Source organism: Helicoverpa armigera, chromosome 4 (assembly GCF_030705265.1).
Source record: "Helicoverpa armigera isolate CAAS_96S chromosome 4, ASM3070526v1, whole genome shotgun sequence".
NCBI lineage: Eukaryota > Metazoa > Arthropoda > Insecta > Lepidoptera > Noctuidae > Helicoverpa > Helicoverpa armigera.
The window spans coordinates 13869773-13941861 of NC_087123.1; the positions used below are offsets into that span (position 1 = coordinate 13869773).

At 36.5% G+C, this 72089-nt stretch overlaps 2 protein-coding genes across 2 annotated transcripts; one reads left to right on the forward strand and one right to left on the reverse strand.

Annotated features, from left to right (window-relative positions):
- Positions 1-3597: 3597 nt before the first annotated feature.
- On the forward strand, positions 3598-28845 carry LOC110375261 (very long chain fatty acid elongase 7). Its single transcript, XM_021333315.3, has 9 exons — positions 3598-3789; positions 19011-19156; positions 19416-19523; positions 19608-19688; positions 21003-21059; positions 23306-23411; positions 25791-25927; positions 26738-26893; positions 27218-28845. The coding sequence occupies exons 2-9, from the start codon at positions 19016-19018 to the stop codon at positions 27362-27364; spliced, it is 933 nt and encodes a 310-aa protein (XP_021188990.1). The 5' UTR covers positions 3598-3789; positions 19011-19015; the 3' UTR covers positions 27365-28845.
- Positions 28846-35215: 6370 nt separating this feature from the next.
- On the reverse strand, positions 35216-43207 carry LOC135116874 (adhesive plaque matrix protein-like). The gene is made up of 3 exons (XM_064034506.1): positions 43084-43207; positions 38442-38696; positions 35216-37579 (listed from the first exon to the last, which is right to left on the reverse strand). Exons 1-3 carry the CDS (start codon positions 43124-43126, stop codon positions 35760-35762), a joined length of 2118 nt encoding a protein of 705 aa, XP_063890576.1. The 5' UTR covers positions 43127-43207; the 3' UTR covers positions 35216-35759.
- Positions 43208-72089: the final 28882 nt, after the last annotated feature.

A 72089-nucleotide genomic window follows, 5' to 3' on the forward strand; every position in this document is an offset into this window, starting at 1 on the left:
TTCCCAATTTAATTAAAAAATCTAAATTAATCTAAATATCGTCCTATATAGATAATAATTAAATTAAATTATGCTTCTGAATATAAATATTTAAATACATTCGTACAAATGGATAGAATAGTATTAAAGAGTAGTAAAACGTCCACGTAAAAGTTGGCAAACATTGTCTTTGAATTAAATTTAGTTCGAGGTCGACATCTAGCTATTTTTTATATCATGCATGGTTTTAAGGTTATCGAAGTTCATGGTTTTTGGGTAACGGAATGTTAGTGAAGAAATTGTTTGTTTTGGTTGTTTAATATTACAAAATGTAAAAAAAAGCAATAAATTATGATTAATTAATTTGAAAATAAATTATGATTGATTGTGAATAAACATTATTTTATTTATTTTTTTATTAGAAGTCCTAGAAATATTTTTTTTTGACCTGTTCTGTATGCATTTTTCAAAATCAATATTATAATCATGTGCAGCTTGCATTCGAAAGACCGATGGCTGGCCTTTCAACATTTTTGCGCCACAGCTGTAACTGATTACTATTCCTTTTTCATTTTTATAATGTCAATATGTATAAGTAAACTATAAAAAAGTTATAAAATAAAATGCAACCTTGCAGCATTACAAAACTTCTAATTGTTGTGAAAGCCTTTGTAATTAATATAGAGTATAGAATTTTATTGCGAAGGTACTAAAGTCCATCTGTTTATAGGATTTTTTCAAAAGAAGTATGTTGTACTTGTTTGGTGAGGTTATTTACTATTGTACCTGCTTTTGATCCAACTGACAAAGCGCTTCCTGTTAAGAAACATTACAGAATGAGTAATGATCAGATTATTATTTTATGGCACTTAGATAGCTATTTTTCTGGCCACCTAATGAGTGGTTGTTGGTAAGTAATAAAGAAATGGCTACGAGGGCTTAACATTCACGGATTGTTAGAGCCCACAGGCACTGCATACAATTGTTGACATTTACGACAAATTCACATAAACTGAACCAATTGCGACAATTTTGAATTAGATGTCAGATTTGATATTACAATTTGTGAAATAAAAACCACAAAATAGACCCGGTTTTCGAATAACGAATATTAAAATTAATTACTTTGGCTATTAAACTTTTCAATTTAAATACAGCAATAATTATTTTTAACGTAATCATAAATCTGAAAGGAGGACGTTCGAGTCACTTTCTTGCTATATAGGCTTAACTGTGAATGAATTATTATTTCATGTTGTCCGGAAGATTTACGAGTATTGTCCTTGTTTGAAGCAGATCGAGAAAATGTCAGCAATTTGTATCAAAAGAAAAAGGAACAAGCATTCACGTCAGTGGAAATAAAATTGAAAGTGCGAAGGTAACCTTCCTCACCGTGGTAGCTGTCCAAGATGAAACTGTGACGTTTCAAATTTGAGAAATATTAAGAAATATTTTTTTTTTACATAAAGGCTAGGCGTGAGAGCAGCTGGTTCATTAAACATTCCGTATAAAATTACTATCAACAGCTTAGCATGGTTAGCATAAGGAGAGGTCTCATATAAAACTATTTGATACAGCATATTTTAATTTCTACTGCTGAGTGATATGACGGAATAAATTAGGTGAAATTAGGCCAAGTTCGTTCACAACGAGTTAATTCTACGGCCTATGCCTGCGGTAATCAGAGTGTACTAATACCTACTAATGACTGACATTGTCTTTGTGGTTTCATCGACGTATAATATGAGATTTTTTCTAGCATTGGTCCTGAAATATTTTTTTCCTTGTGTTTTTAAAAGCTACATGTTAACTAGAGGTAGACACAAAAATCATTTAGCTACGTAAATATAAACGACAAAATCCTCATGTGATATTATTTATTAATAATATTTGTATAAGTAATAGTTTCTCACAGTATTTACCATTGTCTATTTAAAAATCTTTTAAATATATTGTCAAATATGATTCTGCATAAGTACATACTTTTCAACAAAAGTTTATTTTTTCGATTTGTTAGTTGAATACAATTGCCGATTATTATTTTAACATTAAGTACATCAGTATCAGTTCGTATGAAAAGTTACCCATTCATTTCTATTTCCTTGCCTATCTCGTTTCTCGAAGTATCTTGGTATCCATATCCTAACTTTACCTTATGATGCGCAGTGTATTTGTTTGTTAAGTTTGCACGGAAAAACGGCTAAACCGGAGCTATTATTTTTAACCTTTTGCTTTACTTTAAAAAATGATAACAAACAAGCTTACTGTTTATTTGGCGGTTATTTTGGGATCTTCTCGATTCATCCACAAAACCTTTGTTAACATATTCATGTTTTTCCGTTAAATTATGAGTTATCGAATATAAAGTTTACGATTTTTTTTAGCATTTATTCAATTGAATACATATTAAGTATATTTTTAAATATTAAATAGATATAAAAAGCATTTAAGTATTATTCCAATATTATGTGTAGGTATTGTTGAACGTATGTGGTCGAGTCAGTAAGTATTAAAAAATGCACCTACTGTGGAATTTTACTAGACTAGGCGGCCGATGTCTATAGCATTTATTTTTACCGCAAAAAAAGCCCAAGTTGTTTACAACTTATTGGCGCTTCCAACACATAGTTTTTCGTTTCAGATTTTTTTCAAGCGGAAAAACGTATTCAAATTAACAGTATGATCTTGATTAAACACATGAACTGGGTACTATCGAAATAGATAATTGAAAGAAATTAAAATTCATCGTCTTATGACACCAATTAGCTTAATGTTTTGAGACAATTGCTTAGGCGAAGCTCAAGTGGACCATAGAGGCACAGTAACTCCAGAACTTATTAAAAATGTAGATGTCATTAAAAGCTATTCACTAAAAACTTCAAAGTATTTTTTTACAAAGGACATCAAATTAAAATGTTTAATCTAATTTGTCTTTTTTGTATGATTAGTATTTACAGTTTTGCAAAGTCTTGGCTAACAATACAAAACCTTAGTAAAGAGTAACAGAACTCTAGTTGTCAGCAAAACTTGATAAACCAGAACAGGGTTGCTTCGAAGTCATTGACTGGTTAGCATACCCAAGGTATAACTATTATGTCGCGCGAATAACTATTAAAGAGGCGGAGAATGGATGGTTTACTTTTAGTAATTGTATTTTAATTATCCGAAGAAACTGGCTCAGTATCCATCAATTGAACAAAGAACAAATCACTGTTTACTTTTTTATATCAAGCTCATACAGGTTTTTAAATAGAGATCGTTTAAGATATACTTAATGTGCACCGATACGGAAATTCTGCAATATTTTCATGTTGAACTTTTCAGGTTGTCAAACAAAGGAACTTCATTCAAGACACCCACACTTTGTCTCTGCACTAATAATAAAAAAAAACTGCTGTCAAACCAAGGACGTATGCGATGACAGTTGCATCAAGCTATTTAATAAGTAAATAAACGCGAATATTATGAAATAATTAGAAGTAAATGCTACAGCCGACTGCACCGAAGAGGCTCTGTTATTGTTATCGATACGTTAGTTGATTGATGTTCACAGATAGAGCACGGCTTCGCGGACATTGATGGTGCGAAGCCCTTATCTTGGAGTCCGTGACGTCAAGTAGTTCTGTGATATATACGGGCGGAATGAGCGCGCGCGAACATTACTAGTGTAAAAGTGCTCCGTGGATGCCCACTGGCCACGCGCTCGCAGTTCGCGCCGTACTCTTGCGCACGTTGCTTTGCTATAGATATACTGCATTGAATAACACCAGTGTCTTTAGTGAATACTTGTGCTGGAGCGATAGATAGCCGGTAAGTTGTGATTAGTATAACCAATACCTACAAGCGACTACAAGCTTAAATTCGTTTTTTCTCTCAGCAAATAAACTATGGCAGTGAGGAAACTGCAGTTTTTAACCGATCGTAGAATTATAAAAGACCGGTAATAGATTTCGAGAATTATCCCTGTTATAAAATATTTTTATTAGGTAATAATAACAACGGCCATTGATAATATATACACCTTTGCGGTTGTATGCGGCGTGAAAATGTAAAAACTAATAAGTAATTACAATTTCCGAACCATATACTTGAGCCTTTTTAAAGATATTTTACTTTTTATAGATATTACATACATTGTGCAAATTCGCGAGCAGGACAGAGACTTTATATAATGGCATTATTATTATATACAACGATTACAGAATAGATACAATACCTAATAAAAAAAAAAAAAAAACAAAAGATATAAGAACGCAGTAGTAATGACGGAAGAAACACAGCGTTTATTATTGTGTGCACGAAGATACGTAATTCCTATATTGCAGTTACAAGGACCAAGAAGTTTCCTTGAGTATTTTTATCTATCGTTCAATTATCACTGGATAATATACGTGCGAACTAGATAAGTCAATAAGAATATCGTTTAGTAGTTTCCGAAGCGTCATGTCTCTTGACTTTAAGTATTATCAAGTTCAGTGCCATCTCTAGCACCCATCCTTAGTCACCTTGAACGTTAATAATTGGCCTGGTCATAGAAAATGATGAAGAAATGTTATTGCGTCTATGCATCAGCTTTGTCTGTGAAACATTGGTAGGCGCGGCCGAGCTAAAAAAAACTTTTTATTTTAATTTTGGCTGAAACAAGTCAAGATCAATTAAAAGTACAAAAATAACGATCTGGTTAAAAAGTTGTAACTTGATTTAAATATAAGTAAGTAAGCTTAAAAAAAACAAGATTACCTTAAAATGAGAATATGTAGGTAGGTATGTGCGGTCGTTACATTTACGTTGCGGAATATATTTATTCTTTGAATGGTATTGCTACGAAAACTTGATTTGTATAGAAGCTGCGCATATTTTTCATAGTTGCGGAGGCTTTTATTATTAAATCAAAAGTTCTTTATGACAATGTTGCATGCCTACGTTGTCTTGAAAACTCGTAGAACATGTAAATTAGTTCTTATTGCTCAAAAATACATGATTATTCAGCTTTAAATGACTGATTTCAACGGTAGATATATTAAAATATAACCATAAGGAATCGTTAGTTCAAAGCTATTCTAGAAGCGAGTTCCGCCGTCCAACAAAAAAAAACACGAAATATTTTTTTCCGTTATAATAAGGAAAATTTCTAAAGGTAAACGAGATCTTATTGTTTCAAAGTATCTGCATTACAGGACGTGTTTACTAACTGGCTTTGTTTGCGACAAACAACTATCTACTTATAAGTGTAGGAAGCGATGGAACAAAGATTCCTATTTGCGTCTCTTGACGACTGATGTTGACTTGTTTAGTCCGAATTCTTTACGTGGTTTTAGACGACGGATGTGTAGTAGCTTTGTTGTTTCCATATAAGTTGTGAGATTACTAGCTGATACTCATGAAACTAAGTATGTCCCGCACCCGGGTAAAAATCGCTTGGAGGTACTTTCAGAGCCTCTATAATTTTATGTTCATCTAAGTTTTGTCTTGAAAGCCCTACAGGGAGAGTTACTTTGCACAGTTTTACAGAGTTTTCAATAACTTAACAGAGAAATTCGAGTAAAGCTACAAATAAGCTCAGTAATTCAGATGCGATTTAAAGAAACTTGTCGTAAGTCTCCCAATGAAATGATTAAAACCTTGTTTTAATAGTCATAAAAATCGTTGTTCATTTTATAAAAGTTTTTATTTGTAAAATAAGATTCAAATCTGTATAAATTCGTTATTATATTATTAAAATGACCAAATTCAACCGTTTGCAAAAAAAAAATGCTCAACGATAATTAAAAAAAATCGTGTTATTATTTTCTAAATAGCACTGACATTAATTTTTTTTATGTTTATGTCCTCATTTTCTTTCAACTGTTGAATACATTATTACTTTTCCACCATCTGAAACGGTGACAGCGCGTTTCTATTTTTGCTTTATCGTAGGATTTTCAAAGATAGTAAAAGCAATCCGGGTCAAAACCGTATCGAATCTTAGGTTTTCTATGTGAAAGTTTCGTGTGTAGTTTTCTCAGTACTGGGAACATTATCATCAGTCACGGCTCTTCATCTCGGCCCTACGCTTTGACGTGATACACCTTTCGATCAGTTATTTATTTACCCATGACTGCGCATTTATCAAGTGCAAAGGAGTTAAGTGTTAAGAAGACAAACATTGAATAATAAGTTGAGCAAAAACTTCTGCCATGCAAATCAATATTGACATAAAATCTTTTAACAACGTATTATTTTTATCGATCCGTGCAAGATTACAAAATTTCTCAAAGGTGATGGCGATCTTCACCTTTTGTTCTTGACCTTCAACTCGGTTCTGTCTAATGTCATGAGGTATATTGATGGTGTATGATAATCATTTTATAAACGAATATATTATCGTATAATATACTGGATTTAGGCATAATGTTCGAGGTTTTTTCTCGTCTTTATGTTATCTAGTCTCTGTCTATATTTGCGACGGTAAAATTACTTTCAGTTTGTTGAATGTGGAATTTCAGCATTTTTATGGTATGACAGGTTATGAACAGGTTTAGAGGTACAATTATTTCCTGTATCGTTATTTACTTCGGATCTCAATAATTTTTCATATGACAGATGTGAGTAAAAATAGATTTTTACTTATACATAGATAATGAAATTATTTCTCTGTCTTCAATTCTTTCCATTTAATACGCAAGACACTTAATGTTACAGGTGAAGCACACTGTTATTTCGTAAATAGGTACATTTAGCGACAGAAAATTGCAGCGATTTTACACATTTAGATACTAAATTAGTCTTTGGGTTCTAATCAGTTATCAAAACAAGCAGTTTCTATTGAAATCCAGCTGTTTGAGTTAAAATATTATATTGTTTTCTCGATTAATGTATTAGTCGTTAATGTATTTTATTTGAAACTTAAGAAACTTGCTAATTCCCTCGGAATTCCACTTGTGTCCTGAATATTTTACTAATCTAAAAGAAGTCTACGCAACCTCTCCATAAATCGAAATAATAATAACTAATATGCGAGGTTTACATTAAGTATGACATTGATTGATACAAAATCAAAGTATGTAGGAATGTACTTATAATATTTCTTTAAATAATTCCATATATTAAACCAAAAAGATGTTATCTTGTACTAATAATGCGTTATTATTTATAATGGTCAAGGCTTCTGATTTCGTTATACATACCTACATTTAATTTGAATACTTTCCATATCGTTGAATGTTTTGTTCAGTGGTTAGGATAAATATACTTTGGTCCTTTTAATGCGAAACAAAACATTAGTAACCCTTTTTTGTTTAATTACTGTGACTGTTATTTTGGGCATGAAAATATGCTAATTATTACGAGCAAATTAGTATCCTGTAACTACCAGTTAGTGAATTAGTTCATGGTTTACGGGTCCCATTTTCGATTTTTAAACTTACAAACTTGGTTCTCAGTTGCCTATATTATATAAATTGAAACAAATATTACAAAACAAAGTACAATAAAATATAACAATAATTCTATATAATAAAATATAACAATAATTCTATGAATATTTAGTACCCATTGATACACATTTTAATTAGTTATCGTTGAATTAATACTATGCAGATAATAATTCCGCAGACAGGAATTAAGAGAAGAGCAAAAATATTTATTCGCTATTAAAACCCAGACAATTAAATATTTACAATTGCATCAATAATTTTCAACTACTCTTTTCAACTATCAAAGAATGCAGCAAGTTATGCTCATCATAAAAATACGCAGCTCATTGATCAATTTCAGCTACAATATTAGAGGAACTATGAAAAAATTTAAATTAATTTAAGCGTTTTGAAGGGAAACCAGAGTTAAAAGAAATATTGTTTAGATAAAATATTGCAGAAGTAAGCAGTTGTATGTATTTATTAAAAAAATAATTGTTCGAACGCGATCTCATCTAGCTAACACCTAATAATAGTACGGTTTAGAGGTTCATGCTACCAAAAGACGTTAATAACTTAAATAATATAAGAATTTGTATAATATAAGGTTTTGAGATATTTTCATTTGATAGATTATCTTTTAATGACAATTTATGTACCACAAGATTTAAGTAACCAAATATCAAATGAATGCTCAGCATCAGAACTGATAATTTCATTTCGAAATATTAATCCTCAACATTGTTTCATAAGATGCAGATCAGAGTAATGATAGGGAATATGAACGTTAATATATTTGATTATAATCGTGCTTAATAGGTACAGTCAGGAAAAACATGTGATTTTCTTTCCTTACTGACTTCTTATTTTATCTGTGCTTGGAGATTCTAAAATCAGGATTCTGGTCCAAACCAAATGTTTAACACATTGACGTCTGTTTTCTTTTTGATTTATTTATTTGGTTACACAAAATATATAGTAGGTATACATAGTATTGTTTCTTCAGGGTCTGAGTGAAACAGCAAAAAGAAGTGGCATTAAATCTTAAAATAAAATAAAAAATATTTTAAACTGACAGTCGTGTAAATTGTTTATTCTGTCCGTATTATAGTGAGAACTTAACTTACTTAACAAGTTTAAGTGAATAATCTAGACCTTGCTGATTTTAATGGTTTCATTAGTCACTACAACGTGTAATTGCCGATGGAAATTATAATGGCGGTTTATGACGGACGGAAACTTAAGGAAAATGTTTTTCCAAGTCCGAAGGTTATATTGACATGACACATACATTATGATAACATTGAACTTAGCTTGTGTTGACTGAACTATTATACGAACACCGTAAGTGTTTGCTATTCTCTTCGAGGATGGTTTTAGAACTGTTTATAAATCCACGAGATTAAACGTCAAAAAAGACATCAAAAATCACGCAATTGTAGCATGTCTAACCATGGTTTTACAGACCATTTTTCCATTTTCAAAACTGTGACTTTTATTTTAAAGGGATTTTCTTCGTTACATTGTAAACGGGGACTTCTCCTAGCATGAAAGATAATACGATGTGCTCTAAATATCCCGTAATATACCCATCATGATACGAGATAGTAATCCGTGGTGTATTGGGCTCAGTTGCTTCACCGGATCTGATTGATAGATAACATGTGAAGGTTTAGAACGCCAGCCATCTGCTCGTATCTCCTGATTTACACATAGCTGAGTATGTGGTTGTAATATTTTATGGCTGTTTACCTTTTTGTTGCTTCTGAAATGTGAGTTTATTAACAGCTCATGTTTCATGTGATTTGTATAGGATTAATTGAAAGGGATACTTCATTCATAAAATGCAATTTGTAATAATGACTAGTCAAATTAAAATGGCTGTTTTGTTTCTTGATTTACGAATGATTTCAATTTCAAACTCGTTTCATAAATGTTCGAATTTCAAAGAATTCTAAAGCCGCGTACGCACGTACGAACAAATTTGTTGCGTTACATGATATGCAACAACTTGGTTCGCACGTGCGTACCACTATCGAACATCGAACACTCTGTTCGTCAAACATGTTCGCGGCGATCCTTGTAGTGTGTTCTGTATGGACGGTGTTCGAAGCGCTTTAATAACTTCACAATCAACCACTTCCAACGGCGCCGTCATGGCTACTAAGATAGAGTTCACGACTGTTGTTCGCGAACTCGACTCGAACTATGTTTGCGTTCGTGTTCGAATATGCCGTCCATACGTACGAACCAAATGTTCGGGTCTGGTGTTTGTGTTCGCTATGTTCGTGTTCGTACGTGCGTACGCGCCTTAAAAACAGAATACAGCTTTTACATTAGCACCAGCCAGTCCTATTGGCTTTCAAGGAGGCTGGCAACCATAAAGGAATAATCTCGATATTGAACTTGTAGCGCTGGGAGTTAGGCTGAATGCTTGCTTGTCTGTGTCAAGTGCCGTTGCCGTGTCGCAAGCGATGCAAGTGCTCGCGTCTCGCAACCGCTCAGCTATTACGGTGTTGCAACTGGAAGCCGCCCGCGCCTCTCGCTCCCCTACGCTCGCGCTGTTCCGGAGGCACATTTTTCTTACGTTCGTTTTTATATGTATCGTAAAGTATCGCTAAGCTGGGTATGTAGTGTGGCCTTTTGAAAACGAATTCGATGATCAGATTTGAGTTTAATAGTGAACAGTGTTATTTCTGTATTTTATTCGATTGTACAAGCGAAATCAATGCTTGATTGACGTCTAATAAACGTCGTAGTATTGATATTATTAAATTGTTTAAATATATAACAGAATTATAAACTTGTCTAAATTATACTCGAAAAGCTAGATTTTTTGGATCATTAGATATTTTGATACGTATCTATTTATCTTGAGTTTTATGAGCCAGGTTTTTCAGAGAAATATAATAAAAATTGTAATGATGTAACTTATGTGAAGCGTAACCAACCATACAGTTAATATATTCAGAGTAAACAACAAAGAGCGGGCGTCGCATTAAGTGTGCTTTATATTCCGCGTGTCTATGCTTCTAAAAATATAGGGACAATGACTCAAAGACATTACGCTATGATTATTGCCCGTCCTTATTTTATGCAAACGTGTAAAAAATATAACGTGCTAAGGTCAGATTCTTCTGCCCTATCACTCAAGCAGCTCAAATATTTTAAACAATATAATAATACAGAATTGTACCACAAAAGTAATAATTTTGCGAAAATTATTATCTGTTAGAACTTATTAACAATCGTGGCATTGATATAAGTTTCCATAAAAAGTTTTGCAACCCTAACGATTCTGTTTACGATATCATTTCGCAAAATATCGTGCAGGTGTAATTTTTTGTGTCTTAGAGATTATTTTTATTAAAATTTAACTTCGCTAGGGAAAATACCTAAACATTTTTAAAGAACTACCAGTTTTCAGGACAGGTCCGGGTTTGTAACAAAACATGTTTTGTTATTTCTGTATATTTTGAAGGTTATTCTTGTTACATTCTAAAATATTTCAAAAAGTGACTCTAGGAGCCTGTTGAATGGTTTTCCGTAATTATACAAGGCGATTTGTCTGGTGGTGGCCGAGGTTAATAACCTAAGCATAATGTAGTATGTACATAATATGGACCCAAGAATTCATGCAAAATTATCATTTACTGTTGTAATTAAATATTATATGTAGTTCATTTTTAATAATAAGTCCTTATGAATATTATGCTTGACGTCATAATCCCGGATCTTATTTGAAAACATGCGTGTTTTTAGAAGTAATTTCATGTCTCACAGATTAAACAATTTTCTCGCCGTATAATTTTTATATTTCGTGATATTATTTTATTTCATATTGTAGGTATACTAAACAACAACAAAATTATTTTCCTTGACTCGGTTTTTGCCGACTACGGATACATACTTAACCTAAAAGTCCAGATGCACAATAGATCATTAATAGAGTAATACTCATGCATACCAAGTCTACGTGGATATAATATTAATTGATATCATTAATTTTAATTACATGATGAACATTTAAATCAATTATTCCCTACAGTAACAAAGAATACAATAATTGAATAAGTTCATTATAAAATACATTCTTGAATAGTGAGCAATGGATTAAATAAATGACAAAAACACTGATTATGCTTATACCTAAATAAATTCACTTTGGCATCTATTAAGTTTTCAGTCAAGACAATATGTTTTAGATCATCTTCATTCAAAATATCTTTAAGATCGGTCCTTTAAAATAATAAATATTGATTTGCACCAAATAAATCAATGACTACAGTATCAAAACTGACATCTTAAAATAAAATGAGGAAGTAAACAAGACTCATGTTAAAACAATTTTATTTTTCAAAATATGTTGGACCACATTTTTATGGCGGGACTTTTTTGAAAAATAGAAATACCAGTTCGAGGTTTTTATTGTTTTTGGTGAACTGAATATATAGCAGGACCTTGGGAACCTCTGCAATAAGTGGAATATAACTTGTCAGTGCTCCTTTCATAGTTAAAAACCGCTCCGAAGTGGCTACGACTGCTTCTCATATAGGATTTATTTTTCTTTTTCTGTGATCTGGTTTTTGAACTCGCCAGCTATAAATTCTTTATGTCTCACGAAACCTCTTTGGTTAAAAAGAACAAGATGAGGTTTTTTTTAAAATTATATTACCCACGGCGCTAATGTTACATGCTTATTGAATCTGGTCATAATAAATGTTGAATGTATTAAGAAAATATAAGTTATGTTTTACAATCACGATATTATAATGCACTCGTAATGACAATATACGTAATATCGATATAGTAGTTTTATGTTTACAATGTTTTGAACGACATATTGCCCACGCCCATTCACATGTACTGACGTAAGTTTATACCTACTTGACAATTCTATTTAATTACAAACTATTATTAAACAGAAATCTAAATGAATAGATATAGATCTGCTTTTAGTAAAGCATTGGGTATTTATAAACTGAACCAGATTCAAATTGGCTAGATACAATAAATGCCTAAGAAGGTACTTGTAGTGATTGTTTTACAGTAATTGTAAAATCCGAATCGCCATTATTGTTTTGCAGTCTTTTGTTTTGCCATTGATGCAATTATCGTAGCTTCAATGATGTTATTCATCTTCGATGGAAACAAGATGGGTAACCGTGACGTGACCGTAGTCTTTGTTGGTCGCGTAGAAATTGCGCAAATATTGCGTTGATTGGATTGGAATGGTTAAAGTCACGGTCAAAACAATAATTAGAGCTTGGTCGGAGTCAGTATAGCGTAGACAACAGGGCTGCCAAAATATGCAATTTATTCGAGCTGCTAAAAGCAAAATCAGTTGCGTTTAATTAGCATAATTTATGACCCGTAAAATGCGGTTTATTTTTATATAACAGTAAACGTCTGATACATTGGAAATACCATCACGTCAAGGTTTGTAAATAAAGCTATCAGCCCTAGGCGGCTTGTTGGTGGCGCGTCAACGACGTCGTGTGTATGCTGCGCCCGCGCCGGCTACGCTTTTGTCAATGCGTAATAAAATAGGTGCGCACTGACCGTGGCATGCGCGATCCTAGCACCTCATATACACTTCAAACTTACGCGTAACGTTACATATGTTTTTTTTAAATATTATTTTTAAAAATGTTTTAATTAGTGATCATTTTGATAAGTTTCCTTGATATACCTATGTGGCTGAAAAAAATCACAGGTCATCCCTCGGAGTTACTGTTGTTATAATTCTCCAAAATATGAGAAGTAACTGAATAATCACACCTATTGGACGGCCTGCCTACGTTGAACAGGTGGGTGGGTATACGTTAATTTTGGTAAAAAACCGAAATCATTCGGATCAAAACTGTTTGGGAGGTAGGTATGTAGTTTTTTTTTCTTGTAATATTTGAATCAAAATTGTCAGAGAAAGTGTAATTTAATTAAAAAACAATAAGCAAATGTACGAGCATTTCATAAAGTTATACTTTATACAAACAATTGGAAAGTGAAGCCTCAGATTTAATACAATCACTTGCAATACTCGTAATTCCAACCAAATTAAAGGACCATGAGTCAAATTGGGCTCATTGTCCAACAGAGTTATAGCATATGCCGTTGTGAAGGTTTTTGTTTGTACTAAAATTTTTACTATGGGCACTACCTTCAATTCCATGGCAAAAAAAAGATATGCACCTTAACAGGTTTTGTAGAAAAAGAATTGTTAGGATTCGTAGTGCGCTTGGTTGTTCATGACATAAAACCTAATTCGCAGGATTTGATTATGCTAGGATTATGGGACCACCTTCATCACCAGGTCAGGGTCTGATGATGGAAACCCTGAGAAATCGAGGGCAACTTTCGAAAATTGTAGGCGTGCATATTTTAAAAACTTGACAATGAGGTGTACGTTTGATAACACTATGCAACAGTGAAGGTTTGGAGCTGACCTGATGATGGAGACCGGAGAAGGTCGAGGGAACTCGACAACTGAATATGTAAACTACCTCGTGTTTGGGCTTACAGTATTCGTATTGATGAGAACTTTCCACAAATGCGGATAGTGACAACTATGCTTGTCACTGAAAAGCCAAAAATAAAAAACTTTTTACAAAAAAATAAAACACTGAAAAGCAAAAAAAAACTATTCTTAGGTGCATCGGCATAGAAGTCGGTGGCGTATAAACTCAGGAACATCCATAGGAGACATCAGGAGACTCCATCTCTAGCACAAAGAAGAAATCGTCCACGGACTGTCCTCGGTATCTATATAACGAAACTAAGGCACACACAATTTAATCCACCGGCAGGATATTTAGACGACATTATTATTGGTATTGATTGAAATGTTAACAAAAATAATTTTAACTGTTAGCAGTTGTTTTATTTTTTATGTATACATTAAACCTGGAATTAAAACTAGTTAAAGGTGTTCAATAACAAAACCTACAATGCCATAACAGCATTACTTTTTGCAGAATATTAGTTTATTTATGGTCGGAGAAAAATATTTATAGCAAAATAACCCCATGGATTCTTCGCAAAAATGAGTTTAAATCTTTATATTTAGTGCTTTACAAGTATATTCAAAGTGGTCTCATCTCTGTTGGTGGGTGAGCCCAGGCTTCATACATTTTTGCCCATGGTCCTTTGAAAGGAGATATTATCGTTTAAGGTTAATCGATTGTATTCCTTGTAAAAAGAGATAATTTCATATTTATTAAACAATCATACATTCGTAATGTTTCTCTTCAATGAAAAAGAAATTTTAACGACCCGTTATTTCAATTTTCTGTCTGTATGTATTGGCTCTGTAATTCCTCCTTTTTATGATCCACAAATGTATTAACTGAAATTTAATATGAATGTGATTGTAATGGCTTTGTATTTTTTTTTTAAATCCAACAACGACTTATTAATGTCTGACAGGCAGATGGGAATACATTCTTCAATCATACTTCATCACGTTTTAGGCGGACCTCTGTTTTTGTTCCAGAAGTTTCAAGCGAAACTTAATGGAAAATTTATTATTGTTTTAAGTCATTTTGTTTACGGAAGACTTATGATAAATATAGCTGAATAAGTGTGGTCCAATATTTTACTACTTGAAATGTCACAGCGTTGCCGTAGTTTGTTTTTAGAACCTACCTACCTATCTACTGCTATTGACCCGGTAAGTTCAAAGTTCACTTGGACTTTATGCGAAAATATAACGGATAGTATTATTCAAATCATGATTTATACTCGTGTCTTTGTTGTAATAATAATAACTCTTTATTGGGAGTTGTAGGTACCTATTAGTTAATTTTGTGTTTTTAATTAATTTAAAGTTTCTTCTGTTGGACTTCATAAATTGCATGTATTGCAGGACGTTGAAATATTAGCCCTTTGTTTTTTAATAAAATAGTTTTCCTTTAATAAACACAGTAATTTACAGTTCAGGAAAGTTTTATTTTAAACATAATAGTATTAATTATAACCTATTCATAGAACCTAAAGTGCAATGATATCATAAAATTGAATTTTATATGTTAATAAGATAAATTCCAACTTGTTTTGTTTTTATTATTTCATTTGTACGATTAGTCTTGCTCTCCGGTTTGTGTAATTTTCCACCAATACAAGGCTACACTTAATTTAAATAGTAATGTACATATTAGAGTCCGAACTTACGCGATCTGGCTATTAAATAGGACGCATTCATTATTTTTTGTTGTAGTCTATGCAGATGAACCACAGTTTAAATTCTACAAAACGAAATATAAAAAATACGTCCGAGAAAATTATAAGCCATGCTGAACCTAAATTAAAAATAAATTCCGATACTTTTATAGCTGCTTTTATATTTTTTTAATTTGTGCCAACAGTTCATTGATCTTATAAAATAATAGCTAATAATAATTGATCTTCTAAGATCACAGGTTATTTCTTTCAGCCTTTTTTATCTATGATCATTCTATCAAGGTGTATTTTAGTCGGTGTTTAATAAATTATGTTGCAACGGTATCAATACAGAATTGTCTTATTAAGATTAATGTTCTGCGCGTCATATTTACACGTGTCTTCCTAGATGAAATAATGATACGAGTAAATAATAATATCGAGAATATAATTATCTAATTCTAGACATGCATATAATTACTTATCTAAATCTACTCATGCATATAATTATTTGATTCATAGTATGAAATTATAGGAACGGAAAATCCGAAAAAAAACAATCATTATATTCATTTACTTATCTGCTTGAGTCATCAACCTCGTCTACTGTCAGAATTTGATAACAATCGCGGAACCTGAGCAGCTATGCTCAAGCTTTCAAAGCTTCGCGACTGTGACAACTCACATTCATCATCCCCCGAGCCTTTTCCCAATCATGTTGGGGTCGGCTTCCAGTCTAACCGGATTCAGCTGAGTACCAGTGCTTTACAAGAAGCGATTGCCTATCTGACCTCCTCAACCCAGTTGCGGGCAACCCGATACCTGGTTAGACTGGTGTCAGACTTACTGGCTTCTGACTACCCGTAACGACTGCCAAGGATGTTCAATGACAACCGGGACCTACAGTTTAACGTGCCATCCGAAACACAGTCAATGGTGTCTAAGATATACTTAGAAAGTACATACAAACTTAGAAAAGTTGCATTGTGACAACTCACATTAATAGCAAGTATTTCGAAATAATATACGAAAATGCCGGACTTTTATGTATACTTGACATTATGTATTTCACTTATCCGATATATGTACCTACCTTTTCCTTTCGTCAAAGGTTGAGCAGCATCCGATATTTCCGGTTAATAATCGAGATAAAAGTTCGCTGCAGATGGCGTACTTTTTGTGACACTTTATGACATTTGTACGCTTTTGTCTCATGCGTTCTCAGAACAGAACGTACCCTCGACTGTAATCTACTGCGACTACTAACCTGAATGTTGTGCATCTTCCGAGAAATAAAACAATCACAACGTCCGTTTCCACCTGCGGCTATCCTTTTATCTGTGTCGACATTGTCTGACGTCAGTTTCACTCGGAATTACCGCAACTTAATTATTGTGACTCTCCTTAGCATTCATTTACAAGGCTCAGTGAAATTGTGCACCTTGAAAATTTCGTTCCGATACTTTGTCTACACTGATTTAATAACAGGTTCAGTAAGTGGGTCATAGTCCAATGGTTAAGGTGATATTTATTTATTTATGCCCTAAAAAATGTCACATATCGTTATCAAGGCGACGAGGTTCGCATAAATACGGTTTTTTATAAGTGAATCCACGTATAAGCAATTAGCCTTGGATTGGCTGTGTGAATGGTTTTCAGATGTTGGTGAATCGATAAACAATCGAGATGAGATGTCGATTCATTGTTCGATAAATATTTCAATACGGAAAACATTTGGCATGTGCGTCATTTCTGCACTCTATTCGGATCGTTACTTTGCACCGCCACGCGCAGCTTACGAATAGGTGTTGAGATGACCGTCACAAATGTAGGACGAGCAATATTTTGTGCACAAAGCAAACATAACTTCTTTCAATACACGTTAGATTTATTTGTACTTCGTATTAAATATTGGGACACCTTGTCACAGATTCCTATAATATTAATAATATTTACCCGTACCTAAATGTGTTTATTTTAATTTTCAACGATGATCAAATCCATATACTTACCTGGTAATGAACTTGAGTAAAATAAACTTCACAAAGTACTTTATAATTGTCCTATTACGGATGCATCTGGGTAGTCGCCAAATAAAAAATGTCTCTTAGCTGTCGAACAATGAATTCGTATTTATTTTGAATAATTTATTAAATGTCATATAAATAAAACATGAAACTAAACAGTCATAGAAATTAATATTCATGTGCGGTAAGCACTTTTAATTTAATTTCACCTTTAAATAATCAATTCGTATGTCTGCGCGGATCGAAGCTAAGATTGGGAAATGACAATAGCAAGATTACCTTGAACGTCACATTTTTATAGAATTTATAATACACCATCATAATTCACAAGTTTTCGAAAAGGTCGCCATATTATAATATCAATGGAGTTTTATTACTACAACAATGTGTAAAACAATCAATAGACGCAGAATTTTCATATTTTATAGAATTATAAATGGTTAGCCTTGGCTCGTTAGGAGATTTATGTTCTTAATTAATTACTTAATATATTCTCTACGTAGTAATTTGTGTAGTGATTATAATGCCTATTACTGTTTGCGGTTAGATTCACTTACGACATTTCACTGTTTTAGAAATAACTTCCAATTAGATTCGGCCTCAAATCAGTTCCATTAAAACACTGCAAAGCCTACTTTAAGCAATTCTTCTTTCGTTCCAAATGTTGTTATTAATTTAATCGGCGACCTTGTCAAGTATGCGCGTAAGTGGTGCACATAGCACGGGTATCAGCTTAATTAAGTAAATAAAATGCCACATAATTTCACAACAAATAGTTTGACAACTTTTCTCTGTTTTGAAGGATGCTGATATTATAAAGAATAGTCGGCTGTGTATTGGTAGTTTGCCTAGAAAAAAAGATTGGCATATAAATCGTTGGATTTTCTTAATGGTTATAGAAAAATGTCGTGCAGCATGACTCTTAATAATCAACGAACCCGGATGATACTTCGGCATAATTTAAAATATGGCCAGGTCATTAATAATGCCTAATAAGGCAGGTTAAGTTAGGTGAGGCGAAAAACGCCCACTAGCTTAACCATCGGCAATATTTCCTATAGAACATCTCAAATCTAAACTGGTCGATGATAAGTTGTACTATATTCAATCAAGGGTTGAATTCAGTTAATAAATTGTTCAATATTTAACATTATTGTAATGTTATTGCTTGCTCACACTCAGCTAATTTGATATTTAATATTAATTTGGGCCCAACATGCGTAGCTGAGACGATTGGCGAATCGGCTCGGCACCCGGTCCACCCTGACATTCGGCAAACTTGACGCTCGACAGTAAGCGGCTAAAGTTACTATTGTACCCAAAACCGCTCATTCTGCAATCGCAATACCGTGTGCTCACACCTTAACATTAACGTAATCCAAACAAATATAAAAAGTGTTCGTGTTTAATTAGTGCACTTGAACGTTTTGTCATTATGTTGTGATTGTTGCAGTGAAAATGGAGGCGCTGAGTAGGCTTGTCGAGGGCTACCATGACTTGATGGACAACAAAAGTGATCAGAGGGTGAAAGGCTGGCTTCTGATGTCGTCACCCTTCCCCACGCTCGCGATATGTCTCACATACGTATTCACAGTTAAAGTAAGTATTTACCTGTTTCCGTACATCTGTATTATGTCAGCATAATGATCGATACGTCACAAGAATCGATTAACAATTGATATAACGTCAAACAAATTAAACATCATTAGGAATGTTTTCCACTGGAAATTGCCACCGTTATTAGTACGCGTTGCGTAACAAATTATAGTTCAATTAAAGAACGTGGCATTTGTATGGGCTGGACAATCACTTGTTTTGACATATTGTTTTATTGCATCTCATGTTTTTTTTCTGCCAGGTGTTGGGGCCGAAGTTGATGGAAAATAGAAAACCTTTCGAGTTGAAAAAAGTATTAATATTCTACAACTTGTTCCAAGTCTTATTCAGTATTTGGCTGTTTTATGAGGTAAATATGCAAAAGATTAGTTATTACATTGATATGAATTTTATTTATCTTTGCCAATACTTACTGGAGCTTTTATTTTTATAGAGTTTGAAGAGCGGTTGGTTCACAACGTACAGTTTTCGGTGTCAGCCTGTCGACTACTCGAGGTCTCCTGACGCGATGCGGGTAAGAGAACCTTCGCTCGTCACTTTCCTAAACCTGTTTGCGTTCATGGGCAGTGCATCTCCAACTGGACTGTACACTAAGCACTTTTTAATAGACACCTGTCGTACAAACGTTAGGTTATCTGCAATTCTAAGCGGGAAAAAATAGCGGCTAAAATTGATGTTTCGAATCATTTTAGATATCACATTTATCAACATAAAGACCATGCATCTTTACATTTATGATACCAAATATTTATTATTAGATTCGCATACCTGAGGCTAATGGCATTTTAGTTGCATCCTAACCAGCCTTTACAAAGTTAAAACTACCATTAAGGCTGTGAAAATTTAATAGCAATTTATGGTGATTATTTATATATAAGCAATTTAAATTGACATTGCATCGTATGAATCATTAATCCTTTGTTCTAATCAGTCGATTTGAATAGTCATGTGATTACATTAGTAGTACTTTGTCGAGTGTAGTTCAGGAGCCGTACCTTACCATTAAGTACTAGGTGCGGAATATTTTTCTTGCAACTCATTTGCAATAATGAACTCGATAATGACATCTCGTAAGTGCTCTGTCTTGTGCAAGTACAGCTGACAAGAGAACTATGCAGGTAGCTTCAATTACTACCGTACTTGGTTTGTGTACCGATGTATATTAAATGTAATGAAGTATATATTGTTTTGTTGACGGTGCTCCGTGCTAGCATCAATTAAGGCGTGTTGTACATAGGCGCATGTGTTAGGTGAGCCGAGGTTGTTTGCCTTCAAGTTCATTCGCATTTGTGTGTAATTACCCTACAGATTGCACCAGCAATTTGTGTTTGTAGTCTTATATTTAAAAAAATATATAATGAGAGCTTGCGAGATGCATATTGCATATCATTGCATTTTTTCTGTAATTTTATTAGTGTTTAATTAGGCAAAATATAAATAGATATGTTAAAAATATATATTCGTATGCAGTGCAAGTTAGAAATAAGACATTCCTAGTCGGAAACAAATGCATTGTGCTAAACGATTGGTAATAAAATGTTATGTATGTTGTATTAATTTACCTACCACATATCTAATTGATTGGTATTCTTTTGTGTTAAGTATGTTATGTCGAGTGCGTCAACAGCCTGCATACCTATGTTTCTCATTAAATATCTGATAAATTGTAGAATTCACTGTCTATGAAGTAAACAGGAACCCATGCTTGGTTGTACCTTAGTCGCCAGCATAATCTTCCTTATAATAATATATGTTGTGTCTTGTTAACTAAGAAATTGTGATTTTTAATGGCTTTTCATCGTTCTAAAAACATGTTTTTCTTTTATAGACAGTTCATGGCTGCTGGTGGTACTATTTCTCGAAGTTCACAGAGTTCTTCGATACGGTAAGTTTTTATATTGTTAATTACAAAAAAATCATCAATCCATAAGTTTCAATCGGTAAAAAACATAAATAAAACGTATTGAGAACTTGAACTTGTAAACCGGAAAGTTTTTTATGAGGCCCACGGAACTATTATATAATAACACATAGTCGATTAAGGAAAATCCTATTACTCTTTTGGATGAAGGTGTCTATTTTAATATGCTAATAAAAAGGCATTTTAAAGCTAAGTTTATTATACCTACTGCGAAGTTCAAAAGTTAACAAGCCCATAAATTTTTTAATATGCTTGTAACGTTTATGTACTTAATTGTTAAGTTTGAGATTCAAATAGAATAAAAGACAAATAATTTTGACAAATATAGGCATGTTTATTGTGGCTATTGTTTCAATTTTTGTTGCTGATAAAAAGACATAGCGAACCTTGTATATGCAAATTCATTTAGTGAAGAAGTGATTAATAAATGACCGTGTCCAAAAATGCACCAAAGTAATTTGTATAATTTACGATGCCGTAAAAGTCGCATAAACATTTGACAACGGACAAAAGCCACGTTTTCGCAGGTTTTCGCTACATAAAACTATTGTTTTGCAGCAAAATGGTGCTCAAAACTTGTTATGATTGCAAAATAAAGTGCTATAAAGTCAGGGGCACTAAGCGCGAAGCCTTAAATGTAATAACAGCCTTCGTCAACTTGAACCCTTGAAAATCTAGTTTCGTTATAATGGCCAGCCTCGCTGTTATAAGCATGGTTTTCCTGGCTACCATTTGCCGACCGTTTGGTTGTATTTGAGTGATCTTGCTATCCTATGTATGAATATGTTTACGGAGGTTCGTAAAACACTTCCTTATAAACAAATCTCTGAATATTCATTGATATCTATTTATTCCTCAAGAAAGGGAACTGGAAATCCTACCAGTCAGGCTTAACAAAAACTTGGAAAATTTTGGTATATTACTTATTATAATATCTTCCTGAAAAAGCTACTATAATGGACTAAGTTCAAGGCCGTACCCTAACAATCGGGTGTGTTTATTTCCGAAACTGGTACAGACTGCTTTATTAGTTAAAATACGCATACATACATACATAATACGCTCCAATATTAGATTAATTTGTTTACTTACAATACGTGCTAAATTTAGCGTGGTATATGTATGTACCTATATGTATATATGTGATTATTTGATGGGATGTTTCTCGATTCGTCGTGTACAATTCGCGTCGTACGTTAATTGGACCTTGACTTCAAAAGTTTGCTATCAATAAATATAAGAACATGTTCACAGACTAACTGAATATTTGTTTATCAATTATCTACTTTGTTAGTCGATCAATGTAATTATATAAAGCTCAGAGACACTCAAACAGACGAGTCTGTAGAAAATCGGTTTTGTAATTTCATTTTTCCGGTTTCCAAGGAATTTATCATTAGCTGTAGATAATAAAGAATAGCTCAAACCGGATCTAGGCGATCTTGTTCCTCGTCTATAAAAATCAAGTTTCAAAATGGGTGATAAAAGTGGTTTCGCATAGGCAATCCACATTTTATTCAACGTGAGACACAAACGAGGTCCATATCTCACGAAGAATTGGCCATTGAGCTTGTGAACTTCTTTTAATTAATTTTATACCTACATTCCTCTGTGACAAAACGTTATTCAATTCCAAATTCAAAAATTTTAGATACGATCGTCATTCAATCACATAAAACCTTTTTTATGAAAGAAATAATGGTTGTTTTAACAGTTTAGTCATCGATTCTATTACTGTTGATTAGTCATGTAGGTATAATAAATTAGCTGCCTCAGTGAATTTGAACACCTGTGAAGTAGGTTTATTCAAACAAATAGGTAAATAGCTTAAATCGATTTCATGCTTAGACCGTGCTTATCTTTGTAGTTGCAAGCAAATCTTGCTAATAGCACTAATAGCTATTTCGATTTATTGAACTGTCTCATAAATTGACATGATTATCAATATTTGTATCATATGTCAAATATGTTAAGTAGGATATTATGTATCAGGATTTCAAAAAGTAAATTGGTCTCAACTGCTAAGTATCTAAGCACAACGTTTTGCATTACAAAGATTAGAAGGAGATAATGTTATATTAATAGACACCATTTTCAATTCAATTCAATTGATTGAGTATTCAATGATCACCATCTATCACCTAAGCGACAGGTTTGACGTTTAGTGATGTGCGTTATATATGGTCAATAATATCGATATTTTTTTCCAGATCTTCTTCGTGATGCGCAAGAAGTTTGATCACGTGTCGAAGCTCCACGTCATCCATCACGGGATCATGCCCATGTCTGTGTGGTTTGGAGTCAAGTTCACTCCAGGTCAGTACAACACTATTTACCTAGTATTCGATGTTTGCTTAATCAACAATCTGTATGATTCCAAAGTTCTGTTTGATTTAACTGAATTCAGAGTTCACGACATTGTCGAATGTTCTTGCCTATTTGAATTATACTGCCAGTAACCGTCAAATCATGTCCTTATATGTTCAAACGGATTTTGATTGACTGTACATATTTTTCATTAAGAAACGAGCCAATATTAAAAAATAATACCCACAATGTTCACACGTTAATATTAATTCAGAATTTGTACATTCCAATTTTGAAAATGTGAGAATGTAGCAGTTATAAAAATGCCAAGGTGATTGACTACATATATTTATTTTTAATTTGAATATTGATGTAATGTGCGTAAATATTTTACTACGCGTCACTAATCTGCAGTTTGAGATTCTTTCTAGCCTCAAAACATAAGCAAATGCGTCGTTTTTTTAATAAATTATTTATGTTAGCAAAAAAAGTTTCGTAACGTTTTAAAACGATAGATTTTATGTCCTTTTTTGCTTCATAAAAGGATAACTAATTCTTTATCAGATTCATCTCAAACAAACCGCTTGCAAGAAAAACAGCGGCGTTTTAATTACAAAGTTTGCAAAAGAAAATTGTTGGGAATACCGATACGGCTGTTAGTAATGATTACATAGATCCGTACAAGTCATGATTAATTTTTTGCATCAGTAAGGCCGCTGCCTCGAATTTTGCGGGCAGCGGGGCGGCAGCGGCGGCGGCGCGGGCGGTCACCGTTTTGAATGGAGCTCACCGCTCGTTGCCCGCTCCCGCGCCGCTGTATTCGAGGGCCGGTCCATTTGATTATACGCGTAAGATCCTGCCGCTCCCGCGCCGCCGCCGCTGCCGCCCCGCTGCCCGCAAAATTCGAGGCAGCGGCCTAATAGTCGGTTATTTGTTACAAATGTTCACATAATCCGCATGCGGCTGGGAAAAAAAACTATAAACACAAGCACTTTACTGGGAGTTTTTTATCAGACAAGTCTAATGTGGGAAATTACCGAGATATGTAAATTTTCCACAACCTTATTATTGTATCATCGGCTAATTTTGTTATAAATATTAGAAAAAGAAGCAAAAACGTGAGTTGTAACATAAATTTTGGTGTTCGCACTTTCGCATTTTGGGTTTTCCACCGAAAGAATTTGATTTCCTCAAAAAGCTTCCTCAAAAATTTGATTCGTGTCACGAAATACTATAAAATTCGCTGCATTATTTGCTTAATTTATACTCAACATAACGGAGAACGGAAGCACAATACGTGATAACAACGACTGATTTGTATCACAAGAATTAGATATCACTGATTTCTATAAGGAAAAATAAATTCCTGGTTTTGTTTACAAATTCCTACACGATTATGCAAGGGTTCATAATTTATTATATCCTCGTTGAAACTTGAGCTCGTTACTTAACATATTCTCGCTAATTACAATGAAAAGTTCTGTACATAATAAGCTCTTAATGAACTGCAAATATATAATAAACAAAGAATGACATAATCTATACACTGTAGTCGCACACTGTTTGTTTACAATTTTAGAACGTACTTCATAAATTGTTCAGTAGAGTTTGCACATTAAATAGAAAATTGTATTTAATTTGTTTGCAGTAAGACCATGACTGACGCAACTGGTAAAGATACACTCTTGTAATAGTTGTAATCACGTAGTTTTTTCCTCTTGAGTCTACAATTCCGTATAAATTAAAACCAAACTTCTAGAACCGAGATGTCTACAAGAAATCGCGTCCATAACAATAATATTTGACCAGTAATAAAGTGACATATGTATGTACGTGTTCAACACGGACAAGGATTGTTTGTTAGTCTAAATCCGTAACAAGGATTATTCTAGAATTACCTACAGTAAAAATATTTCACGTATGGCCGTATGCGAAGTATCAGGAAATTAGTCTAAGTCACCGTTTTAACAAACATTCGGAGTCGTTGTACCGCTACGAACCGGTCAGTATTTGTCTTTAAACTAATATATCTATGGTATTTACTAATACTTTTAACAGTTATTTAGAACGCTAGGTTATTAGGTTAGGTCTAGTATTATTAATTTAAAGTTCAGCCAGATAAATGCTTGTCAAATAAAAATCATCGTCAGCTAACGGAGGTGGACAGATGTTTGATGAGACCTACTAATTTCGGTCATGAGCATTTGGATTTATATTTTATTTCCACTAGGGTTGACAAACTTTTTGTTAGGTAAGGCTTAGGCCTTTCGTACCAAACAGTAGGTGCTACCTAAGTAGCACCAGCGGTAGTGATACATCATACTTACTTAGGTGATTCCTCCTCTCCTTTCTTACTTTAAATAACTCTTCGTTTTTAATTTGTTACAGGTGGTCACTCTACTTTCTTCGGAATGTTGAACACATTTGTACATATTGTGATGTACTCCTATTACCTGCTGGCTGCCCTCGGTCCTAAGGTCCAGAAGTACCTCTGGTGGAAGAAATACCTCACAGCTCTACAGATGGTAAGTTTTTTAACATGGAATACTTGATGTAATTAGTAAAAGAAAGACGAAAGTGATCTTCTGTGGATTTGTCTTTGGCCATATCAGTCTCACATCATTCTAAATTTAAAAAATATATAATACAATTTAGAATCTGACCAAGAAATTAATATATCTCTTTACCTTTGTTTATAATTTCGTTGGCATTGTAAAAGGTGCCTATCTCAATTCGACTTGTAAATGGTAAATGAAGCAAGAGACAGACTCTCCTTGACATTATAATTAGGTATAACCGCCTTACATAAATTAGATAATACTGAATAAACTATGATTTAGTATACGATTTTGATAAGTCGGTGATGGTCGAATAGCCCCAGGTATGGTTTTACGTTCTGTCCAATGTCAATGTTTTGCAATCAGTTGAAGTCGAGCGAGTGTGTACCCTTGAACGTCGCCGACATACACATGGCATGTATCGTGACGTCACAAGCCATGCCGGTCTATTCAATAGCTCATTATAAACGTCACCCTTCTCTTCCTGCTGCTGACGTAGCTTCTGAATAGCGGATTTTGTTATTACACGCTTTGCAACATATCCTGCGGTAATTGTGGTTTTTGAGCCGAATCGTTTTCTCAAGACCCAGCTCATTAGTTCATTAATAACCTACAGCAGTATTTTGATGGTCGGAAATTGACTAAATCATGTGATGTTTATTTTGAAGGCTGGTGTAGTCATTACTTATTAGGAGACTGGTGTCAAAATGAAGATAGACGTTCAGATTATTCGAATTAGTGTACCTAGTTTGTAAACATGACGTGATATTGCCACAGGTCCAGTTCGTGTTGGTGTTCCTGCACGCCTTCCAACTGCTGTTCATCGACTGCGACTACCCGCGAGCGTTCGTCTGGTGGATCGGCATGCACGCCGTACTCTTCTACTATCTATTCTCAGACTTCTACAAACAGGCCTACCGCAAAAAAGCCAAGGTACGTTCACAATTACAGCTTTTTAGCCACATTAATCAAAGTGACATGTCAAATCGACCATTCATTGTCATAACAAAATTGACACTAATTGTAACCAATGCCTATTCTAAATACAAAACCTTGAGCATTTTGCAGCATGCAAATATAATATATCTAAACATGTCAAACAAGTACACATTAAGATTTTTCAAAACCAATTATCACGTCCCATGTTTCACAATGATTAATAAATTCTTTACGGCAACCTATAAAATCAATTAACATAATCAACACATCGACTCTGACAACGTAGTAACTGTGACTAATCGTAATGTTTACTTGCAGAAAGAGAAATCCAAAGTGAAGGTGGAGGCCGAGGACTTGAAGTCGGAGACGAAGGAGAGGATGTTGCCGCTGCTGAACGGCTTCGGGAACGGGTCGGCGCTCGGCGACGTGCGCCAGAGGATGGCGGGCGCAGTCGCCTCGCAGTGATCGCCTACTCCTTACCTTAGTCTATATTCTCTATGAATCTCATCGCGCCGAGTGAATACACTATGTGTACTCACATAAATTCCTTTAATTACAGAGTACAGACTAACCTTGTTACGGGTGACGCGTCAGTCCTGCCACAAAGCCCTTACAAATTGCAGTTGGCACGGAACGTGCATTATACTGACCATAAACTAGTTGTTATTATTGACACCTAGTACTCATGCGTCAGTTATTATGCACAACATAGATTGCAGTGTCACTTATAATAATATGTTAGCGTTATCCTAGAGTAATTTAGGAGTATCAATAAATTGGTTAAAGTACAAAACGGGAAGCTCGAAAATTGCCCGCCCTCAGCCGCGGTTCCCGACGGGGCTATGAGCTCAATTAGTTATAAGTTATTTGTATACGTAGCTCAGTAGTGATAGTAGTTGTAATTTATTCAAACCGAATACTGTAAGTCCTTAGGATTCTTAGCAATAATGATTCTTGACTATTTATTCGGGTGTGGATACGGTAGGACTAAGAAAGAGCCAGTATTTTCATTCGTGGTTATTAGGGTTTTTTGATAATGCCTTCGCTGCCGATTTTAAAGATATATGCACAGTAACCTACCTATCTGCTCTCGTGTTGAGTTTACTCAGTTCGTCCAAATCGATTGAGTATACACGAGTTCAAGTATACAGCAAACTGTGTGCGAAACTAATAGAAGTATAAGTACCTGCGTCGACGTAGTGTGTCGACGTAGCACGCCACTTAAAGAACTGAGATATATTGAATGATCTGTCGTGGTGTTAATGAGCAAACATACATAGATCGCTTGACGTTTAGAGACGACTTTGTGGCAAAATGGCTGCGATGTGTGGTCTCTCTATTGATACTACTGAACATATAGAAACAGTAGTATTATGAATTTATTAGTTTGCTCAAGATCCGGGTAGGATTTATGGAGGCCCTGTGAAATTGAATTGTATTGGTAATATAATTATGACGATGATGACTGTAGACAACACTAGCAGGTTTTTTACACATCTAATATTATTTGATTCAGAAGCCTTAAACTTATTGTAATAACCATTAAAGCATTTTGTTGTTGTTTGTGACTGATTGATGATGAGATGCTTTGAAAATTGGTTAATACACCTTCATGGAGTAACCGAAGTATTATATATTATATAATTATTATATATTGTAATTCAGCTGTTAAACATTTTGTCTACAAAAATCAAAACCCAAATGAATTTTGTCTCCGAACTGGTACTTTTGAAAATATGGTTCAATCAAAATATCAAATGGTGAAATTTGTTGGATATATTAAAATATCCAGGTTTCAGTGTTTGCTAAGTTTACGTGAATCAAGGCTATTCGCATTATGTATATGTATATAAGTACCTAAATCGACATTCTGTAAATATGTTAAAGGGTAATCGTACATGTATACTTTGTGATACTTAAGTTAATAAAAGAGAATTTAATATTGATACGTTTTGTTTTTTCTACCTTTGACACTCCTAACTCCTAAACACCTCATACTTATTTTCTGCTCAAGTGCACTAGCAAAATTAATTTTGATCTCGTGAGTGAGAGTGAGTGTAATACATGGCTTAAAATATTTCTTCTGTGATCGTGTATCAGCGTCCTTATTGATTCATTATCCTTCTATTATGTAACTTTACCGTAAAAACGCTAAATATGTATAAAAAGCGGCTTTTCGCATTCTTGCGGTCTAAATCCTGTCTGGGCTTACCATCTTCAAAGATCAAATATCTTTAAAAAAAACAATGTGAGTTTCCCATTAGATAAGCACCTACTAAATATAAATATGATTTATAGACAGGTATCTACAAGAAATTGATGATAAAAGAGCGGTTTTCCCCGAACGGTCTTTGTCTCGTCTACAAAAGATAAAATCATAATCTGTTATTTTTTATGATGTTCATCAATATTCGTGTAGCCTATAGCGAAAACACACATAGTTTTTAGGGTTCCGTACCCAAAGGGTAAAACGGGTCCGTCCGTCTGTCACCAGGCTGTATCTCATGAACCGTCATAGTTGGAGAGCTGAAATTTTTACAGATGATGTATTTTTGTTGACGCTATAACAACAAATCCTGAAAACTAGAATAGAATTTATATCTTGGGGAGCTTCCATATAAGAAACGTGATTTTGTCCGTTTTATAAATGATGGTACGGAACCCTCCGTGCGCGAGTCCGACTCGCACTTGGCCGTTTTTTTAAAATAATTTTGTAGGCGATTGTCAAGTGAAATTAGTTACAATACTAGTTAAGAATAGTGTAGTTTGTTAAGTTACTAATTACGTAATTCGGGAATATTTTTAATTCCGATTTAAAGTGTCTTGGTCTTCAGCAAATAACATTCGAGGAAAACTAAACTAGTTATATTTTCTTATTTTCCTTCTTCATTATGATGAATTCCAATAATAAACAATGAACTTGGATTTTGAGCTAATAATTTTAGCGAGTTATTTTGATTTCAGTAAGAGATCTATGGAGAGATCGCACTATTTACTGCCAAGTTTCATCAAAAGTCTTTCAGTACCAATTTTTTATTGCTGGACCATTATGGTGATGTATAAAATAAACCAACCAATATTAAGCCAGTCAGCCACCTACTTATGTACTTTATACGCAGTTTTTTTCTTATAAAAAGCTGTTGTTTATTTCCTTATAAATATTTACATGGCACGCAAATGTAGACCCGAGCTGTGAGTATTGAAACCTTAATGAAGCATAGCTAATTGTTCCAATTCTATCTTGTTAAAAACTTATTTTATTTAAAATAAACTTTTATAGATATTATATCGTTACCTAAATTATTATTGATTGGCCCAACAACTTTTTTTGTTACCATAGACAATGAATAATCCTTAATTGATATGCGGTTCGTTCTTGATTAAAAACGTTGTGGGTATCAATACTTAATTTAGATATCAATACCTACCTACTTCTTGTTTTTAAGGTGTTTGTTTACTAACTCATATCAAAGTATAAATATGGATACTACTAATATTATAAAATATTTAAAGAAGGTAGGTACAGTAATCAATAAATCAACGACTCTGGAATGGGAATGGTAATTAATTCTGATAAAGATGCTTACACAGGGGTGTATGGGGCCCACCAAGATCATCGGGCCCAAGCCAACCTCACCTGCTAGTCGGTACACCTGCTGGAAAACGAACGAGGCTCTGGCGCAGGCTTTCCCTTCGGGGTTGGGAGGTCAGACGGCAGTCGCTTCCGTAAAGGCCACATTATAGCCACATCAATGGGAAGCAAAAATAGGAAAAGGGTCACGGATAGGGCGCCGCCGCATAACGGCGCGCAGGAGCTTCGCCCGACTCCTGTGGCAAGTGGGCAAGGGCTACCGTGCCACGGGCGGGCACGGTCAAAGAAGCGAGCCCCTACCAAAAAGAAGATCCGCTTCGCAACGTGGAACATTGGCACGTTGACTGGACGCGCGAGGGAGCTGGCCGACGTACTCATCAGGCGGAGGGTGGCCGTGGCGTTCCTGCAGGAGACTCGGTGGAAAGGCAGCAGATCCCGGTACATTGGGAACGGCTACAAGCTGATCTATACGGGTGCACCTGGTGGGGAGAACGGGGTAGCTATAGTGCTAGCCGAGGGATTGCACGACGATATCTTGGAGGTGAAACGCCTTAGCGACCGACTTATGGTAGTCAAGGTGCTTATCGAGGGGGTTCAAACCCACTTGATAAGTGCATACGCACCACAGGCCGGTTGTAGCGATGCTGACAAGATTTCGTTCTGGAATAAACTCGGTGATGTGCTTAGTGGCATCCCGTTGTCGCAGGACATCGTTTTGGGGGGCGATTTGAACGGTCATGTGGGTGAGTTGGGGGTGGATTTTGAACGGGTTCACGGAGGCTTTGGATACGGTAACCGGAACACGGAAGGGAAGAGATTCTCCGGACGTGTGCCGCAGCCGACCTGGCCGTTGTGAACACGTTTTCAAAAAAACCTGACCATTTGATCACCTACAGGAGCGGGAGAAACGCGACCCAAATCGACTTCCTACTCACTAGAAGGCATCACATCAGCAAAGTAGCCAACTGCAAGGTCATACCCGGCGAGAGTCTCACTGCGCAACACCGTCTCCTTGTCATGGATCTCTGTGAAGCCCAAAGACAAACGTCCGGAGCACTTCCAACGCCAAATCAGGTGGTGGATGCTTGATGAAAACAAGTCCCACATGCTCGCCTCGGCTATCGGCGACAAGTGCGACGGAGCCGAAGGCGAACTTGTCCAAAAACACTGGGACAGGATTCAGGCATCTGTCACGGAGGCGGCGAAGGCGGTGCTGGGAATGTCTAAGGGTGGACGCAAGTGTGACAAGGAAACTTGGTGGTGGGACGACACAGTCCAGAGGGAGACTAGGGTGAAGAAAGCACTTTTTCTGAAGTGGCAAGCGTCCAACTCTCCCGAAGATCGCGACGCTTACAGGCTTGCAAAACGAGCCACAAAACGAGCTGTAGCCAGAGCCAGACGTAACCACTTACAGCCACTATATGATAGGTTGGAAACGTCTGAGGGGCAAAGCTCATTTATAAGTTGGCTCGTTCCAGGATTAAAGCGGCACAGGACATCTCAAGTGCCGCTGTGTCAAAGATCCTGACGGCAACCTGTTATGCGAGGACCTCGCGGTGAAGGAGAGATGGCGCTCTTATTTCCACGAGCTGCTGAATAAGCAGCACAGAGAATGCAGCCACCGGACCTCCCTCCGAATCAGGACTGGTGCCACCGATAACGCCTGACGAAGTCCAGTTGGCTCTTCGCCGCATGAAAATCGGAAAGCTGTCGGAGCCGATGGAGTCCCCATCGAAGTATGGAAAGCTATGGGGCCTCGTGGGGTGGGCATCCTAACAAACCTATTTAACCGCGTATGGGACACCGGCCGGATCCCGAACCAATGGAGACGGAGTGTCATCACTCCAGTCTTTAAGGGCAAGGGGTCTGTGCAGGAGTGTGGAAACTATCGCGGTATAAAGGTCATGTCCCACACCATGAAGCTCTTTGAGCGGATCGTTGACTCTCGGCTCCGGCAGGAGTGCATTGTTTCGGATTGTCAGTATGGCTTCCGCCCTGGTCATGGAACCATGGACCCTGTTTTCGCCCTAAGGATCGTGATACAGGGCGAAGAACACACCTCTGCACCTCTGGACATGCAGAAGGCCTTCGACTGTGTTCCTCGCATGATGATCCCGTGGGCGCTGCGGTCCAAAGGGGTGCCAGAAGTCTATGTTGACATTATCCGAGACATGTACCGGGATTCCGACTCAGTGGTTCGGACCGCTGTTGGTGACACTACACCCTTCCCTGTTACCGTTGGAGTACACCAGGGCTCCGTCCTTAGCCCGTTTCTGTTCAGCGTGATACTGGACTCATTGTCCGAAAGCATCCGAGATGCGCATGAGCAGCCCCCGTGGTTGCTCATGTATGCTGACGACATCGCGCTGGCAGACGCGGACAAGGGACGGTTGGTGGAGCGTGTTAACATGTGGAAGGAGTCACTCGAGAACGGCGGTTTGCAGCTGCATGTGGGGAAGACTGAGTACGTGGCCTGCAACTCGACAGATCCCACCTCCGTCTGCATAGACGGTAATATGGTCGAGCAGACGGACCAGGTCAGGTACTTGGGATCTGTCCTTCACGCGTCTGGTGGCATCGATTGCGACGTCAGGGCACGAATTTCGGCGGCATGGGCCAAGTGGCGTGAGGTGTCTGGTGTCATTTGTGACCCTAAAATGCCGGTTAAGCTGAAGGGACAGGTCTATAAATCCATCATTAGGCCTGTCCTTTTGTATGGCAGTGAAGCGTGGCCTGTGCTTGAGCGGCACAAGCAGGAGCTGCGGGTCACGGAGATGAAAATGCTGCGCTGGATGTGTGGAGTTACGCGGAAAGACCGCGTTAGGAACTCGCGCATCCGCGGCAGCCTTCATGTCCGTGACATTGCAGACAAACTGCAAGAGTGTCGCTTACGCTGGTACGGACACGTTTTACGGAAACCGGCCACTTACGTGGGGAACAAATGTCTAGCCATGGCGCCTCCGCCCGGCCGGGGCAGACGGGGTAGACCCAGGAAATGCTGGCTTGACGTCGTAAGGGATGACATGCGTGCCAATGGACTAACCACCAGGGATGCCGAAGACCGAGCGAAGTGGAGGAGAAGAAGCAGGAAAGCGGACCCCGGGCCCGGAAGGGCAACCGGGATAACGCTAGGATGATGATGATGATGAAAGATGCTTACACTATACAAAACTAATTATGTTAAGACTCATAAATACTTTTAAATCTGTGATTACCGTTTTAACAGCATCGCCGTGAGTAGAAGCTTATTTTCAGTAAATGTTTGAACGACAAACACTACTAGCGACATCTATGTTAGAACATAAGAAACTAGCGTTATATGGTAAAGCCGTAGACGAGAAATAAGTAAAACGCGTCTTATTTACTTATGATGATAGTAAATTAACATTGGAACCAGTTGCTATTCCGATACGACTTCTAAATAAGAAAATAATGGTCAGCGTTTATAAATTGTAAGTTTAGCTATTCGACGCCAGATGGCGCTGGCAAAGAGTATTGTAGAAAATATTTTTTAAGCTTAGCTTAAAGATTCAATAATAACAATAGGTAGGTATGTACATTAGCGTATATGATATGAGCAACTTACCTATTTCATACACCAGACAGTCGTTCAGTTATGAGTATTCTAATTCATCCTTGATTCCCATTAGTGACTTGAAGTAAATCCTTTACTCAAGGGGAATCCCCTAATTCACTTTTTATAAAAAGTAGTCATAATCTAACGATATTCTCGAATCGAAAAATACCCACCATGGATACAATCTGGATTCAACTTACGAAGATCCGTCTAACAAAAAGTTACCTTACCTAATTTGGCATTCAGCATCCATCTTGTGATTAATAGTCGTAGACTCGTAGAGCACATAGGTATGTATTTATCCTAAGCAAGTCTTTTATTTCGTCTACCTAATCGTGGAAGTGGGTGTTCCGTATTTTCTGGTTACATGCGTAGGCAAAAAGCTGTAGATTATGTATGTATGTAGACCATTATTATATAACGTGTGAACGCATCGGTGATAGTAAAGTCATTAGGTGATCTATTGACTTCCTTCGCACGAATAAAATTGCGTTCAATGTGTTACCTCTTTACTTACCATAATGGCTAAGTATTGTTCGATGTGTAGAAGTTGCCTCGTTTAGGACATTATGTTTGATCTGATTAGGTATACAGATGAAACCTGGACAGCTAAGAAGAAAGTTACAAATGCCTACACGGTGTGACCTACTTTTGATTCTCAGAAAAAATTATGAAACATTTTTTGTCCAGGAAAATGTGTTTTCCGGAAATAATTAAGTCTTTTGATAACTACCGTATGTTATGCAGAGAGGTATAGTATGCCAGCTTCAATGATCATTCTCAGCTTAAGGTACCTATAGTTAGTTATACCTATGTATTATCATCTTATATTTGTAAAAAATGTGAAGAATGGCCAAAAATATTTAAACCTAATGTAAGTAGGTAGATACTTTAGATGAAATTCCTACGCTATTCTTAGGCAGACGATCATTTACACACATTCCACCTGAGCAGCTCTTTAAAAAGTCATTAAATAGTGTGTAAGGTGACTTAACTGTGGTGTTTAGATAGCTATCCGCGTCACAGCGTAGTGTCGAAAGCGTTCTTTTGTTTGTCTGCATATGTGCAGTGCTCGACTAAACGTCTAAATTGTTCACCGGTTCTCACGTGCTTTGAGAAGTGACACAAATTGCACAAGCCATTGTTTATTAAGAAAACTTTATTTACAATGAAATATTTTACAATCTATCGTCATAACTTACTTTCTATTGTACATACGTAGATAAACGTAAATCTATATCAGTAAACACCAATGTTGGCAAGTGAGTACAACTTCTACTTGCCCAAATCCATAATCGATTGTTTGTAAATACTTATACAGTAACAAACGACTATGCCAATAGAAACATCAATAATAATATCACAAATAATTTAGGGTAACTACTGGTAAGCCTCTTTAGATATAAATAGAACTGCATTTGTTACATTTAAGTGGTATGACAAATCTGGGATCCTCCTAATAAATATTATTTCCAAGTTTTATTTACAAAAGTTGTACTTTGCTGCTGCCGTTTTAAGCATTTACGATTAAGCAGTCTTAAACCTATATCCCTGCATATAAACTAGACAAAAACTTTTCCACTCAATAAGGTCATCATTGAATTCAAACATCGAAAAATCTTCTACTTAGGTTAGTTGATCTAAAGAGGCGACTAATTTAATGGCAGTGATTTAACAACACACAATATTTATTACGCTCTTGTTTTAGTTTTACCAAATTCTTCTATATGGTCATATTCTGCGAACCCTGGATCGGAGTCGTAGTACGCGTAATCATAACTGTTGTCTTCTTTGTTGTGCGGAGGGTTCGCGAAGTGCGGGGCGCGGGTGGTGGGTCGCGGCGCCGGAGTCGACGGCGGCGTCGGCGGCACGGGCACGCGGCTCGGAGGGCGAGGGGGCCGGGTCTCCGGCACTCGGGGACCAACAGTCGTTGTCGGCCCAACAGATACCTCATTAGCGGGGGCATAGTTCTGGTTCAATGCTTGATAGTCAGCCGGCCGAGATGTGGTTGTGTAGGTTTGGAAATAATCAAAAGTACGTTGAGTGTTCACTGTCTGCGGTTGAGGCGTAGTCGTGTAGATTACTTCGGGTGCTCTTGTGGTCGGTGGTGCTGTAGGCGAAGGAGCAGGCCTGAATGGCCTTGGAGCTGCCGTCTGAGCCGATGGTTTAGGAGGAGGTTGAGTTTTACCAGATTTCTTGCGATCTTCGGGTAGCCTGTTGCCACTCGCAGCAATATTGAGGGAATGAGCACCAGCCAGGAGTTCGCGGTCGTATAACTCGGGGCGGTACTGTCCATCGTCTTCGCCCTGAGGAGGATGATATTGGCCGTCATCTTCATCGTCATCTTCAGCAAAGTTGGCAGATTGAGTGTTAAAGGCGAGGTTAGTGTTATACGCTACCGTGTTCAAGTTGAGCGGAGGTTCGGGGCGTGCAGTCGAGTAGGTCGTGGTCGGAGCAACAGTGGTCGAGGGATTGTTGTAATAGGCTTGTTTCGAGTAAGGCACAAAGTTGTTCTTTTCAGGTTCATAAGAGACACTATTAAAGTTTTTATAAGCTGGCGTGGTCGTGGGGAAAGTTCTTGCAGAAACGCTGTAGTCAATAGTTGTTGGCGTATCTCTGACATTGTCCCTGTTGTTTTCTACTCTATTATTGTAATTATTGAAGTTCTTGGCACGCGCGAATTCGGGGTCTCTAGGAACATCAGCTACGTTGAAACTATTTCTAACTTTGAAGGGTCGATTCTCGTTCTGAACATTCAGTCCTGGAGTAGACTGTGCGTCGTAATTATACAACTCTACGAGACCATCCTTCTTATTAAACCGTGGAGCGGCAGTGGACTGGGACTGTGAGAAAGTGGAAGGTGCGCTACTGGGGTAAAATCTGTTACTTTGCTTAGGAGTGACTCGGGGAACTTCAACGTATTCATCCTTGAATTGTTTGTATTGCGGAGGTACGTTGGGAGGTGGGGTGATCGTTTGCCTATTTTGAGCGTTATAACGGCGGTTAAAGTTTTGTTGGGGAGGCTCAGAATACTGTTGTTGTGGGGCAGTGTTCGGTGGGAAGGTGGTGGGAGGTGCCTGTGTGGACACATAGATAGGGCGTTTCCTAACCAGCTTGCGTTTAGAGTGTGCATCATACTGTTGGGGCGGGATGGCGGGCTGTTGAGGGGACGGGGGCGAAGCGGGGGTCGTGTACTGTGTAGGCGGGAATGTGCGTTGAGTAGTAGGATAAGTGCGTTGTGTGGTGGGTCTTCGGAAGGATTGGCGTTGGTAAGGCTGTTGGGACGAGACAGGGGCGGGAGAGGATGCGACGGAGGATTGCTCATCACGGCCACGGTCACGTTGTCCACTGAAGAAGTCCGAGGAGTGCGCTGCACGGAGGTCGGAGTCGGGTCGGTTCGGCGCGACATTGTTCTGAGATAACCGACGGTCTCCGGTCTCGGCCCGCTGGAGACCGAATTCAGCTTCATCATCGCGATTTCCATAAGACGACAACTTCTTGGTGTCAAATCCTGTTGTAAACAAATATATTATAACACACATACAATAAATAAAAGGAACTAAAACTACATTTACAGTGAAGCTTCAGCTTGCTGATTTACTGAAACAGGCGCCAATTTGCAGTCTAATGAAACAATGATCTACGTTTTTAAAAGCTTTAGAATGCAAGCGTTCGGCTGAAGCTTAAATGTTTTGCAATTCATTACCAATAGTGTCCACTACTAGTGCAGGAGACGCGTCAACAACCTGGTTGGTCTCAGGTTATTTATACCAATAATTTTCATAAGGTATAATTAGTCATCTCTGCACGTCGACCTTGTATTCCCTATTACTTCTACTGTAATTTCCAAAGAAGTTACGCAAATAATAATAACATGAGTTATTATGACTGATTACCGCCCACTGCTTAATCAATACACATAATTGTTTATCTATACAAACTCTTTGGTCAGTTGAAATCGCCTCTCAAATTACTTACTCCCATACAGAGCTGCCTACTTCAAATTCAAAGGTGGTATTTCTAAGCGGTTTTTAATAACTTGTAAGTTATGTACAGCTCTAATTAATTATATAGCATTAATTACATGCACTCACAAATATCATTAATCAATGTCTTAAACATCCTTTGTATGTGTATCATTTGAGTATCTAATTTAATCGTAATATTTGTTTCTCCCATAACATTTTCAATGTCTCAATTATATTGAATTGAAAATGGAATATTTTTTATAAATATGGCACATAGTATCATCGAATTAGCTTTTGTACTGACGTATAATACAAAGACATGGCCTTATTTACTTTGCTAATAAATAAAAGACAAACTAAATTTCGATATTGGTGAGCGTAGTGTTAGTTGCAAAGCTGGCTCACCGGATCCGATCCTGTAGAGATCGAACTGACCGTCGTAGATGTCGGCAGGACAGGCCAGCGGGTCGTCGTCTCCCCAGTCCGTGCAGGTCTGCGCCTCCTGGTGGAACAGCGTGCCCGGGGGACAGAAGAACCTGAAGTCTCGGATGCCTCCGCCTGCGACCCTCACGCACACGTGGAAAGCTTTGCAGCCGGATTTAGCGTCCGCGTAGTATGCGCCTAAGATTCTGCCTTTGCAGTTGAACCTTTCGGCGCTCCCTGTACAGAATGGAAATGTACTTGTAAGGATTACAAAAAAAGAGGTATGCCGGGAGCGTTCTGTCATTCTATAGACTGGAGTGTACGTAATATACTATTGTCTATGCACTTTAATTTCTGCTTATTGCTTCAGCATCTGTTGGTATGAATTAGATGATACACGTACCACAACAACTTTTTATGTAGTTATTATCAAATTATGAGTAATAAATCTAACAACTGACATAGATCAAATAAATCACTTAATTGGTGCGAACCTACATTATTAATGCATGAGTTATTTGATTATTATAATTACTATGTGCATAGACTAGCTTTCTTGTTTTTATAACTGATTTATATCTTTGGAAAATATGAAATGAGAAATGAGTTTCACTTCTCATTTTATATCTATGCATTATGTAAGTCTTTTAAATCGGAATTATGCTTTAAATGACCATAATTTCAGATGTTTCATATTTAATTATTACCCACTAACTGTACCAACATACAGTTTGTAAATCAGCAAATTACTTTTTTGGCAAAATACTGCTAAGAAGAAATGCATTATTTTTATATTGCCACCGTTATTAAGGAAATCAAGCCAACACAGAGTTTTACGTTCTAAAACTGGCAAAAACTTTGTTCAGCAGCCAGATTTATGCAGATAACAATAAATTGCAGTGGCGTTGGTCGTTCTGATGGCAATGATAGTCAGTTCTCATCGTCCAAGGCGACTATTGTGCGAACAGTGTCACTTTAGGTAAACCTGCAATTTCTTGCGACTAACCCGTCTAATGAGACGAGTACATTGCGACATTATGACGCGAAGCACGCTAATCCCGGTGAATGTAGGTAAGATCTGCGAAAGAGCGGTGACCTGCACCATTAAACTCTAAGAGCACACTGCAAACTTTTAGTCGGCCGATAGTTTGTTTGCGCTCATAAATTAGTATGGAAATGAGTCGTAGTATTCACATAATAACTATCAGGTATTCGGACGGTATCACACCGACTGAAAACATTGATTGCAATCAAGATTTTCTTAACAAAAAAAATTGTCATCCATCGGGTCAACTGTCGAGCGACTGTTTAGTTTGCAGTGTGCTCTTAAACCTCTAAACATAAAACGTAGTTCTAACATCACCGCAATTAAACCATTTTATTAACCATAACTACACATTGCAACAGAACGCACAGTTTCTTCAGATACCGATTAATTGAATTGGTTATTTATTTCGAAAGACGATGTACAAAATGGAATGTGTTACGGGTAATGATCGATGCCCAGGTAATTATAGTGAAGAAAAAATAACGTCTAGTCGACTCAGTAATTGGTATCACTCATCGCGGCTAGCGTGACTGACGAACTTCCTCGGAAATTCCATTTCATGTTGAAGAAGGTTATATTTTTATAACACTTTCCAAGACATTAAAATAAATTTTATGTAAATTTTAATTTTAGGTAAGTGAAAAAAATCCACAAAGACAGATTGGAAAACGCATCATCATCAGCCTATCGCAGTCCACTGCTGGACATAGGCCTCTCCAAGTGCACGCCACTGAGATCGATTTTCGGCTTCTCGCATCCAGCTCCTGCCAGCCGTCTTGCGCAAGTCATCACGCACTGATTGGAAAACGAAATTGTGTTAAAAAAAATATTCGGAAGATTGATAAAAAAATTACAGGTGCGCGAAGTATGTATTTTATTTGTTGAAAACCAATGCCTATCTTTCAGTATATTATTTTAAGTTTTTGCCTGAATGTTATGCCTTTGTTTCTCGAATAGTGTACGATTAGACTTTGCCGCATAGTCCCGAACGCACTTTACATAGGTACAACAACCAATTCGTAATGGTCAGCGCACAATAATCTCGGACGCATGTGCGTATTACCTAAGACGCGCGGAATAATACGCGTGTTGTACGACAATAATACGCGTGTAATACTGTATTGGATACCGTTTATGGATGCCTATTTCAGGCGTAGACAATAGAGTGACATATTACAACAAAAAGTCTTGACACGTTTACGGATAGTTATCCAAACCTATAAATTATGGTTACCTTTCGAATAAAGGGTACAATTTTGCTTTGCTTTGCGTTCCACACTCAAAACGCTGCTACGAGAAAAACACAAAACAGACAATATCAATTGTCTCAATTCGAAAGAAAAACTGATTCATTAACAGCAATTAATTCTGTTCTACACCTAAAACAGTCACAGTCCAGTAAAGATCAAATAACAAAGGTAGATTCCCATGCGTGTGGTATACTTGGTCCGTGGGAGGGGGCAGCGGGGTGAGCGATAAGATCGCGGGCGCGCTTGCGCAACCGCGCGCGCTGTAAGGTGCCATAGCATCCTCTACAAAAGGTCACACCACTACCTTATGTAAGCTAATAACGTCTAACTTTACTACGCTCACAAACAAATGTTGATCATTTTTTAATCCGCCGAGAGGTCAAAGAGCAGACATTACCGTTTAGGTAATTGCGTACGTGCTTTATGACTTACTTCCCATTTCTCTCATACGAAATTTGTTCTTCTTTTAAGATGTTACCTAAGTCTGAATTGTGCCACGAAAAAAAAATGTAATCAGTCTTTAGAAATCTGAGTGCTTGAGACGGAAGAAAGACGTGATCTGATTGACTGATAAAACGAAGACAATGCATGACAGATAAAGTTAATCAAATTACTACCGTTTCCGATTATACAACATCGTTTGATTAACAGATAGGACATTTTACAATAACCGAGCTGAATCCGACGTGATAGATGTAGCTCGGTAACATCGAGAGCATTCATTTGTTTCTACTTTCGTAAACATACAAAGCTGTTAGTTTGATGTGCCGTGAAATTACATTGATGTCGTAATTACGTATCAAGTTTTTATTGGCATAGCAGATGCTATCAATGTCACAATAATATGCAAACGCATTGCTACACCGGAAATTTCTTTGTTTATTTATTTACATTTGCAACTCGACTCAAAAAGTGCTACACTCAGCGACTTGTGCTAATGTATGCGATGATGTAACTCATTGTTGTGATGACTCGGTGAAATATTGACAGGTGATCGTTCATTCATATCCAGTCAATAAAATATGCTGCGAACACAGAAATATATGTCGATAATATTTATACTTTCGCTTTCATTCATACTCAAATACAAGGTAAATGTTATTTTTCTCACGCTTTGATTGTTACGGTTCAATACATTAGATTTTCCACACAATATAATGTTATGTGGCAAAAACGTTATTAGTTCACACTGTTGCAAAATGTTCAAGCAACTTAAGTACCTAATGAGCTAATATCCATTGAATCTATCTACATTTAGAAAGCAATTAAAACTTGACAATTTAATTCATTTATGATACTTGGTTTTTCCGCGACGTTTGAACGAGTACCTTGTATTAAGCCCTATCTATACACAGAATATCCTATCATAGTTACTATTTAACCTGGTTACGGTCTCGAAGGGAAGGGATTATATGTCAAACACAAATATCTAACCACAAACGGGGCCAACAATTGCCCAACTGCGATCGTAGGTACGAACTGCAAGCGACCCTTCAACCACAACCCGAGCTTGCCTGCATTGATATTTGCACTCGGGTAAGTGCCCAAACACATGAACCTTGAGTCGACCCATCCGTTCGCCGGCCGTCACGCCGCCCTAGTTCTTACGGAGAGCGGACCGTGGGAATATCACTTATGCAAATCCGGGGAATCGATTATCGTGGCGATGCGCGATCGGCGCGGGCGCAGCGGCAAATGGAAAGTGCATCAGTTGCGCAACTGACGTGCAGTGCTCGCAGCGACGTACGAGAACATCTGTAATGTGCAACCTGATGTTTGTGTTATGCGTCTTACAAAATGTTGAGTTGACTTTACTTGTAGGACGAACTTTATGGGCCATTGTTTTCAATTTACATTGTTTATAATATATATATATGCGATAACGTCTAGGGGTTGATTGCGAAAATTTTGAAACTTATACATTTGCACTTTTGGTGTTTTCCTAAATTTATATTTTTGAGACAAAATATAAACTATCGATTTTCATTTTGTAAATTAGTTATGACTACATTTTCGTGTGGGAAAATTACATTTCCAAACAATAAACTGGTATATTTAACTTCCGACGCGCCCGGACTTTCTGCACATTAGGCACACTCAAACTACGAATACTTCCACATAATACGCACGAGCCCGACCCCGAGCACTAACACCAACATCCTCACTACAGACGCAGCATCAAAACACATCAAACCAAAATGTGGAAAAATCACACAGAGCAACATTACCAAGCGGCGAAAGAACACGAGTGATATTTAGATAATTCCGGTCACTTCCGATATGGCACAGTAGACAGGTGCGGGTCACACGCGTGTTGTCGACTTACCCAGGACGGGGAGCAATGTTAGCAAGATCCACAGAGGGGACATGTTGTCGCGAGGTGCGTCGCGAAGGGACTGCGGCTGGGTGCGCGCGCGCCGCCCGCCCGGCCGAAGGAGGGGAGAACTGAAAGCTCGCCGCCCGCCCCGTAGACGAATGCCGCGTAGTCACAGAGTAGTAAATTAGCAGTTTATCAATTTTGTTAATGACTACTAGCAGCTTCGTTTACACGTATTTCCTTTACGATTGAATGTTTTTAAGAATTTAATTTAATATCATCCGTTGACTCGAAACTTTTCTGCTGAAGGTTTTCAACTTCTCTGCGTAGTCACAATTTAATATTTTAGCAGTTTATCAATTTTCTTGATGGCTACTAGCTTTGTTTACACTTATTTCCTTTACAACTGAATATTTATAAGAATTTAATTAAATATCTTCCGATGATTCAAAACTTTTCTGCAGAAGGTTTTCAACTTCTCTTTTGTGCATATCAGTTTATGCTACTATATTTGTATTACACTACACACGCAAGTATACAACGAAGTACAAACACAATTAAAAGGAATTTGCTTTTAAGAAAGTTAAACATGTGTTTATCTAACAGTTGTGACCGCTCTCATTCATCTCATGAGACTGTGGCATTTGCCAGTGAACCGGACGCGTGATTTATTAGACATCACCGATGTGTATCTCCACGAACTATTGTTTTGTTAGCTCATTACTCATAAGTTTTATTGCATTACGTCACGACCCGCCAAATCTATTACACGGCCAGACGATCTATTGAGAAAATCATCAATTATGTGACTTGAGTTGTCCCTAATTGCAAGACTTTTAAAATCATTAATTATACAAGATAATACACACTTGCATGAATCTGATTAAATAAGGCGGCGCATAATAGGCGTGAGATACTCAAGTTTTTAGTTCTGTTACGATTTGGTACGATCATTAGTTTTGTGTCGAGATAATCAATAAAGGGAATGTAGCAATATACTTAGTGCGTTTTTATCGAGCATGCGAATATTGTAGTCCATTAAAGTAACGATGGAATTGCTATTCAAAAAAGCAATCGAAGCTTGATGTAACTTGTGTATATCGAATGTAGAATGCAATAACAACAATGAGTATTTACTGTCGCTAGGAATACGCATCTATAATACGACTTTTACTTTCAGAAAAAAAATAGATCTACCGTACGTATATTAGATGTGAACCATTACACTTACACACACATCGACAATGTACATTATGTAAATAAGTTCGTATAATAAAGGCATAACAGTGTGATTACTGTTCTCGTCTTCATCTCCATGCATTTGTAAAAGTAAATAGTAGGAAGTCTTTGTAAATAGCAACTGAATTACTGTATTATTGAATTGAAAGATATTCAATGCTTTAAATTGCTAATAGAAATTGTAGTTTCTTTATTTTATTTTGATATTATTTAGCTGTTTATTAGTTTTCTGTTATATTTATTCCGTCTCTTCTCCATATTCCTATCGCATTAACAAATCCTAGTGTCAGAGTTTTTTCAAATCCACTTGACGTTTTCTTCCGCGGTGTCGCAAAAATGATGAAAGTTTAATATGCATTGTATGTTAATTTATATGCATGAGCACGTTTGCATCAACTTAACGAGACCTTAGCTTATTAGAAATAGACAACTTAGGTACTAGATAAACTAGTAGCTAGCTTATAATAATTGCGAACTATAAGTAGAGCACGGTAAAAACTTGGAAAAGACATGGTAGCATTTGCGAGATTTACAAAATCAACTGCTAATCATTATTTTATAATATTATGTTCTGTTTTCAATTATAAGCCCCTAACCAGTGAACCTAAACTACTAACTACATAGATGTATACTTGTAATGGGTCACGGAGGTTACCGCAGTCGCTTCCTGTTAACTCAGACCCATGTGAGTGAAGCAATTTGTGAGGCGGGCCGACCATTAAGCAATAAACTCGTACTTAGACATGACTTGCGAAAAATAACTAATTTCTAATGTAGATAAATTATTTATCCTACTAATATTATAAATATGAAAGTTTGTGACAATGTATGGATGTATGTTTGTTATTCAATCACGCAAAAACGGCTGGACTGATTTGGTATGTAGATAGGTGATACCCTGGATTAACAAATAGGCTACTTTTTATCAACACACCACGCGGGCGAAGCCGCAAGCGGAAACTAGTTTATTATAAAGGTACTATCAAGCGCTATTTAATGCAACCTTATTGACTGCAAACAGATCTAAATGTATGCATTGTGTAAAGAGTTTAATGTCATCAACTTGCTGTAAGAAAATTGAAAAAAAAAACAAGTAAAACTATTCATATTTTGGTACATTTTCTGATACATCTAGACCTAACGATAAAATTTACATTATTATATTCCTCAAATACTCGTAGCATGCTTCTACAACATCAACTCTTACATAAACCTTATAACATGTAATACAGTATTTATTTTTTCACAGCATCCTCACACGCACAACGAGCACAGATGCATATCATCGGCGTGGGACACCATACCAATTGTGCCCACACTTAATACCTAACACCACACTGGTTAGCAGATGCAATCAGTCATGGAGAACATACTAGAGGAGGTGCCATAACGGAAAATCTCTTAAGCAAGAAGCGCGTGAAAATGCGGGGGTGCGGGGGACGAGGACCTTTACTGCTTATTTGGACCCACAACTAAAAACAAAGTCATTAATTTATTCAAATCTGTCTGCAAAATAGCACTTTTCGAATGTCAAAACGATTTATTATAATTATTTATTTATTTATCTTATTTCACAAAGGTAGCCATCTTATGTGCTAAGCCCCACAAAACCGTTGTAACCGTTGGAATACCAAAAATCGTTGGCAGATGTCTCAAAGAACTCGAACACCTCGTTAGTTCACTGTTAACTGATCGTTTTGGTATTACTCAGCCCACCTATTTGACCTAAAATAAAGCGCCTGACCTAGATGCATTATGTCATCTCCGCTCATCTTTCGTTACTCCGTGAAACCGATGTAATTAAACAACACAGCACTGTTATTGTTACTCGATGATTCACGGCTAAAACTTGCCATTGAGCTAAACAAACAGCGATTTATCTAAGAAGGCGTATGTTTTAGGAAGACAATAAGTATTCAGATAGTTACAAGGATGCTTTATCTGTTAGCATCTGCGATTTATCTAAGTGTTACGCCTTCCTGTTTGAGTTTATTTTAGGCGAAGTAAAGATATTGGCAGATAAAATCCTGAAATTAATTCTATATATTCAAACTAAAGTTTTCCACAAATATTTGACAACCACATTTTGCAACCTCAAATAGATACTTTCTGATCTACAGCCAAGTACATACATAAAATTACCGATACATTGAATCGAACATATTTTCACTAAATCATTTTTTGCGGCTATATATATCAATATACCAGGTACGGTACGGTAAGTTACCTCCCCTCTAATTTTCAGCCAAATCGGTCAAGCCGTTTTCATGTTATGTCGTGACAACGGAAAGCGGGTTTCATTTTATATATATCTATAGATATATTTAATACTCAAAAACCAAATCTGCCATAAATAGAGTGCCTGCAAAAGTCAGTGTACGCATAAATTAGAGTGAACATTTGATGGGAGCACGAGACGGCGCTAAGTCGTGAAAGATTCCCATGAGGTGTCCCGAGTTGCCTCACCTGCCTCGTTCCGTACACGCGAGACCACTACCATGTGTTCTCTTCATTTCCCTAAATGATGTGACTACTTTTCATATGGTTTGCTTCATCATTATAGTGAGTAGCTGAAGTTATAGTATTAGACGAAATTGGAAACAGGTGTTGATTGCTTGTTTTTCCTCATTTATTAATAAATTATGAAAGAAATCGATCATAGTCAATTAAGATTTTGATAAATTCAGAAAGAAAACAAAAACAAACTGATCTATCTCAAATATTTTCTTTTTATAATACCCATTTCATCAAAAAAGCAGAAGCTACAAACATCAAACCACATTTATGTATGTATTTTATTCAAAACTAAATAAATTACTAGTTATTAGAATCGAGAACGGTTTTCATAGTAGTGAAGCACCAACCGCGACATGACACGACTCCACGACGCGACGCAGCGCCCCGCTTGTGATAAACTGTCGCAAGTCGCTACCAAACTCTAATTATCTCACATATATATACGGTTATATTAGAGCTAATATTACGCTTCAATTACGGTCATTTACTACCATATAGTTTGAAACTTTTCATCATAGATCATAGATTAGATGGCTGTCATTTACTTAAATATGTATATGTCACCGGAAAATAATAGTAACCGCGAATTTATACATTTCCTAGGAAAATAAACATTCGTAAGATTTCAAACAAGAAATAAATTGTATTACCCCCATATTTTCCGCTGACTTAAATAACCCTACCGATTTTTGTACAGTTGACAGCTGTCAGTTTTCAAGGGCTTTACTGACTAACAGAATTGTCAACTGCACTGAAAAATGGTCAGACCATATGGTCATTAGTTTGAATCTTTCCACCGTAGATAATTACGTTATAACTCCTCAGTAATGTATCGTATTTTTTACAGCAAAACCCTATGTAATATAAAGTACGGAAATATAAAACTTTATGTTCCTATTCTATTCAGACTCGCAGCTTTCGCGACGTAAATAAATCTTTTAATACCTCTTTGTTTAAGGCTGTGGTCGTCGTTTTATGAGATTTTACTCTTTTGTCTGTTATAGTATTTCCTAGGTTATTTTAGGCTCCGTTTTCACTTTCCTTGTAAGAGTTTATTGAATTAAATAAAAATGTGTAATTCTGAGAAAAATCGTCATATTTTTATGTCAAATATTAAAACAGACTTAAAGCATAGAAGCATCTTAAAAGCATTTACATAAAAAAGATCATATTCATACTACTTCAAAGAAAAAAATCACTAAGCAAGTAGTACACATTGACGATCACATACAATTCGCTTTTAAAATTTCCTTATCTTATTATTAATTATACTGTCCAAAAATGGCTAGATAAAACCAACAATTAGCTTCATTTAGAGGTCAACTTTCAACTCAAACCGTCCAGTATTGGTCACGATAAGTCATCATTTATCAACTGTTCGTCTTTTGTTTACTGACCGCTGATGACTTAAAAATAATTAGCAAATAATGAACTTTATGCAATTGTAATAAGAGTGTGTATTTGTCACCAGGTTGCTTCATACGAGGTGTATTGTCTTGCGTTGGCCGTCTGGTTATAACAATCAAGACAATGGACGAATGTGGAGATGAAGCAAACACTAACTTCTAGTGTGTAATATGTCTGTATGTGTAAGACGTACCTATACTTCTCGTTTGTTTATCAGACAACAAATTAATGGAAAACAAATGATAGTAACGTCATCATTTTTCCACTTAGTGTACACTTTTCTAGTCTATAGATGTGAGTATTGATAGATAGACCCATATCCATAATATGTGTATTCTCTGACATACCTTGTCTCTTTATTTAGTTTGCGTTCAAAGTGTTTATTATTTGCAAAGCCTGTATACTGAAGTGTGACATTTGAACAAAGTGCAAGTTAACCAACAAAACTAAAACTCCCTCGGGTCTCTGCAAAATGTCACTTTCAACAAAGCCTTGAAATGCATCGGTAAGAAGACACGTTTCCAAAACATTAACGTTGCAAAACAAGAATTAAAAAGCAAGTGATACTTATCTCAGTTTTCGTCTCGTCAAGTTATCTGCGTCGTGTCAAACAAAACGTGATAAACCGCAAAAAGAACACGACGCACCAATATTAGTGTTTATTTTTGCATATAAATAACATTTCGCGAGAGAAATCTCAAGAGAAATGTTACTGTTATAGTTTAAACTCGTCACATTTCTAACTATCACTTTCATTTCACAATTTAACACATAGACGTGAAATATTAACACATTTTGTAACCTTTGAGTAATTATGTCATAACATCACATAACGCACGGTGAGCCAACTAAACCAGGAACAGAACATCACCTATTAATCATTATTCAAATCGTAATTCGACTTAATTAAACTTTTCTTTAGCTCTAATTAAAAATTTTAACAACATGGAAACGATTTTAACCTAGTTGCATAATGGTGGTAATAAATTACTTGGTTTAGATTAGTTTGGTTATGGTATGCGTGTGCGCAGATTGGCGTGCATCGAACGGGTTTAAGCTTCGTTTAAGGACGCAATCGTGTGCCGGCTAATGTCGCAAACGGAGCATCTGACCCATCGAGAAATAAATGACTAGCAGAGATGTCATAGAGCAAAATCTCCTATAAAAATAACGTCGCCAAAATGCGAGTGCACAGGGGGCGAGGAACATTACTAGTTCCGCCCTTTTTAACACGCTTATATTAGCTTCACTTGTAACTATGTATGTAATAAAATCTTGGAATCTTAATTAGACCTGCTTGACTACTACGTTACTTGACCTACAAGAAGGCACCTGACCTACCTACCTTATGGCATCTCAACACATCTTTCCTTCCTCCGTGGTCTGACCCGTATTACATCTCCTTAGCTCTAGCCGACCTGCATACGAAGAAGCTGCGAGCCTTCTACGTATAAACGTGGTACAGGATCCGCTGCCAACTTTCGTTTTCTTAACTTGCACACTGTTTGCCTCGCCTTGTAAGAGTGAAAATTGTGAAATACATATCCTTGTAAATGCGAAAGTAAGGAGGCCTTTGCAGTACAAATATTGAACCGTTTTATGTGCCTAACATAAGTTAGACCATTGAATGGTTTTTACGAGCATTTCTTAGTATGTAAGTGAAGCTGCGGGAAAAAGTAGTAGCGCGTATTATGTAAAGGTCAATATTATGGTTGGGCCTTCGATGAATACATTCAATTAGTTTATTAATCAATCGAATATCATTTGCCATGAGTTTGACATGATTGATAGTAACTCATTAGGATTGTATGTATGAACTTAGTACGAAGCCGCGAAGGCAGCTTGCGCAGTACTTCGCGCGTTGATGTCTTTTTCAGGGAGTTGTGAAATCACGAATTCAATAAGTTCAAAAAATGTTGAAATATGGTTTTTTTTAATGTGCAAAAACATACTCGTAATAATTTCCAAAAAGATACTTCATTGCCTTCTGCGGGTTTTACAACATAATATATAAGGTTTCTCATATTTATTTTCATACCTATCTCTATAACACATAGTAATTTGTGAAACAGCGAAGGTCAGTACATACTTTGTTAAGCACTAAGTCATCCTTAATTACATTTCCCACGTACGTAAAGTGCTGTTTTTATCGCCTTTACGATTTGATGATCATGCGGCTGACAGGATATTAGGTACAATGTTTCTATATTAAAATGTGAAGAAAATTAACAAAATAAACTTTACTTAAAATCGCAACCAGTGTTTTAAATGCATTCAATTCAGGAATGTTGAATGCTATTTGCTTAAAATCAGATACGACAAGTAAATAATTTGGAGGCGAATAAACTTAAACATTTAGAGTGCACTGCCGACTAAACAGTTGGCCGAAAATTTACCCTAAATTGACATTGTTTGTTTAAAGGAAATATTATTCCTATCAAAGTTCTCAGTCATTCTGATACCGCCTAAATACCTGATCTATAATGTGTTCATACTACCATTCAGATGACTATTATCATACTGATCTATGAGCCCAAACAAACCGGCGCGGTCGACTAAAAGCTTGCAGTGGATTTTAAAAATTTAAAAACCTATCTGTGTCATACATCTGTAGGTAGCAAGTTTTATTGTTTAAAGCAAGAACATTTATGCATAATTGTACAATATGGTAGTAATAAAAGAAGCGACACGTTTTAACGTTGCGCGTTGTGAAACGTGCGTAGAATGCGGTACGATGCGGCATAGTACGGGATAAGCCGAGCCAATTAATTCGCGGAGATGACCAGTCCGGCTCGTGTGTACTTGCGGTAAGGATTATGTAGTGGACGCTTAAGGCAAAAAATAAGTCACATGTTAAATAGTATTTTTGTATTTGAATAAAACTTTTTTCAAAAACATTAAACAGGCTTCAACTGTACACCTTAAAATGTCTCTTAAGTCTGACAAATACTATGAATCGGTTCAGCTAAACATGAGAAAATCGCACACAAACTTACATTCGGATCAAAACTGAGAATCTTCTTTGTTGAAGTCGGTTACAAATACTGTACGTTTAATTCGTTTTATTAATTTAATAACTTATATTCCTATAATCATTTCTACATCAAATTTTCTTAAAATAAATGTAAATGAAAACTGAAGTGAACCGTGGGTGTGACAAAAGTCGTGAGTTACGCCAGTGAGAATAGTTTTCGTTTTACGTTCGCAATAAATTGTAACGTGTGTTCTGTAATGCCCTGAGAACTGCACGCAATTAAATGTCACGTAGGACATGAAACATCGCCTCGCGTCGCAATAGGAATACTACAACATTCAGCTTTATTTACTACTAGTCGTTTTCCCGCGATTTCACTTGCGTCCCGTGGGAACTATTACCCGTACTGTGATAAAATATAGCTTATGTTACTTAGGAAGAGCAGATTTTTAACATTAAAAAAAAAAAATTTTGCAAACCGGTTCAGAAGTTTCGAAGCCTTCAGGGTACATACAAACAAACAAAAAAATGTTACCTCCTTATCATGATAGTATAGATAAAATATGAAGATGTCTTGTAAAGAAAGCTAACAAAACTATTAGATGTTACACTTTCACTAAATGAACAGCATGGGTGGATTTTTAATTACCCGTTGAATCGTTGTATGCAAGTAAACACAGCTGAAGCAGTGCCAATGGATGCAATCTTAACACTTCCTCTTCCATATAATTCTTCACGCAAACACGCTAGTTCTAAAACTCGACTGCAGTAATTATTGTAATAAACTATTTACGTAAACAAAGATGAATAAAAGAAACACTAAGAATGTGTGAAAATCGTCTTAAAATCGAAAGTGCATGTGTCTAGGAAATAAACTTATTCTATTCTAAACAAAACACATATAGAAAACATTCGGACCCAGTATAGTTAACACCTGAAAGCTTTATTATTTCGCGTAGGATTTAAACCTAAAACTTCACACGTGGGTGTCAAACAACACAGCTTTTATAGCATTGCACACAAGTATTCAATTCTCTTGCCGTACCGAGAGCGCTTCTAACAAACATGGAACTTACGACGTTGCATCAGATCGCCGCGGGGTAAGCCGGGGGTCATCTCACGAGCATCCGCGATTCTGACGCACCGCGCCATAAGCCCGAGGTCACACCGATAGCGGAATGTGACATCAAGATTGAAGATAACCTATGTAGTAATGTTTTATTGTAGTTACTATTAGCCAGGAATGTCAAACAGAAGAACTTTAATAATATAATTGAATGTTTTATGACATCTTCTACAATGTACGTACTTACGCACAATCTGAAGGGCCAACATGTCAAGGATTTTTGCACGCATTTGACACGGTCGTCGGTATTTAATTAAATGGAATCTGAAGAGCAATAAATTACGTTGATTCGAAAAATGAATGGAAACCGGTTTTGAATGTTATTTTGTATCCGATCCGGATACATACATTTACATAACATTTTGGTTAGGAAAACGATTCCCTTCTAAACATAGAATATTATTAGGCTATTTTTCTAAAATACGTATCTTCTTTTCATTATGATGGACTCACCCAGTATGTTGTAATTTCCCACTTAGTCCTAATGTAATGCTATGTGTTGATCTTAATCGTTACTTAGGAAACATGCGTGCCGATTGCCAACCTAACAAGTTTTGTAGGAATCCTCAACGACACCGAATGTGCAGCCACATAGAGGAGGAAAGATGATTCGCTATAAGTCTGAATAGCTATTTTCAAGTTTCAATTTTAAATACTGGACATGAATACACAACAATATATATATCTTCACATATAGGGTCGTCGCACACATATTAACTTGGAAAGGAAACGTCACTGCATTAAGTCGATCTTTCAGTATCATCCGAATGAAATTCACTACTGTAACACATACTGGGTAATCGGACTTAGGACAATAGGGCGATATGGTTGTGATCCTTTTTTGACTTGATAAAATACTCACTATTGGTACCTAAATGTGCATGATTATAAACAGGTACAATCTCTTGACTACGGTTCTCATATTTTATTATGCATTTTGGACCGTCTCATTTTGTAAATTATCAAGTAAGTGTCAGCACTTAGTGCATGCAGATTGCTAAAATTATACGCAGTTACGCCAGGATTAAGTTTTACGAAATGCGTTTATACTAATATTATAATGTTCCAATGAGATATAATCTGTGCTAAGTTTGGTGAGCCACAAATATACCATGTTTTTTGTGTGGATCAATTTATCGTGCATTCTTTAGGTTGGCGGACATATGAAGTAGGTTTTAATACAGGCTATATTAGATAGGGTACTTGTATCTAATTATGATCTTCGTTTTAATTTAATTAGTCGATGTATATCGTATCGTATTTAAAACATAATCACACACTCGAGTACGACTTTACAAACAATAAAATTGTAAAATTCGAGCGAATTAAAAATAATTGGTTTAAATTCCGTGGTTCACCTTCTAGTAAATTGTAACGTTCCTATTGTGTGCAGTTTATTCGTTCCAGTATCTTCATTACGTGAGATGACCTCGCGGTGACCTTTACGCAGAGGATGCTCACATTCCGACAAACGTTTTAAAGGGTATATTTATGTGGAAACTTAGCCATTGTTTCGTTTTTATTTAAAAACTATTATTAGTTAACGTAACGATAGCTATAGTGGTTGATCGATAGACGTAATATGATCGTAACTATGAATTTTAATATTTTATAGTATGTAATTTTGAGGGTGATAAGTGTTTTATAATTGTTACTTATAGATACATGTAATTTTATTTTAAGATTTGTGATAAAAATATACTACTGCAGTCCCATTTATCTGATCGTAATTCACAGCACCCTATCATTAATTCGACCTTGACATTAAAAAGCCCTCCCATCACCAAGCCAACCATGCGATCCAAATTCAAACTTCGAAACAACACTTATCACTGTAAACTAGATAATGAAGTAATTCCAGTAACACACGAGCTCAGTTTTATCACGTATGTGGTGCAACACTGATTCTCACGCCCCCGCAAACGGCACATAATTACGCGGCCATCATTAATCATGATGTTCGAAAATTAACCGCAACATCCGCAGGTAAGGGTGCGTCTACACGGTGCATGTAGCTGGAGCAAGTATATAGCGCACGTAACACGAGCACGCGGGTGGGTATTTTGCTTTGGTGTATGCGAGAGTCGCTGGACCCGCACGTTTTAAAGTGCATGTAACCTGCGCATGTGCCCTTACCCTTAAACAACATCCAGCGACCCGCGCATGTGCCAAAGCAAGATACCCACCCGCGTGGTCTTGACAGTTGCCAGTTGCGCCTGTTAACTTGCTCTAGCTACATGCACCGTGTAGACGCACCCTTAAGTCGCTTCGTGCAGATGCGGCGAGCAAGGCTCTTCAATGCGTTCCGGGAGATGGTGATTGTCGGAACGGTGTTGAAAGCAATGACCACGTATGGCATGTAATTTTTTTTTCTTTTTTTTTGTTGTAATGGAGCTAGGGCTACTAAAAAGTGAGCTTTGTTACAACCTATTGTCATATTACATTAGTACATCGGATACGGATCAGAATAATGGAAAAGCCTCCTTAGTAGCCTCCATTCTCTATTGTTAAGTCACGGGATGTACTACAACAAATTTATTGGTCGCTATCAAAGGACCATGCCCATCTGTGCCCCAGTAACGCCCAGAGAAAGTATATTACAAGATAGCCCTATTAAATAAAAACTAGAATTATGATGATAATTTGAAGTCTTAAAAAGCACCGGTTAAAAAATAAAAATAATAAGACATTCTTGCAGTACATGACATCGTTTCAATCATGCTTTATTTATTACGGTCTGTAATCTCGTCCTTTGGCCCATGTATATATTCAGTTACTGTATACAATATATTCAAATAACTGACATGTTTATCTAATAACATACAATTAAGTCATGAATTCATGATGATCATGAAGTTCCTAGTGAAAAACTAATAGCAATGCTGTCTATAAACGATTAAATGTATAAAAAACCAGTGGGAATTTATCATGTTTAATGTACAATATCTTTTGAATCGGAACTTTATATAATTTTAAATCTAGATATCTTACAAATATGGCTGTAAAGCTATCGTATGACATAGAACTGGAATTTGGGCGTTGCTGACTTTTGACTCCATACTAATATGGGCATGATCCTTTGTACAGTTCGCCAGCACCCAGTTCGTTTGCTAAGAATGGAACTAACTAATGTATGAATCCTAATGAGAGGTAATGAACTGCGAAATTATGCACAGCTAATTTTAAATGCTGTTTTGATATGCATTGATACTAACAGGTTTTGCATTAATTTGCAACCATAAATAGAAATTGTGTTAACAAAAAGACGAAAAAAAAAATCTATGGGTATTCTTTTTTTATCTGAAGAGGCGAATATACAAACAAACTCGTAAATCAATAGAGAACGTAATAATAGTTTACCAATAGCAATTTGGTGGTTGCATCGCTACTAAAATTAATTATACACGAGTATGTAAGGCCACGCATGTGATTGGAAGGGACGGTTCGACACGTTGGAGTACAAACACACTACAGACTTTTTGGTCAGCCGATAGTTTGATCGGGCGCTTGATAAGTATAGAGGCGAAATGTATTTATTGGGACATGCAAATTTATTTTCCATCATATGTTGTACATACACCATTTGCAAATAAATGATTTCGATTCTATTAAAAAAAAGAGATGTATGGAAGTGCGCACATAACAACGATCAGATAATTGACCTATATCAAATCGACTAAAAACTTCGATTGAATTCACGATTTTTCTAAAAAAATATATTTTTTCTTACCATCGGGCCAACTGTCTGGCAATTGATTAGTCTCCAGTGTGTTGGTAGGGTTATTGAATGTTTATTCACCCGAAGTTGCAACCGCAAACACATCCATTGTACCTCTCATTAGGACAAACAAAAACAGTATAATATTATCTATGTAGCTATTCTTTAATTGTTATAACAATGCGCTTTGTTACTATGGACACAAGTCATAGACAAAGATGGGATAATCGTGAATATTGTCTGTTGATAGTCTTTAATGTGTGAAGCGGGAAACGTGTTAAAAAATACATGAAAAAAAAACAACGCAGCTTCTATGCTTGTTGGAGAACAATCTAAACGTGAAAGTATGTGTGTTTTGTAATGTAAAGATATCATCTACATAAGATGGATATATGTTCTTTATTATGTACAGTTACTAAAATTACAAATGTTAGAATTAGGTGACACAATGGGCGGTCTTATGGCAAACAAAAGGAAATAACCATTAAGTAGGTACGTAGGTACGCGGTACCTACTTATTTTTTTTTCTACAGAAATTATCCAAATGAATACTTGAGTATTCAGGTTCCAATAAACTGTAAGATCGTTGTTCAAAAGCTCTATTGTGTTCGAGAGATTTTTGCAAAGCAATAAGATAAAAGAACAGATTGTATGCAAATCTGAAGCGTGCAACATCCCACCCATAGAATTGACTAATTCAAACAGGCGTGTCTTCTGATGTTAAACATTGATTCGACACAGGTAGGTAGGTACTATCGGAGACGGAGACGTTCCTGCCTGACTACCACTAGATTCCTTTTAGCTTATTCATTAGAAAAAGAAACAATTGCTTGCTTTGCCCCAATTGATCTTAAATAAACAAATAATATCTTTTCTTAGTTAAATCTTTGTTTGTTTTAAGGGTTCCTTTGGATAGCGCCGCCGTAGAATTCAAACGAGGATTAAAATTAGCGAATGGTCAGGCGGAAAAGTCCGCGGTAGTAACTTCCTACTACTGATGATTCATTTCAGAAAATCACAAATTATATTGTACGTACTCGATTCGTGGAAGCGTAATTCCTCAAGCGTATTTTTGCGTAATATTCGTACGTGAGATGGAGGTTTGCATTTGATCCTATCAATAAACTTTTCGTAACGGTATTTTCAAAGATTTTTTTAGCAAAAACCAATGTTTTTTTATTCGTTTTAAATATTATTCCATTGAGCTTTTGAGATAAACCTTGAAAGTAACAAAACTGTAATGATGCACTTCCCGATGCAATTTTGTATCAGTAAACCTCGGCCTAGTATTTTTTGTATAGAATAACAGCTTTAACAGTACTAGTCATAAAATTCACCAGTAGTTACTCAAATTACTAATAAACGCTGTATGTTGTAGATATCTACATCAAAGTATTGCCTATTGCTCGAAGGCATATTTTCCAAGGTAGTCTTAAAATAGTACCTGAATGCAGTAATACCCGTATAGCAAATAACTGCAGATTGAAGCCACGGCTAGGCTGCGGCTATTGGGAAACTTATTTAACTAGTATAGGTACGTAGTAAGTGCATCTTTGCTTTACTGCGTCTTATTTATAATCCGAGAAAATATTGACTGCTCAAAATGTTTTTTTTTACTTTTTTATCACTTATTAACTTGCCTGGGTCAATATTTATTGCACTAAGGTTATAGCCTTGATTCATCTATACTAATTAATAAAGATTAATATTTTTTTGCTTTTTTGTACCCTAAGGGTTCCGAAAAGACTGAAAACATTTAAAATTATTTCACTGTTAAAAAGAAAAAAGCATCCTGATTGACTAAGGTTGTGTTTTATCGGTATGGGCAGTACTTAGTTCCCACAGGACGCTGATCAAAATCGCGGGAAAACGGCCAGAATATTAATGAACCTAAAAAATTAAAAAAAAATACCTACAAAGTTTTCATAATTAAAATTGCCTATTTAAATTTTCATAATTAAACAGGCCCTTTTTTTTCCGACGTCAAAAATCATCAAATGACCCCTCCCCTGTGGGTTAGCAGCGGTGAGGGAGTGTCAGACTCTTACTGACTAAAACCGTCGTGTTCCGTCATAGGCCTTTTATGTACCAGGGCCGCGGTATCTCTTTCGAACAACCCGCAGCCCCGGCAGGCCTTGGCCCTGCTCGGCCCCGCTGGGGTTGCTGACATCTCTTTGAGGAGCGCGTGGAACAACGCGCGCCGTCGACACGGGTCTGTCGTCTAAGTAGACAGAGGGACGATGAGCCACCCGAACTCACCGCCCACAGACCCACGCCTACGGTGGCCGAGAGTCATCTCGCGACACCCGGCGCCCATGGTGTCTACCTGGAGAAGCGTTATTTACGTTTATAACTATGAGAAGTGTCCAACGACCTTTGCTGTTGGTCATCATCTTTTAAATGGCAAACTTAAATGTCAGTGCATTAAGAAAATATTTAGGTACAACCATATTAGTACCTGCATGGTGTTCACCTACTTTGTTGATCTTGATAGTTACAATTTATTGTGTAGCCTAAGTTTTTATTGTATCACAGATCTATTATTATGTAAGAAACATCCTAAGCTAGCTATTTTGGTCCTCTCATAAAATCTAGATTTTACATATCGGAGAATTCTAAACCTTTTGAGATTTAACCTAAATTCATATTCAACAGTTCCGCACATTCATTTGTTTTATAAATGGAAGATTATCAAACTGTATTGAATTAATTTAAATCAATTTAAATAAAATTAGACACTTCATTCAAACATTATTTGTAAGTATTTATTAAGCTATGAGGAAAGGAAAAAGCTTCTTCAGAACGTCATGTTTAACCTCGGGATGTCAGCAACAATTATGCCTACAATGTGATCTCTGACATAAATAGGATGATGTGTAGAAATGACCTTATGTCTTACACATTGACCGATTACTTTCAACATTACGACACTAAGCCTTTTAAATCTTCAGTTGTTGAGACGACTATTTGTTTAAACAAGCACTTAAACTAATGAGGTTCTAAAACCTAGCACTTGTCTTAAGTAAATACCTATGAGCCAAAGCGTGTAAGACCAATGTGTATCTTGCTACGACCAGCCGATGCATAAGTCAGCGTGAGTCAGCATTTTGTAGAAAGTTTCATAGCTAATCTGCTAACTTAATAAATTATTTTATAACAATGACATTTATAACAAATGCATAACAACTTTTCTTAGGTAAAAAATATACCTAGGTTGTATTACATACTATTTCGCTGCGCAGTGCTTGATATGCAGGTCACCCTAAAGTCCACCGCCACACTTCACAGAACATTACCAAGAATCATTTAAACTTATGGAACTTTAACTACTTTGTCGGTTTAGTTTTATTTGATTGCTCACAAACAGTTCCCATAAACTGCTCGAGTATAAGAGCTACTACAATTAAGGCTCAATTACGCACACGAATGGTACATATTTTACTCACACAGTTATATTATACAAGCAATAATGTTCCAGTCCAGATATTGCGTTCAATAGTTCATATTAATTTACTCTAGCAGAACCAGGCTTCCTTCCGTTGGCTTATACTTCCTACCACAGTGGTATATTATGTTATGTCTTTGATGAGTTGATAACACTAATACAATAATATCGTGTTGTAGATCTGTTATTTATATGTAATGAATTACTGTAACAAGTGTATATTTTATTAATTTTAATTATATTTATTTTTAGCAGCTCAATTTTGTTTTTTTATCTGCTGTGTATAAATTAAAATCTTGTAAAAGATTGCATGAATTTCAGAAGACTAATGCAACTCGGTATTTGATTTTGCTCAAAGATTACAAAAATATAGTACTTATAAGTTCTATTACACAAATGATCTAAATAATTTAGCCATAAAAGGTCTTCTTTAGCGACATCTACAGATCTAACCTTGGCTGATTAGTGACCAAGTTTAGAAGATCCTCCCGTATACATGTTCAAAGAAGGTCGAATGCTCTACTCGTGTCAGAGGTCAGAGCGAATTTTGGGCAAAAGTTGAAGGCTTGAGAAACAATGCATTGCAGGTAATAGACATTATGAAAACGCGAAGTCGCGTGCTGCATTCATATTGCAAAACGTTGTTTGTTTCTGTCGCTCGTGATGCAGAATACAGCCTTATTTTAAAGTGCTATACAATGTGAGACGACTTTATAATTAGATGAAGAAATTACTCTTGCTTTATCCAGTACCTATTGATTCATAATATAAAGCTTGCCTGATCGTGCCATAAAATATATTAATACCTACAAGTTTAATTTCCTCTTCGTTATGCGTCAAACAACGCTATTCTACTGAGTAGGTGTTAATTGCATAGTAATAAGTTAGATCATAAAATACTCAATAATTTATATAAACAATGTATTCCATGGCGTTACAACAACGATACTTTCATTTTAATCTGCATAAGAACAGGTATTATAGGATTTGCAAAACTCATTATTTTGTAACGTGTTCGCAATCGCCCCTCACTCACGTACGTGATTACGAACCTGAGGCGCTTCCACCAGCTTCTGTTATCCAATGGCCGTGAACCAAATGTTCTTCACGGTGCGTGCCCGGGATTCTGACCACTGCCGACCAGACCATGGCGAACTGAAGCAACCTCTTGAGGAATCTTTGATGATCTATTGTTATTTTTTCATTAGTTACAACACACGTATCGACTTTTGTTTTCTTGAGTTGTAAAGTTCACGAAACATTGCGATTGCAATACGTATCAATTTGTACCAGCTAGCATATAAGCATCTAATGTTATCTTTTTAAATACTTCTGACGGCGAATAAAATATTACAAAGATTATCATTAAAACACACATGGTTTCAAAATTACAATTTAGATTAACAAGTGCGACAAAATTATTGTTGTGCGCCGAGGTTCCCATACGCGCATTGTTTTAAATGACTATGCACTTCACTTGTGTAAAAACCTCATTTGTTTTGCAAGAAGTTGGGCGGTGTGGAGGAGCCTGCTTTGCTTACATTCAGCCTCACAGTATAACTGTCTCTAATCGAGTATTGCACGTCTAGACTCGAGGAAATGACCATACTTACTCTACAATTAAGGATGGCTCAGTCTACCGCTTTCTGCGTGTATTGCATCTCACTTATATAAGCAGATGTTGCGAGCATCGCGAGTAGGCCGGATAATGATCGGCACACAATAAACATGCCATTATAGTGCCTAACTACAGCTGTAAACGCATTCGGAAGTGGTGGATAAAAATCTATGTCAATTTAGCTGGAGGAAGCATCTTATTAGAAGATTTAAAATTAAAATAATTGCTTATTTAACGTACAATATGAAGAATATGTAATATATATGTTTGCATAAAGACAATTTGGAAAAGGATGACCTACTCGTATCTACAGCATCTTCCAAGGTTAACTAGAAGAGATATGGTATCCGGCATCAAACTACTGTCCATTATTTTTTATTTTCATTAAAACTAGAGTCATAAACATAATATTACTTATCTTAATACATAAAAACATAGATAATACTCTTAATTACGAATTGTGACTGCCAGTATTGTGCCGCTTTATCAGATAACAATACGTGCATTGTCAAAAGATGTTCTTAGATGTTTAGAGGCATTAGTTGCGACACCTTGGGAGCCGGCGGGGTGCTCACCGGATCCTGCGCCCGCGACTGATGCGCGACTGATAACAACCGTGGGAACCACGACTCAGATCGCTCATACATCATGACCGCCATTAATTAACGAAGCCTGTAATCTAGAACATTGCCACCAGCCATTTAAAAATGTTTCATTACAAGCACTTGACGGCCCAATATTTATGGCTACAAGCAACTAAACGTGAACGGTTTTAAATTACAGCACTCACCGAGAAGCTTAATTGCAACATTTATTCAAATAACCTATAAACGATCTATCACGTATTTGTTATAAGCGTGACATCTTATCCTTGAAGAGCGCCTTCTTGTATTGTTTTGCTCCAAATTGTTATGAGTCAGCAATAATTCATAACTAAACGGACAATTTGGCGATAATGGTCAGGAAGCTATTGTTGAAGAAGCATCTTTATTGTATGGATGACCTTAACACGGAACTGGAGTTGTGCTGAGATTGTAATCGTACAGGATCTCAGCATTAAAGTTATTATAACCACTGTTCAAATTGGGTCTAAAGTGTTCCGCATTTTCGACAATTTTTACCAATTATTTGAAGGTAAAATACCGGTAAAGACTTTTAATTAAACAGAAATTATGCTAATACGGAAAGAGGGAATGTTTGTGGTTTGTGTAAAAATAAATTAAAAATAATGCACGAATTATGTAGAAACTCGCAAAGCTTTCCTGTAACCGCCAGCTATCGTGAGTCACAAACGATGATAACAAGAAAGTAAGAATCCAATTTGCTAAAATCTTTCGTTCAAGTACTTAACTAATGACGTTGATAATTGGATGAACAATCGCTAATTGAATGCAAATAAGCCGCGGCACGGTATTACGTCTGTCTGATTGCACCCCGGAGGCGGAGGACCGACAGCCATCTCACTTTCGTTCCGCTCGTCTATTCTTAGAGAATTCCCACAATTTGCTCGATTCGATCGCCGAGATAAATAACTGTTTCTGTTTTAGTGGCTCACACACATTGAATATAATTGGTTTAGAATATCACCCGGTTCTTGTCGAGTCGTTTATAAAACGCTGACTCGGTAACACGTTTTCCTGCTGAAGTATTTGTCTTGCGCAACCAGCCTAACCTACTAGCCAGTTAGTTTTTGTCCTTCTCCTCTTTTTTGACGACTGACGTTAATGTTTTGTGTTATATTTACAGCGTATTGATGCACGCGACTATCAAAAACTATGATTGTTCATGTCAGTTGCAACACGCGCGCAGTTGTTGTCGATTATTTAACGAGAAACAATGCAGAGTCGCACGCGCACCGCTCCGATGCTTCTCACGGCTGCCGAAGGTCGCGGATAACTCTGTTCTTACAACACGCTTTAAATTATTTGATTTCATAATTTTTGGCGCACCAGTGTGTGCCCCCAAACGATGGGCCATAGTGTAAACATTTGCGGTATGACCAATTCGATACATTTACCCAGATCGTAACGCGTATCGAATCGATTGGTCGTATGCGTTAATATCTTTCGAAACTTTTGCAAACTTGTTCGTAGGCTGTGCAAGAATCTAGATGAATAATTGCTGAAATTCTAGCGTAAACTCAGACGTGCCAACATGTTATGGCATGAAGTCAATTGTGAGGAATGTCGTCCTAGATTTCTAAACTAATAACCTCTTCCTGTTAAATCACCGTATACGCATGGGTGCAATCGACTCTGCAAGTGAGATGTAGGTATGCTCTGTAGCAGAAAAAAACTAGTCCGTTCTGACTCGAAAAGTAAGCAAAGATTTCACCAGTACAGATAAGTTTAAAAATTCTACCTACCAAGAACTGTATTGGTGTAATCAAATGAAGAACTTTAAAATAGCCTTAAGCATTCAAACCGAAAATAGCTTGATATCGTGCAAGTAATAATGGCAGTAGCTCATTGTAGGCGTATTGTATTGTCTAACTACCTGTAAATATGATAGATAGTGCCGAGTGAACCACGCATGTTACGCCCCCATGATTAAATACCCCTTCAGGCGTTTTGAAAAGGCTATGATACTTTACAGCCAGGACCTAAAACCAAATAACAGTTAAGAACAAATCACTTATAAATATGTATGTAAAGTACCTATGTCATAAAATTATATATTTTTTTTATAAGAAATATCTCTACAGTAATTTAGATTCAGATCAAAAGTCAAACAAATATTATCTAGACTTCGATTATGTCGCGACAAACCTATTAAACTTAATCTAATAGTGCTCATCAGTTATATTATATAACCCATATTTGTATTACTATGTAGGAAAGGCCTTAATTGCCTGCTTATCTAATATCCTCGTCGCATATTGCAACACTTCGAACAACTAACATGTCGATTAGTATTAATTACATCTGCTGATTAGCTTCATTCACTGTTGTCAATATTGTGATCTATTGTGAAAGATAATTAGACTGTGATTGATTGATCTGTTATTGGCTACCTTACACTTTGATGAATGTCTCTTAAAACAGAGGAACCGTTTTCTATTCACATATTTTCAGTACCTACAAATAGGAAATGCTACTTTATCTGACTTTACAATAGTAAAGGTCATATTTATCCTCAAAGATAAAGTACAGTATACTTCCACAAATGTTCCCGGCAGACCCTAAAGGAGAGGTTAGATAACCGAACTGTTGCGCTTTCACCTACGGTATATCACGAGCTAGCGACCTCCTCCCCTCCTCTCCGCCGCCCGTGTCGCCCGCTTCCGTGACGCTCAGACCTCGAGCCATGAGGGCGCATCGCGACCCGCACCTGACCTCTTGTTAGGGCTGTCCCAAAAATACTAATAAGGAATTTTCATCATGACGTTATATTTTTGTTACGTTAAGTCATTGCATTAAAAGTAAGAACTTTTAATATCTTCCATACCTTTATATAATTTTTTGGGAGATTCCGATTCAGTAACTGCTTGTAAAATTAGATAAGGTAAAACTTTCTGGATGCAGCCCTACCCGTGGTTACTGAGGTGTATCATGTTCTGGCGCCACGCGAAACGAATGTTACCTAATTCAATTTCCTTAAGTTCCATTTCATACTAGATAAATCGATGCTTTTGCTACATTAAATAAATGAATCGGAACATTATTTTAAAAATCTTTATCAATCCAAATAAAAATTAACATTTGAAATGCAACTTAAAAGGATGATTTAAATATAAACCTACGGAACCATGTAGGTACGCCAGTTTCTTCAATAATATATCTATTATTAGATCCAGTTTTCCTTTCAATTTATCAATGTTAGTTCTCAATAAAAGTCTTTGTGAGTAGTTGTCAGAATAATATTTGTAATGAAGATTTATGACAAACCAAACACCTGGTATTTGATGATATTTCGATGACTAAAAGGGCAGTCTAAATGTAGAATATTTCTAACATCTCCATATAAAGACGACTGCAGCTGCGAATTCTGTATCAAGAGAGCAAATCCATAAACATGTTTTATAGCATCTGTAAAGAGCAATCTCTCTATTTGTAGTATACCTAGGTAGGACTAAGGTCCTTTAATGGAGTTGTAAACTTTTGAGCATGATGGTATTTTAATTTTCATGACGAAATTGCACGATGCTTAAAGTTAGCGCAGATCATTGTCAGTGATGATAACAATCAGCAAAGTAATCTGAAAACAAAAAACATGATGATCCACACTGAAATTTCACCATCAGACCTGATCATCATAAATGTAATATCGATATTAGAGGTCAATAGGTTGAAGATGGTATCTCTCAAAATGTCAAGAGTAGTACCCGACACGCAAATTCTAATGTCGATAATGCGTTCAATTTCAACAATGTTGTAATAAACGTTGTTGTATGTACTACAATTGAGGTCGACATTTTTATTGGTACAACGCAATGATATGAGGCTTCGGCGGCAAAATATGCCGTGTGAAATATTAACGGCTGTGACATTATCGGAACACGCTAATTCAGGTTATGGAGCTAAGCTGCAATTTAGTGCAAGTGACTTTTCAAGTATTCTTTATTAGGGGCAAGTTGATAGAAAATTCTCACGAGTGATATATGTCGTCGTTTTGGACTCAGTATAAGATGAAGCAGCGTGTTTATGCCACCGAAACTAATCTTCTTTTAATTTAGGCACAAACTGACAAACTGCATTACACGATATAATGCGCGATAGCCTATCTGTCAACAATAAAATAACTGATCTTCGATATAAAAACATAAAATTTTATAACACCATATCCCTCGTAGGTACGTTTATTACTTAGATATTTGTACAAAAATAGGCACTTCAGTGGGCAATCAATTTATCAGTTGCCGTGAAGTATCTTCAATTTCCTGCGATGATAAAAAGATAACAATTTCTTCGACAGTTGCATCGGAGACTTGGCGTGTTAGTAACGCGCACGCTACATTGGTATGCATTACATTACCTGAACTAAAGACGACTTCCCTTTTATATTTACTGAGAATATTGGGCTAAAAATTGCATGTTGTTCCAATACCATAGGTCCCATAAACATTTAGTTTTCTGATAACCAACATTTTTTTCCTTTAATTAATGCTCCGTAGAGGTAGCCAAAAATAGAAAATCTCCATTTCGACTATAATTTCTAAGTTTTATTATTTCCTATATTACTTCACCATGACCCAACGGACCACCATTACATTTTACAACGCCCATATGCAATGAAACGTATCAAATTGAAGCTACAGAATTTAGCAATACACACAGATTGAGTAACATCCACAAACTTAGTTCCCAATTATGTACGGCGATCTTAATATAGCTCTTCGTTTCCTTTATATCCATATTTGCATGAACCGCGTCAATTTGCGACTGACGGAATCCTTTGGGTATTTCGAAAATATACCCTCTCTATCTTTGAGTTAACTCTTCCTACACTAATTATCATGATATCTAGATGCTAACATACAGCTTCTAAAGAGACATCATTATTCTTATCTTGAAACATAACGCAATTTCCGGAAACATTGGAAAATTATTAAGATAATTTAATATCTCGATAGCTGCTGCTAAACATTTTCTTATTACCATACAGATATTGTAAGTTACGGGGGATCTGTCTATCAGCACTAAAGGAAATAATGTGCTATAGGTACTTTCAGCTCAAACTTCTATAAAGAACATCTTACACAAACATTTTAATTGATTGCAATGTAGAAGAGAACCAAAGTGTTAGTAGTGTTCGATATCGCCGATGGAACACGAACACCACATTCTCACAGACTTATGATGACTCCGGTGAGTTATAAACGGTTGTTGCGTAATGAGGATCGAATGTGAATGGATACTTTAATTCAATAACGTAGATAGAGCGTCAGCCAGGAGTGTACTCATGAAGTCGTGCCTTAGTTAGAAGTGACGGTTTTACCATGAAGATAAGTGATTTCAATTATTTTGGAGTTCCGAAATATGCTCGTGAAATATATGCCGTTCAAAACTTGGTATTGGGTATTGGGACGTGGTATTGTCTTGAGACAATAAATAGTAAGGTACTAAAACATATTACTAAATTGAACGGTAAATTGAAGAATATGTTTTCTGAATAATTGAAATCGAAAGTTTTATGATACCATGTTGTAAGAGTTAGTAAGTTTTATAATGTGACCTACGACCATAAATTAAGAACCTGGCGTAAGAGGTCATCCGAAGGGATTTACTAACGTTGATTGGATTACTTAATATACACCCACAATAGTTTCTAATGAACAAATATGGCGTTGCGTAGTAAAAGGTTGCGTTTACGATTGGTATCGCTTTTAGCATCACTTTCTCGTACTCCTACGTTTTCTTTGGATTAATTAATCAGTTAAATGAAAACAAGTGGCGTAAGGATCTCCTCGGTATTTTAATGGTGGAATAAGTTTACTTACAGTTACAGTACTTTTATTTGGTTTGTTTACGTATGTCGGGTAAGTATCATGAAAAATAGAATGCCTAAAAGACCATCGTAGTACAAAAACCACGGAAATATCATCGACAATTTGCAGAGCCATAATCCCATAGATTAAAGTAACAGCTTCACTTCGATTGCTATCGTCGAGTTATTTTATGGCGTTTAATTGCTAAAGTTGGAAGAACAATGGCATCTATGATACGGCAACTTATCATCTATCTTGCAAATCAATCAGAGTCACAATAGAATTGCGCGAGCGCTTTCACTGCGCCCGAGCCTCACCTATTGAACATCATTTGTCTGTGATTTTGACCCCATCAATTTAACCGTGCGAGACTGGTATTGTGAAGAACCACGGTGCGGATCGCCATATCGAAACTATTTTGTTAGAACATCTTGAATAAAGCGGATGAACAGATATTCTCATAGCCTTTTGAACTGTCAGTCACCCGATTTCAGATATGTAAGTCGGTAATGATCTAGTGTAGGTAATGACATCAGTGGAATAGGTCATCTATGGCTTTAACAATAAGATACCTATCGTGATTTGTTTCGAAGCTTAGCAACATCCGCGAGGGTGGATTGACTAATGATCCAAAGGTTAACGTAATAGCCTACAAAAAGGGATCCATTTCAATCATTTCGTATCAGGAAACAATGAGCTTTCCCATAACAATCGGATCAGAGAAAATGGTAGATATTCTAGTTCATTTCATATCCGGTTTAACTGAAATCCAGTACAGATTTTTTTTCTCACGATACAGTCTTCTCATAAATATAAGTACCTACCTAGTACCTACTTAGTAAAAGTTTGAAAGAGCTTTTCTGTTATTGCCAGTTTATTGCCCCAATAGAAACTGTCAAGAAATCAATTTTCCCATTATTGTACCGTGGCAAGTTCCGCATGCCTCGCCGCTGGCATTTATTTGACCTCTGCAGTCAAAACGGGCTGGGAAATAAGTACCATTTGAAAGATGACACAATCCCATGGGTACTACTTACTGTTAGAACAGGTTACATTACGAAAACAAAATATTCAATTGAAAAAGTCACCTGCCAATAATCTATGTACTTTTAGTCTTACAAAAGAATTTATTTACACCTGAAGGTTGTTCACATAAGCTTAATGTTTTGATGCAATTATGATTCATATTTATTTGGTGGAGAAGCGTGAGAAAAGCGAGCCATTCATAGTTTTATATTTTCTTCCTAATTAAACCGGAAACATAATTATTTGCTACTCTATAGGTAATTTGTTAATGTAATCAGTACGCTTTATTCAAACAAGTTATGCAAACTTTCAGCCAAGTTTATATAAACTAATCTAAATAATAGTTATTTGTTATACAAGAGTGCAAAGTTGATTTTTAACCGCGGGCTCAATTTTGATGACCGAGCAAGCGAAGGATTCTAAAATTGAAACACGAGCGTAGCGAGTGTTTCAATAATTAGAATCCTGAGCGACAACGAGGAATCAAAAGAGCACAAGGTGAAAAATCTTTGCACTCGAGTGCAACACGTAACTTTTCATCCCACCTCATCGAGGAAATTACTAAAACAAAATGGCGCGCACATATGAGTGTCAAATTAATAATCAATAAAACAAACTGGGTGAGCTAAATAAAACCGTTTAAAAAGATGTACCTATTAAAGTTCATTTATTTGAAAACTCAGTTTAAAAATGAAACGAGGTTAAAAATCTATGTAAAAACAATAAAAAAAATTACTTAATTAATTGAATAATTATTTTAGGCAGTATTTTATTTGTTTAATATGTATTTGTATGAAAAGTCTTATCAAGATTGTCACAAATGGAGTATTGCACACGATGTTCTAAATTCAAATCACTTTGCCGCTCTAGAGGATAAAACGGATTTTGCGCTCAGATATCAAAGGGTAAAACTACTCTTTCCGAGATGGTGGGATGAAAAAACAATTAGCCTATTAGGGGCAAGGTCCGAAATGAGACTATGAGACTGTTCTGTTATTCTTTTAAATTGTTTCTGAATGTAGTCGCATTTTCCCGTGTTTATTGCACAGAAGGTCAACGGCTCAAATGATTATCGTCTTAAAATGTGATGTGAAAATAGTGTCAATGTTAAAATATCCTAAAAGCACGCTCACAATGCGTTTTGTTAATGTCGTTGCTACGGCAACACATTTTTGAAGATAATTAAGAATAGTGATATAATTAACAGTAGGTGTAAGTAACCATTAGGTACCATAGGTGAGGAAGCTACAAGAATTTATTTCCAAGGAATACCTAGAAAAGTTAACATAGATTCTAGCTAGAGATTCGTTAAAATATTAATGTTAGCATGCATATTGCTTTCAGGATTTCAGAGGACATAGGTAAATGCTAAGCATGTATCGTTAACAGGGCACCACACATACATCATTCATATACTTGTAACTATTTTAATGAATGATCAAAATTATGCATCATCCCATTAAAACTACGATGCAGTCATAGGTGCGAGAAACTTGTTTATCTATTCACATTTGTGCACTTTAGTTAGCCCTATGACAATGTCTGTACACTATTTCAAGGACTAAAGCGACTAGCTGGCATCCTCGGCACATCCTTTCACGACCTCTAAGGCATTTATGAATGGGCGCAAACAAGCGATTGCCTACTCACCACGCAGGTAAGGATTTTATTGAATACTCGTTAGACTTGTGTTTGATTAGGTACTTGCAAGATCAGTTACGTGTAATTGGATACGTAGGTATCTAGGTAATATGTAGGTAGGTGAGTAGACCCACTACACAAATTCCTAGGTTATTAGTTATGCTCATACTAGGTACAGTAGACCGCACATCAGTGGTAACTGTCATGCACCTTAACTCAATAGTAATAAGTACGATTTTCCTATAAAAATGTTACCACTGATCTGAAGTTGACTGTACCTAGTTTCGAAAATATGTTTTATTTCCATATGTCAGTAGGCATATGATAGGATACTGGATGGAGGCCACCACAAAATAAGATGGAGAGATGTAGTACCTAGTGAAGGATATGAGGGGTTGCCAAGTATTCGCCAGTGACGTCGTAGACAGACCCAAGTGGAGGCAGGCTTCTGAGAAATGGCACAATAGTCAATATTTCCCTAAATATCTAATTAAAGTAGGCAAGTATTTAACAGTGAAATTAGAAGGTAAAATGATAAGGGAGTGGATTAGTGTGTGAGTAACAAATGCTTCTAGAACCATAACAGCATTATGCTAAAGACTGTTAGGAAGTTTGATTCGATTAACCTATAAAAAATGCACCTTGAACTTTATGAACTGACAATGAGAAAAACGATAATGACCATCTTCGGCAACCCTTCACTTCGTTTGTAATGAAGTGTTGATGACACCATTCCTCCGTACGCAACACTTGCCAACAACTTTGACTCATTGTAAATGCTCATTTAACGCATTGGTACATAGGTAGAAGTATTTAAAACCCTTTCATTGTAGGTAGGTACCTATCCGTCAGTTGCACAAAGTTCCATTAAAGTTAAAGCTTCTTTAAACCTATTGCTGACTCTTCCTTTGTCGATAAAAATAAAAAGTGTTAGCAAAAGATTTAATGAAGCTTTAATTTTAATGGAGCTTTATGCAACTGACGGTATGTCAAATAGAAATATTGACCTCACAATTGATAAGTGTAAACACAGACCCTATCCCCTTATTTTCCACATTGCGATTTTTAGCTCCAATCTAGGTGATACAGGTACCTAGACTAAGTACCTGGTCGGGCAGGCAACCACTTATCGGAACTGGTGTCATCGATTACTTAAGTATTTCCAAGCCTCTTCTAGAAATCCGACTGAACTGCCGTATTAAGCGGTGTTTAACATTCTTTTACTGAGTGAAGTAACATACTACAGGAACATCGGTTAGGAAATGTTGCTTGAGTAACGAAATCAATATTGTCCTTATACCTACCTGGGTAAATGTTGTAACTTCCAATCTATGTAATAAATACGCAGATGGCGACAACGACAGGCTAAAGGTCACTATAGGGCGCTAAAGAGGATTTGTCTATGGTGAACAAATGTTGTGGGACGGGGGACCTACCTACAGAGGAAACATAAGGAAGTAGGTATATGATAATTCGTAAAGGATAGAGCAATACCTACGGGCTTAGTGCATAGTGCGATTCGAAGGGTTAGTCTTGGAACGCACTAGTGAAACAGCGGGAAAATCTTGTTTAAATTAATACAGTTAACCTAACTATTCAATAGGTAGGTACAAAATTAACCTCAAACGAACGAACCTGTTCAAATAAACCCACTGCTCCAATTAATAAGCACCTGATATGGCGGAAGGCGAGACCGTTGAGGCAACGCACCGGACACTTCCGCGCATTGTGGCTGCGAATCGGGTCGCGGGTGCGCGGGCGCATGGGCCCCATGCTTACGACCACAGATATAGAATAGTAGATAGATTGGCAATGGAGTGATTTTAGTGGCCACAACTAAAGTACGGAAAAAAATCATCAGCTGTGCCTTTTTTGGG

Bases quoted from the DNA above. Each gene is read 5' to 3' on its own strand.
- LOC110375261 (XM_021333315.3), top strand. From the start codon at position 19,016: ATGGAGGCGCTGAGTAGGCTTGTCGAGGGCTACCATGACTTGATGGAC. The intron at 19,157-19,415 runs GTAAGTATTTAC...TTTTTCTGCCAG, and splicing joins CATACGTATTCACAGTTAAA to GTGTTGGGGCCGAAGTTGAT. The intron at 25,928-26,737 runs GTAAGTTTTTTA...ATATTGCCACAG, and splicing joins ACCTCACAGCTCTACAGATG to GTCCAGTTCGTGTTGGTGTT.
- LOC135116874 (XM_064034506.1), bottom strand. From the start codon at position 43,126: ATGTCCCCTCTGTGGATCTTGCTAACATTGCTCCCCGTCCTGG. The intron at 38,697-43,083 runs GTAAGTCGACAA...CATTCTGTACAG, and splicing joins AACATTGCTCCCCGTCCTGG to GGAGCGCCGAAAGGTTCAAC. The intron at 37,580-38,441 runs GTGAGCCAGCTT...TGTTTACAACAG, and splicing joins TCTCTACAGGATCGGATCCG to GATTTGACACCAAGAAGTTG.